Source organism: Magnolia sinica, chromosome 1 (assembly GCF_029962835.1).
Source record: "Magnolia sinica isolate HGM2019 chromosome 1, MsV1, whole genome shotgun sequence".
In the NCBI taxonomy this organism is placed as follows: domain Eukaryota; kingdom Viridiplantae; phylum Streptophyta; class Magnoliopsida; order Magnoliales; family Magnoliaceae; genus Magnolia; species Magnolia sinica.
The window spans coordinates 120,663,896-120,735,984 of NC_080573.1; the positions used below are offsets into that span (position 1 = coordinate 120,663,896).

General features: G+C 38.7%; 3 protein-coding genes across 4 annotated transcripts; all 3 read left to right on the forward strand.

Moving 5' to 3' along the window:
• Window positions 1–2,853: 2,853 nt before the first annotated feature.
• Window positions 2,854–17,111, forward strand: LOC131256042 (mediator of RNA polymerase II transcription subunit 17). Its single transcript, XM_058257050.1, has 8 exons — window positions 2,854–3,172; window positions 3,248–3,452; window positions 5,966–6,079; window positions 11,791–11,876; window positions 13,368–13,761; window positions 14,362–14,835; window positions 15,335–15,655; window positions 16,624–17,111. Exons 1-8 carry the CDS (start codon window positions 3,081–3,083, stop codon window positions 16,948–16,950), a joined length of 2,013 nt encoding a protein of 670 aa, XP_058113033.1. The 5' UTR covers window positions 2,854–3,080; the 3' UTR covers window positions 16,951–17,111.
• Window positions 17,112–26,031: 8,920 nt separating this feature from the next.
• LOC131256046 (uncharacterized) lies at window positions 26,032–33,522 on the forward strand. Its single transcript, XM_058257058.1, has 4 exons — window positions 26,032–27,057; window positions 31,816–31,980; window positions 32,564–32,615; window positions 32,957–33,522. The coding sequence occupies exons 1-4, from the start codon at window positions 26,804–26,806 to the stop codon at window positions 33,044–33,046; spliced, it is 561 nt and encodes a 186-aa protein (XP_058113041.1). The 5' UTR covers window positions 26,032–26,803; the 3' UTR covers window positions 33,047–33,522.
• A 7,178-nt stretch (window positions 33,523–40,700) lies between these two features.
• Window positions 40,701–48,212, forward strand: LOC131256052 (F-box/kelch-repeat protein At1g55270-like). Of its 2 annotated transcripts, XM_058257083.1 has the most exons (3): window positions 40,701–41,396; window positions 45,616–45,768; window positions 46,136–48,212. In XM_058257083.1, the coding sequence occupies exon 3, from the start codon at window positions 46,154–46,156 to the stop codon at window positions 47,384–47,386; it is 1,233 nt and encodes a 410-aa protein (XP_058113066.1). In that variant the 5' UTR covers window positions 40,701–41,396; window positions 45,616–45,768; window positions 46,136–46,153; the 3' UTR covers window positions 47,387–48,212. The 2 variants fall into 2 exon arrangements, with proteins under 2 accessions (XP_058113066.1, XP_058113056.1); XM_058257073.1 differs by lacking the exon at window positions 45,616–45,768 and having other exon boundaries at window positions 40,703–41,396.
• Window positions 48,213–72,089: the final 23,877 nt, after the last annotated feature.

Sequence of the window (72,089 nt, forward strand, 5' to 3'; positions counted from 1 at the left end):
CAATAAGTGGTGGCATCTCATTGGCCACATAAGCGTGCAGAGAAAATGGGTGTCAACAAGTGGAACAACCTGATATTCACAACCAGTGATCTCATTGATGAGGCCAATCTTTTCAACGTAGATGTGCCATGCATATGACATACCAACAGACACTTTTCAGGTATAGTGACTTACTAGATTAATAGAGGTGCACCATATTAAACCTTGTTAGATTCCTCTCTACTGTTGGTTCCAATTCAAGCAAGCTCATCCAGCCGTTAAAAATCTTTCTTTTTTTTTTCCCTTTTCCAACCATCCAGGCATGAAATAAATTAATAATATTTTCTCTTGAGATTCCACCCAAACAGAAACATAAGCTAGCCCATTTATATTATCCATTGTCAACCACTGGACCTAACGTCTGAAATTTAAATGTGTTCTGCTCAGGCTAACCTGGGTAGAACCCTAACCTTGCAAAAGTCCGTCCTAGATATAAAATTACCTAAATGCCCCTTAGAGGCAGCTGGATTCCTACACCACCTTGATGTATGTGTTATGTTTACTTTATTCATCCATTCCAGTATCTCATTTTAGGGCATGAGCCCAAACATAAGATAAACCCATAACTCAAGTGGACAACAGCACTTACAATAGTGAAGTTTAAACACCCCATGTCAAGGCCAAAGACTCTTGGAGATGGATTGGCTGGCGTACCACACACCACTGATCGCATCCGAGTTTCTACATGTCTTGCGAAGACGAGCGCTGATGCTCCTTGAGCTCCCCTTTCACTTAAAGGTTGAAAAGATATCAAAGTTACATGGCCCCCCAAAATGATGTATTTATTATATCTGCTCTCCTTTTAATGAAAGGTTGGAAGGATATCAAAGTCACGTGGCCCGAAATGATGTATTTATTATATCCACACAGTTTGTCATTTGGCGACATCATTTTAGGCCACAAGCCCAAAAAATGAATCATATCCAAATCTCAAATAGACCACACCTCAAATAGCATGGAGATAATGATTCTCACCATTAAAACATTCATAGGGCCCGCTATAATGTTTATTTTTATCCAATATATTTGTAAGGTCACACAGACTTGGATGAAGAGGAAAGACAAATATCGTATTGATCCAAAACTCTTGTGACCTTCACAGGGGTTTCAATGGTAGACAACGTCCCAGCTGCCTTTTGGAGTGTGGTCCAATTGATATTTGGATCTGTTTTATTTTTTGGTTTAAGCCTTACAACTAAATTGCAAAATGGACAGACGGTTTGGATATAACACATACCTCAGAGTGGGACCCACAACTTGATGAGGTCAACACACCAGCCCAGGCTGTGGTGTGTGGTACATCAGCCAATCTTCCCAGACTTTCGGAGTAAACTAAAATCTAGGGAGTGGATTGGCTGTGACGTCGGACACACAGAGATATTCCTGTGATCGGGGCTGTGCGAGGCCCTGTTTTCCAAGAGCACAATGTAGGACATGAGTGAAAAAGTAAGACACAAGGAAAACTTAGGTGGTCAACACCAAACGAAATAGTGGGAACTGAAGCATCTACCGTTGAAACTCTCCTTCAGCTGACCATGATATTTGTATGTTCATAGGGTTACTGTCACTCAGATAAACTATAGCCACAAATATCATCCTGATACAAAACTTATGTTGCCCTCAGCCGTTTAATCCCCACCGTTTCCTGTGGTATAGCCCACATGAGCTTTGGATCTGCTCCATTTCTTATTGTGGTCAGTTGGACTGAGGTATATCCACACCATCCATCCGTTTCTCCAGTCCATTTTAGAATGTGATTCCAAAAATTAAGCAGATCACTATCTCAGGTGGACCACAGCACACAAAACAGTGGTGTTTGAGTGCCTCACCATTAAAATTTTCAAAGGGCTTGTCTTAAGGTTTTAATAATGTTTATTTACCATCCAACCCCATGAACGATAAAATACAAAGATCAGCTTGATCCAAAACTTTTGTGTCCTATAAAAAGTTTTTAATTATCATTCGTCACTTTTTTTAGTGGTGTGGTCTACCTGAGATTTCGATCTTATTAAGGTCTAGGATCACGCCCTAATCTGAGATGGAAAGAGAGATGGCCGGTGTGGATTTACAAAAAATACAAAATGCCGGGCCTCACGCGGTTAGGGTAACACCCATTACTCGGGTATCAGCTAATCCGCTTCCGTCACAGACATCCTGTGGACCCCACACAGCCCCGGGCACAGGAGTATCCCCGTGCCCGGGATCACATGCAATCCGCTTTCATTAAAAGATGAAAAAAAAGAAGAAGAAGAAGAAGATGATGGACGACGTGCATTTTGTCGTACTGAATCAGCTTTGTCAGGCCCACAGTGAGGAATATATGTAGCTTATCTGTGCCGTCCATCCGTTTTTTCAGCGCATATTAGAGATGAATCAGAATTTGAAATAATATAAAGCTCAAGTGGACCACACCAAAGGAAACAGCGGTAATAATAATTTCCACCGTTGAAACCTTTCTAGGGTCCACAGTTCTAGGGTCCACAGTGATGTTTATTTGTCATCCAACCTGTTCATATGATCACACAGACATGGATGAAGGGAAAATACAAATATCATCTTGATCCAAAATTTCCGTGGCCTCAATAATTTTTCAACGGTAGATGTTCAATTCACAATGTTTCTTGTGGTGTGTTCCACTTGAAATATGTTTATATTGAATTTTTGGGTTCAAGCACTAAATTTATTTGGTAAAGTGGATGGACGGAGTAGATAAAATATATAAATCACAGTGGGCCCCACAGAGTGTAACACATACATCACGGTGGGCCTCCGGTTGTTTGGGGCGCGGGAGGCGATCCGCGTCCATATACTCACGAATGAATAACCAAAGCGCAGGAAGAAACTTGTCTACTCAGATGGAGGGAAATAAGAAGAAGAAGAAGAATCCAAAATGACTCTTTTGCGCGCCTAGATTTCCCGCAACAAACCAATCTGTACTGTCCTTTCTCACAATCCTCGAGGGCAAATCCGTCCTTTTCCCAGCTGCCGAGCTCCAACACCTAGGGTTCCCGATCCGGTCCCACAAAAAAAAATTCGAGAAGATGAGCGGAGGAGACATGAAGATCTCCCTCGACAAGCTCCCAATCAAGCGCCTTGATTCAATCGAGGAGAGCGGCATCGAAAGATTCCCACCGTACGATCCCTATCTTTTTAATATGAAATTTCCTGATTTTTCCTACTCCTGTTCTGATTTTCTCCACTTGTGAAGGGAAATCGGCTACGATGAGAGGCGCCTTGCTCTAATTCGGCGAATTGATTTCACTCCAGTCGTCGAAAAGGATGCAAAGAAGCTGAAGAGCTCGAAGGAGGCAGCTGCGGCAGCAGCAACGACACCATGGCCGTGGCAGAGCTTGGTTGAGAATCTGCAGCTGGCTCATCAGGAACTCTCCGTCATCATTGATCTCATCAATACAGTAAGTATTCGTAATTTGAGAGATTTGATTCTGCGGGACAGCTCACATTGTGTTTTTATGTATGAATTTCACAATAGGGATTTGAGATTTCTACTTCTCGTAGTATACTCTCACATGGGAATTTTGGTCATTTCAGAGAACGAAAGCAATAATCATGCAAAAATAAATAAATTCTGACCAAATCACCCCTGTAGGATTGGAGTGACATTCCCTTTTCACACAATCCAACTGTAAAATTAGGATTGAAATATCAGGAGAAGTTCAAAAAACTGCTAAGCACATCTCGATTTGATGCTAATTAGTAAAAGCTCTCGGCTCGGTTTACACTATCAACAAAAGAAAAAAGAAAAAAGAGGTTCACTTCATTGCATGATGAATCAAACTAAGAGTAAGGCTATGTTTGGATGCATTATTGAAATAATTGGTTAAGTGGAAACGACCAAATTGCAATTGCCTTAACATTCAGCTATTAACATCTGGGGTCGGCTTTACATATCTTGTTATTTGGGTTCATCATAGCCTTGTCCCAGGGTTTTTGGGTTGGCTTTATGAATATTGTTTCACCAATCATTCCTATCTAAGGCCTATGCTCAGTAATCGAACAAGCCTTCATTTCCCTTCTCGACATATCAATCTGTAGTTGCCCGAACCATGAGGCGGAGTGACAAAGGATTCAGGTGGGGGAGCAAGGAAGTGTCCATTTCAAAACGTTGGCAATTATAAATGGCTGGAAGTGGGAACAAAGGTGCACGTCTGAATCGCAATTCGAAGTAGGAGTGACATCTGGTTAGAAGGTTCATGCAACTAGGTGTTGATCGGAGTCCTTTTGGGTTTATCTTTCATTGAGGAACTTGGATACAAATCACAATTGCATTACTTTCAAGGAGTTGAAAGGGATGTACCTATGAGTATTATGAAGGTGATTATAAGTTGATTGTCATCTCTCTAATAAACTAATTGTTGCAATTTCAATGGTGCATCCAAATGAAATCTAAAAGTTCATGAACTACCAATATAGTTCTGACTCAAAATGCAAATTAAGATCTTGGAAAATGTTTAACCATGGTTTTGAATCAGTAACATATCAGCCGATGCAACTGTATCATATCCATATTGGCTTGATATGATATGCAATTTGGGGCGGAAATAGCCCACCCTCAAAAAAGGGGCCATATCAGCCTATATCAGCCAATATAGGGCATGTCGGCACCAATACAGCTGATACAAGCCAATATTCGCTGATATACCCTTATAGTCCCATATTTGATTTTTATTTTTTAGTTTTTTTGTTTTCCAAAATTTATCTTTTTCCTCTTTCTTTTTCATGTCAACCATGCAGGAAGCTTTGAAATTCATTTTAGACTAAATCTAGGCTATTTTGGGGATCAAAACAAATAATATTAGTGAGATTTAACAAATTGAAGTGGAATGGACCATTATTGGAGAAATCATAGAGGAGGGAGAACCATCCACTTTTTTAAAAAAAAAAGGTTTTTATCTTCTTCTTCTTCTTCTTTTTTTCAATGTAATGGGCACTAATTTACCATATCATGCTTGATTTGTGTTCAATTAGGGTCCATTTGGATGACTGGTGATTTAGGCCAATACCTATATGCGATGCCTGTATCATATCGTTTTTCGGTTGGGCCAATATGGCCCCTGACACCAATATTCAGAACCATGTATGCAAGTGGATGATAATTATCCTTGTCTACCCAATTTTTATTTTTATTTTTTTTTTAATCCTTGTCTACCTACAGTCATGTATATGAAGATCATGTGTACGTATAGCATTACTGCTTTCTTGTTGAAGCTGTATGCGACACAGAAGTGAAAGATTTGAGGTTGTTAAGTTGGCTGGACCTGCTTTCATTTGTATTGCTTTTCAAAAGTGGGGCTGGTCGTATATGAGAGTTGGGACATAAGTTAATGATGGTCTTGACAAGATAGAGGTGTTTACTCTGTGTTAATCAAGTGCAACAGTTTGACACTGAAATCATAACCACAACCTCCTATCACAAGTTCAGTTCCTTGAAGACGATCAATGCAGGCATGAAAACTGCTTTTGGTAAGTCATTTCCTAACCCCTTGGTCTAGAGGGTAAGGGTAAATCATAACACTGTCTTAGGGAGTGGAGTAGGAATGTATTCAAGTTATGGCCTATCTTTTCTTGATGTATTGACTGCATGACCAGGTCTAGATCAGATGTCTGTATTACATACATCATAGAGGAAATCACAACCGACTGAGAGACTAAGCTAATTCGATGCTAGGGTTCCGTGATGGAGGAGATTTGCTTCTCCCATAATGGCTTCTATAACAGTCCTACTCTAGGCTCTGAACCTAATTGTCTTTCAGTTTGGTCTTATACCTCAAAGCAGTCTCCCATATTTATTCTGTTCAGATTTTACTTTGGGTTCTCTTTGTTCATCATATCAGTGTAACTCTTGAATCTTACATCAGATGAATTGGTATTATTTAGTTTAATACTTTAATATAGTCAATTTTTGTAGGTGGAAGCAAATGATGCGGTAACAGTGGCTGGAATGACAAGGCCAAAGCAGTTGCCTAATGAAGTTTTATCAGACCTTGCCGTGTCTGCAGCTACTAAGCTACAATGTTTCCGGGTACTTTTTACATAACACCATTGATGATAATGTTCGTGTGCAATTTGTGTTCCCGTTTTCTTTTCCCAGGTGTAATACCTTGGATTTATTTCGATTTTAACGAATACAATTACATACCGAAATGAAGGTGCAGAAACAAATGCTTGAATAGTCATCAATGTGTATGATGGTTTAAATTCATTTGGATAATTCCCATACTATCTTAAGGGCCTGTTTGATGAAACTTATTTTCAGCACTTATCACTGAATCAGTCTATTTTCAGTTATTTTCCCTCGTTTAGACCGTTTGGCAAATTCAAGAAATTAAGTGCTTAATTGGATTTTCACTGAAAATTGTGATTTTTTGAAGCTCCACTCTCTTGACTCAAGACTTAACACGGAATGCAGTAAGCGATTTTGACTAAAATCTTTGGTCACTTTTGAGCAAACTATCCTTAATTTATTTTTTTGGTAAATGACAAGTTTACCCTTTTATAAGCGACTTCCGTAAAAGCTTTGAAAGGAACTGGATTGTGGAACCTTTGACAAAGTTCTGTAGGCCCATCATAATGTATGTGTTGTATCCACACAGTCCATCCATTTTGCCAAATCATTTTAGGGCATGAGCCTAAAAATGAGGCAGTTCCAAAGCTGAAGTGGACCACAACACAAAAAGCAGTGGGGACAATGTTGTCCACCGTTGAAACCTTCCTAGGGACCACTTTGAAGGTGCCTTGCAGGAATACTTGGAGGAGTGTGGATCGATACACCAAAGCTCCTGCTCATACACTCAACAGAATGGAGTGGCAAAGAGAAAAAATCGTCATCTACTTGAAGTTGCTCGAAGTCTTTTGATAGGGATGCGTGTTCGAAAATGTTTTCAGACGGATGTTGTTCTTACAACTGCTTATCTTTCTTTTTTCTTTTTCTTTTTTAGGAATGATTGGGATTTTATTAAAGGCTCACTTGCGTACAAGCAGGAAAAGAATACAACGAGGAGAACACTACTAACAGATTACATCCCAACAATAGATTTAACAAAATCTAAGTCAACTTTCAAAGCAGAAGCCCATTCCAAAGTATTCACTTTAATAGACAGCAGTAAAGCATTGAAAGAGCTTGTGGAATCTCGAAACCAGTGTCTATTTCGCTTACCCCAAATGGCCCATAGAAAAAGGTTCCAAATAGGCCTAACCTTCTTTGACACACCTTCACCATCTTATTAATCATATGCTATCTAGAATTTTAAACTTAAAGTCTCCATATCGAGTCCTTTGTTCTACCTACTTTCTTTATCCCACCTCATATCTTTGGATGTATGTGTTTTGTTCATGTATTGGGTCCAAGTTGAACTAAATTAGATCCAAAATCCATTTGAAGTGCATTTTTAGGTTATCCCACCACACAAAAGGGGTACAAGTGTTTTGATCCTACATGTTATCCCACCACTAAGGCACGTCCACTCACTAATTCAAAACCTTGGAACCAGGTAATGTTTCTCTTTTGTCTATTCCTTCTGTCCTTGAGGACATTCATCTCATTGCCCTATGAAATGGGAAGCGTTAGTGTTCTTCACATCCAACATCTAAAATTGTTTCATATATGGCCCTGTCTCCTTCCTATTACTCTTTCTTGTCTTCAGCTTCTTTTGTGTCTTTGCCTTCCAAATTCTAAGAGGCGGTCTCCAATCCAAAGTGGCATGAGGCTATGATGGAAGAGATGTGGGCTTTAATAAATTTAAAAAAATAAAATAAAATAAAATGGAACATGGGAGCTGGTGGAGTTATCTAAAGGAAAAAATTAGTGGGTTGCAAATGGGTCTTCACAGTGAAACACAAGGCAGATGGGTCCATTGAAAGGTATAAAGATAGAGTTGTTGCTAAGTGGTACGTATGGGATTGACTACAAGGAAACATATGCACCTATAGCTAAGATGAACTCCATACGAGTATTGTTGTCCTTTACTGCAAATTTTTCCTGGCCTCTTTATCAACTAGGTGCGAAAAATGCATTCTTTCATGGAGACTTGAAGGAGGAAGTGTAGATGGCTCCTCCTCTTGGTTTCAGACTTCCCAACAATGAAGTAAAAGTTTGCCGATTGAAGAAGTCTATTTATAGACTTAAACAATCCCCTTAGGCTTGGTTTAAGAGGTTTAGTCTAGCAATGAAGATGATAGATTATTTCTAGAGTCACGCTGATCATACTTTCTTTGTAAAGTAACGAGGACAGCTAACGACCGCTCTAATTGTTTATGTGGATGATATTATGGTGACCGGAAATAATTCCCAGGAAATTAAAGATTTGAAGGAATTTTTGGCAAAAGAATTCGAAATTAGGGATCTAGGAAATATAAAATATTTTTTAGGAATAGAGGTGGCTCAATCAAAGAAACGTGTCTTCATCTCTCAGAGAAAGTATAACTTGGACTTATTGAAGGACACTAGTAAGCAATGTGCTTGACCTACAGATTCTCTTATTGATCCTAATCTTAAATCGGACCGAAGTGAGGGAGAGTTATTACAAAATAAGGAGATGTATCAGAGATTGGTTAGTCGATTACTCTATCTCTTACTCAACCTAATATAACATTTGTTGCAAGTGTGGTGAGTTAGTGTATGCAAACACCACGAGTCCCTTACTTGGAGGCAGTTGAAGGGATCTTGAGGTATTTGAAGACATCTCCTAGGAAGGTCTCGTATTTGCAAATGATGGTCGTCTTGACATTGAAGAATATACAGATGCAGATTGGGCAGGTGATGTGAATGACCGAAAGTCGACTACAGGATACTGTACTTTCGTGGGAGGAAACTTGGTTACGTGGAGAAGCAAGAAACAAACTGTAGTGGCTAAGTCTAGTGTTGAAGCAAAATATAGGGCTATGGCACATGGTGTAACGGAGTTACTATGGGTGAAAATTCCGTTGCAAGACTTGGGAATTATGGCTAGCTCTCCTACGAAGCTATTTTGTGGTAACAAAGCAGCCATTGGCACTGCACAAAATCCAATCCAGCATGATCATACCAAACACGTTGAAGTTGATAGTGATGCAGGGACATGTGATGACCTAATCCTAGATTCATGTACAATCAAGTTAAAGAATGTTCAAATAAATACACGAATCAACTAACAGTTTCCAATGAAAGGGATTAGGTAAATTTCAACACAAAGATGAGGTTATTCCGTCAGGATCATGCCCCTTAGTATAAAATCGCGTAAACAATAAAAAAGGAGGACCTAGAAATATGAGGATATTTCATATCTAACATAAGTCAGTTCACAGTTAAGTTTTGATCTGATTCTACTGACTAACCAACCCTCTTTTCCGTTCAAACTAGAAAGGGGATATCCAGATATGAACGAAAGGGGTGAAAAATGAAGGGTTCGAGATGAAGAAAGTACAGATCCTTTTTCATCAAAAGAAAAGGATGATGATTCTTGCCTTTTCCTGCAGCTCGAAGATCTAGAAAGAGGGAAACCTGAAATTGGGGTGAAATCCTTAACATACAAAGGTCAATCCTGAAACCATAATCTCTTGAATAAAGAAGAAGAAAAGATATGAATTTCTATTCATTCAATAATAATGAAAATAGGGTTTCTCACAATGTATATATAAGTTATGGAAAAAGTAAAAGTGCACTAAAGCCCCTGAAAACAAGAAAAATAACAAAAAGACGAAAAAATAAAGAAAGTGCAATAAAGCCCCTGGAAAAAAAAAAAAAGAACAAAAACGCCTAAAACTAAAACACCTGTGTGGTAGGGTGTGAAATTTGACCTATGGATCTATGGTCAGAGTGCGGTCATGCCGCTCCTGCACTCATAGCGCGACAGAAAATGGGTTCGATAGACTCAATGTCCATTCACATCAACTCCTCCGCTCCGGTACTCTGTCGGCGACGCCTCCTTCTCTGGTACACTCTAAAGAGTGCACCACTGATGTCCGCATCAGATAGGCACTTCATCCTTGAGCAAATTATTTCTCAAGAATGGTGTCTACCATTTGTGAGCATTGAGAATCAACTTGTGGATATTCTAAATAAGGGATTTCTCAAGACAAAATTAGAATCTGTTCTTAGCAAGCTTTGGCATGATAGATAGCTATGCGATCTTGAGGAGTGTTGAGATATGAGATTTTGAGGGTTTATATGTAATTTCATTATTTCCGAGGGTTATTTGTAATTTTTTTAAAGTCTTATAAAAGGAATAAGAAAGGGGTTGTAGCCCTAATACGTTTCTTTTCCCCATCTTTCTATCTTTCTTCTCTCCTCCTCCTTCCTCTATTCTTCTCTTTCAATTTAAGCATTAATCTCTCAACTTCTACTGTAACCATGGTGATAATGGTGATTGAATGATCTTAACTCTGCAATCAGTGACCTGGAAATAGGTGGTTAAGGAAAGAATACAGTTATTACTTTACATGTTCCAAGGAGGATGGTCTAAAGAGAAAACTTTTTGGATGTTCCAATGTCGGCGATACTTGGACTTCCTCCATTCTTGTTGGGGCTGATACATGGTCAATGGTGTATACCCTGAACTGCAGGCCCCACATGTACCAAATCCTCTGCCTCAGTCAACCTTAATCTGCCAAGGCTCACGGCCTTATAATTCCTCAGTATTGGGACTGTCATGTGGGCATGTTGTTTGTCATCTCTGAACTTTGAGATCAGGCTCAAGAGAAAAAACAAAAAAGAGCGTTTCCATCTCCTTTAACCAAGAACAGGTCTTCGCTATTTATTGCCATTCCCACACTTATGCTATTGACCGAGCGATTTTTTCAGATGTTCCTCTGAGATGGTGAAAATGTGAATAACGAGTCTTTATTCCATGTTTCTTATGACTAATAGGGCTAGGATATTGGTTATTGAATGGGCTTCCTATGTCTCTAAATTAAGGGATTGTAATCTTCAGTTTCTTGGTTAGCCCTTGGGTAGTTTTCTTGGCGCCCCCTTTGTTTGTAGTTTCTTGCTTTTCTTTTCAATAAAATTTGAGTTATCTTTCAAAAAAAAAAAAAAAACAGTTTGCAAGTGTTGCGACAATCTTGCAGTTGGATGTGGAAGCCTCATTACTAAATCCTTCGCCTCAAGAGTAGCAAACTAGCTTGTCACTCGAGACTGCTTCCAAGTGCCAAGCTGAGTTTCCTAATTCGGGAGCATATGTTTTTTTTTTCTTTTTTTCTTTTTTTTCTTTTTTTTGCTTGTGGAATGAAGGAAACTACTTGCATTAATCCTTTCAAAAAAAAAACTAATAATAAAACTGTCTGCAGCAAATTTGTTTTAATGTCTTTATACAGGCATCATCTTGGAAGATGTCACTTGCCCTTATGGATCAAAAGAAAAGAGACATTGTTTGGCTTTTGATACTGATATCGACTGATGTAATTGCACCCTGTTGAAGGAGCTCCTCTACAGAGATGTTTCCGTATGGTGTATTTGTAGAGATTCAAGTTACCAATCAAAACTAAAATTTGGAGTGATTCAAGTCGTATGCATATTGTCTTTCTGATCTTAATGTTTTTTATGTTTAATCTGCATCATCATCATCTAAGCATCATCCCAACTTGAAATCATGTTCCGTCATTGAATTCTATCATGAGCCATACCTTCAGTTAGACCGTAGGTCATCAAGTCTTTTCTTACTACCTCCTATGTCCTTTTGGGCCTTCTTCTTGCCCTTCTAGAGCCTTCAACTTCTACTCACTCCCTCCTAACAAGCGCATTCTTTGTCTATGTTGCAGCATCTCGGGAGATATTTTAAACAATCTGCCAAAGCTTTGGAGCAGCAGGTTGCAAGGGAGGCAAGATTCTACGGTGCGCTAATCAGGTGAATTTGCCCTATATAACACTTGTAGCAGAGGAAACTCAAGAAACCCACACAAGGGTGAATTGCCATGTTGCAAAACATCATCAGAACATAATCCCATGATCATTGTTCGAAGTATCCCCGATATTATCCGTATCTCCAGCTCGGCGATACCGATAACACTGGTGGTATCAGAAATTCCAGGTATAGGCAACGTATCGCTAAGTATCGCCAATATTTTCGACTGTGTAAATTCCAGGTGTCAATTGTATTGCCAATGTTTTCGACTATGTAAATTCCAGGTGTCGCTTGTATTGGCAGTGTATCGGTGATATTTCGTTAATATCACCAATGTATCGATATTGCCAAAAATCTATTTATTAAAAAAATTCCATTTCAATTTTTTTTGGTTGGGTGCATCATTGTTTGCAATGTTTAAATTGTCAACAATAATTTTGATATTATTGTTATTGCAATGTGGGGGATATCAAGACCACAATCTTTCGTTTGCTTTCTAGTTGTCAATGATTTCATAGCACAATATCATGTGTTGTCGATATTCTGAAATGTTGATGGATGTTTAGATGGAAGGTTGGATAGTTGGATGGATCATTGCATGGATAGATGGGATCGATGGGATGGTTGGAATGATTTCTTACGACAACACATGCTTTTAAGCCCTCATTAAATGGAAACTTATTATGTGTGCATTCTTTTTGTAATTTTTTTCTTAATTCCTATATATGTAAATATGTGCATTTTATCATCTCCTGAAGTTTAACTGAAAAATTCCACCATTTTCCCCATGTTTCCCTGCATTTCCGGTTATCGGGGATATTGATATTGTTTTTGTATCACCGGCCAGTGAAACTTATAGCAATACCGATACTTTGAACATTGCCCATGATCATGATCTCATCACAAAATCAAGGGTGCCTATTTTTTCAAATTAAAATTCTATTGCAAATCTTTCATTCAAAAGAAAATTATTTCTCATCATTGGGTAATGTAAGCCGTGGCAATGCTTTCTTGCAACTCATATTTACCACTTTTTCATCCTGAACTACAAGACCATTCTCTCCTATCTATTTTGCAAATCTATCCAAACTATTTCAATTAGTAACTCCGACACCTTAGTTGTCTGTTTCATTTCAGTGGCCATTTTGTTTCTCCTCCTACTCGCATGGAATGTTTCATTGTTCCTTCTATTTTGGTATTATGTTTCAACAAAAACCCACTAAAATCTTTGGGAAGAATGCGACAATCCCCAACCCCCCCTGTGCAAGAAAAGAAAAAAAGAACGAAAATTCTGTTTCAGCCAAACCAAAACTACTGGTTTTTCAGTTCTGGGATTGGGACCGAAGTGAAATGAAATTGAGACCAACTTCCATTTGGGTTGTTCTTATGATATCCTAGAACCTTACTTAGCAATGATTCCTAATGCCCTATATCTTACTGTCAGCTTACCAACTTTCTGCTTTGTGCCAACCTTGATTTTTGACAAGTGGACAGATTGCAGCAAAACTGGAAAGTAAAACGTCAGCGTTTGGCCATTTCTGCTCCGGGCAGCGAAGGCTTCACTATCGATTTGTTTGATAATTTGCTATCAGATTCAACAGCTGTGTTTCGCCCATCTTCTATATCAACCGTTCGTGTTGATCATGACTCAGCTGGCATGCTGACCTTACAATTGCCTCCAAAATCATGCCGCTCTATTCAATTCGGTTTTGTTGGTGATCGTTCAAGTTGGAAACCAAAGAGACTTGGTAATAATAAAGTCTATGGCTCAGGCGAGCATCCTTCACGTGAATCTAAGAAAGAAGCAAATGATGAAGATGTCGACAAATGCATTAAAGAAACACATTCAGTCCTTCGTGAAATTCACCGAGCAATCTTTGATGAGCAGGTAACTTTCGTTAAACCTGTGTATCTAGGTTTGAAAAACAAAAAGAAAGAAAGAAATAGCAGGCTGAAGGTTACATTGTATAGCAGTTACGTCTGTCATGTAACAGACAAACAGAAAAAAATGGAAAGATTAGAAAAATGCAGATCTATGAAGCTTATTAACATTGAAATTGAACTTTTAATCATTCCGATATATCATATATTAAAATTATTATTGTAATTTTTCTCATTCTCAATGAAATAATGAGCTGTTTAGTTGATCATTTTTTTTAATACATCTTTATATTCCATTGTAATGAAAATGCCCTGTGTAAATAGCATCTAATGTGCATAATAATAGCAGATATTACGTACAAAAAAAGCAGATTATTTTGAAAATAATGTCCTGTTTAATTTCAAAAAATACAATTTACAGCCATTATTTACACAGTTTTTTTTTTTCCTTCTTAGTTCCCCCTATTTGTTACATAACATGTTGTAGAGCTACCATTACCACTACAACAGGAATTATGATGTCGTTGTTGTCTCTGTTTTTTTAACAATTTGTGCCCCTAGTTCTCACCCCTTTTGTGATTAACCGATTGGGGTCATCTAACTTCAGGTGTTTGATTTGGTAAATCGCGAGGCTTTCTACCCATCTCCAGGAGTTAATGTGACTGGGATACGGGAAGACTTTATACAGCTGGGTATAGGTCAAGAAGCCTCTGTATTCTTATCCCTTGTGCCTTTTGAGCAAGATGCTGATCAAATGACTGACACCATGGGTCAAACCCAGAATGGCGAAGGTGGGATTTTACCTTCAGATGCAATGGTAGTGAGGGTTGCAGAAGAGAAGCATGATAGCTTTAGAAAGAATTTTCCAGGACTTCCTAATCCAATCGGGTGTGAGATTTATTTGCAACAGATTCTCCATGAAAATGTTTTTGTGAAAGCAAAGGATGGGCACCCTTCTGCAGGCAGAAGTCAAGTATCTGGGCAGCAGGCTGGTGATGGGCTTGGTCTCCTAGGCCATTTCTCTATGACTCTGGCTCATAGAATCTTTTCCAAGAAGGTTATGGCAGAGCTGGAGAATCTGGTATTAGCGTTGTCTATATAAAAGAAAGAAGTTAGCCAGTGCTATTATTTGGACATTAGTTATCAAGTACTCTGATCTCCCTTTATACATGACACACATGTACGAGATCTTGACTGTCCCTCTATTAGACCCCTCCATGGACGGGCATACCCCCAAAAACACCACTATTGGGTCATCTTCACCACTGATTTCAGGCCTTTTGCAGATTACAAATGGCAGTTAGAAAAGGACCCAGCCAATGGTTGAAATGCAATGGCTACAAGTCCTCCAATTGCAGCTATTATTGACTTACTAGCAGGATTTTTAGCGTATGGTCCATCTGCATTCGATGCCCAACAAACGAACAATATGATTTCGTCACGTGTTCCATGTTTATGCAGATTTCAGTGCCTGATTACTACAATATTAGTGTTTAGCACTTGAACTTTTCTGAAAAGAAAATGACAAGCTTTGATTCTCTTTCATACCCAATTACCAGTCTTTTCTTTTGTACATCCAGGTAAGTGGGGTCCCATATCTCCATTTGTTATCCCATCCTACTTGGCATTCTCGGACATCTTCGTGGTCCCTCTTCATGAAGGTTCCCGAGTCCATTCTTCATGCTGGACGCCGAACAAGGCCCGTGGATGTTCATGGCACAAAGAACCGAGTCAAGTCACAGTTCCACACCAAGGTGGTGGTGAACGATGAATCCATCAGCATAAGTGGTGAAGGTGCACCGAATGTCGTGGGTCTCTTTAGAGGGGGTTCCACAGACACTTGCCTGATGAATCAGTATGATTGTGACCTGGCAGATCTCCCTGTGATACTTCTGCAGCAGGTATACTACAACCTTTTAACCTTGTACAACATGAAAGTACTTTGCAAAGATCTGTATTTAAAAACTTGAATTATGTACAGGTTGGGCCTGGTACAGTGATCCAGACCATTGATCCGAAAGGTCCTACCATTGCTGGGAGATGCCCCAAGATCTCCCAGATTGGGTGGCCTTCAAATAGACAATCAGTGAAACTATCACTGACCCCAGTTAGTTGGGATAAGACCTGGATGACGATGATTAGTCAGGAAAAAAATTGTGGCAATAATCAGAAAAAGGGCAAGGATTGGGATGGCGACAATATTCTAATCTGGAAGATATTTTGGGAGCTATTGCTTTGATAGACGAGGTCGACTGGTCGAATCTCATCCCCATTACTTTTACTTTTGAAACAAAAGCAATTGACTGGACCCGTGACTTAGGTCAATTCACACGAAGTTGTATTGAGTCGGCCGACTTGACAGGTCTTGTCAAGCCCTGACCAAGTCACACCAGTTAGCGAGTTCCCATTAGGTCAAGTCACACCAAGTTGTATTGAGTGGGTCGACATGACAAGTCTTGTCAAGCCCTGACCAAGTCACACCAATTAGCAAGTTCCCATTAGACTCGGCTCCAAATCTTGTCGAATTGAGTTGACTCAGCTGAGTTTTAGAACTATGGTTTGGATCACTGAACCACGTGCCCCACCTTTATGATGCAAACTTTTCGAATTAAATTTAGGAACTGCTAGAGTGGTTTCTCTCTCTTTCCTTTTCAAACAAACTGGAATAAAAGAAAAGAAGTTTTCTGTGCCTGTTCTAAAGCTGCCACTCTGTTGGGCCTAATACACAATAGGAACTTTAGTTGCTACTCAGTAAACCGTTGCCTCTCTTTTGGTAATTGAAACAAAATAAAAGAACAGTCCTTGTCTAGATGCAACAGTGAGTTTTGTTATGTATCTTCTTGCCTGAGGAATGAGCTCTTTGTAACAGGTAGCGAGCCAGGTCATTCGTTGGCTCCACGAGGAAGCTCTGATTGTAGGAATGAAAGCGAGTAGGGACTTCCTCGGCTTATGTTTCCAGTTAGAGCAGGGTGACATGCTGAGCCTGGTGGCCCACGTGGACCCCAACAACTCCCGTGGGTGCATCTCCTGGTGGTTGGTGATGGAAGACGGATTGATGGAGGACGGCAAGCTTCACACAGATTTATCAAATGGTGGGTCTGAAAACAAGAGGTTCTTGGGGTACTTGTCACCAGAAGCGTTGTATTCCCTGTTGATGGATTTGGTCAGCTTGTGCAGTGGTAGTGGGAGTTATTGATCTCTCACACGCTTCATGTTTCCATATGGTTGCCCTTGCTCATATGTCAATGTTCTCTATTTTATATGGCCATATTGCTTCAAAAATGCATTTTGACAGGAGATGGCAACGAAATTAGAGTTATAAAGGTTGCCCTTTTGGCATCTTGACTTTTGCTAAAATTAGGATCCGTTTGGACGTAATGTCGACTGTAAATGAAGATTTATGACCTATAACATCTGACTGGGTCTTAAAAACAGAGATTGCAGGTGCCAGGCATGCCACAAAACAAGGGTTTGGATTGTCTTGGAACCCGTGTTTTGTCTATCTGTCCTAATGGACCCTTTGTTGTCTGACAGATTAACTACAGTCCTATTTGAATTTAAACTCGACACTGCACTTCATGGGGTTCCACTGAACTGCAGACAAAAACTCTAATTGTGTAAGTGCCACCTGTTTATGGTAATCAGTGCCGTTGATTTGTCAGACCAGCATGTGGATGCGCTGTTTGGATTGTACACGTGCCACTTGTGTATGTTAATCAACGCTGTTGATTTCTTTCGCCAACTTGTGGTTGGGCTGCGTCCCACAGGGTGGATTGTGCTGTCCATTGTATCACCTGCATGTTTAAGGCATGGTTAACTCAACAAAATGGGGAAATGTCACAATTGGCAAAATAACCATCAGATGGTTAGAATTATCCAATCATTATGCTTTCTTGACCGTGGCTTATCTAATGCTTGCGTAGCAGATCTACGGTCCTGATCACCAGAAATGTTTGGCATGCGAATATGGATGCTTCTTATAGTTTATATTATGGTAATCCGAAGTCCAACATCGAGCCTGATCAAGTAATGGAAGGAGGGGTAAAAAAAACAGAGAATACAGAATCATTGATTGACCCGAAGTTAAAAACTACTTGGGACTGCCTAGATTGGAAGATCCAGACCTTTGATCCATGATTAGTCATACCTTGGATGGGGATGCATTAGGACTCCCACATTGGAAGAACCCAGATGATTAAGTGGAAAAGAAAATAAATAGATAAAAATACGACAATGATGATTGTGTTGCCCCAAAAAATTCCCAGATTGGAATTCTCTTTCGTTTAGATTGGTGGATTCTACTCATCACCAAATGCAACTTTAGATTGGATTTGGAAGTATTACTAAAGAATTCCCATGCATATGTAATCAGCTTTGGGCCAGATTCGGGTTTGGGCAGGGGTAAAGCCAGCACCACTGTAACTTGTGGTGTTGTACCATCTTTTCCATTTAGTGCTTGTTTGGATTGCGAGATACAATTGTAATATATTGTAGAAGTGATATTGATTATAAGTTACAGTACCCGTCTTCTCAAAAGTTGGTAATCTAACATAATTTTTATGTTTGGATAGATGTGATCAACCTATATTGAATATACTTTTACATTAATCAAATGTCAAATCAACAGGAAAAATAAATTGATATTTGGTTAGAAAAATTTTAACGTAAAATTGTAATTATTATAGATTTTTTTACTTATCTCATATTACACTTACATTTAATTGTCAAATTACTTGATCAATTACATGTTTACAAACATAGTAAAATCATAATGATTGTGATTTTACATTACTTTAATATTGTAATTTGCAATCCAAGAAGCCCCTAACATGCTATTTGTGCAGGACATCTATGCCATGAAAATGGAAGGCCCCACCACGAACTACCTGATATCAAGCACAAACTAGGATTTAGAATTGCTTTTGGGTCTGAAATAAGGTGCTGGTCAGATTTGAATTCAGATCAGTATACCAGTAAGGCAATAACATGCCCTTTGTATGTTTCTAAATTATAAACAGAATTAACGAAAGAGAAATTTTGAAAATTGGGTACTTAACCCTCTCTTTCCGACCAATTTGGGTCCATGAACAGGAATCCAATTTGATTTTAATAATGTCCAAAATCTGGATTATAATCCATTAAATCAGGTCAGATGCTTTGACATGTTCTAATCCAGCCTGTCGAGGGAGGTCACTAGGCAGGGCCCGGTGTCGTTTTGGGCATTAATTTTGAGCTGGATTAAGATGGTCGAGCAATTTTAATTTCGCTAGGCCCGGTCAGCCCATTAAGTGCCCTACGACATGTTAGCCCAGATGGGACCTCGTACTAGCTAAAGCCCCATTTGGCGCTGCTTATTTTAAACCTTTTCTGGTATTTTCTCATTCTCAAAATGGGTTAGTTAAATGATTACTGTGTCTGTTGAGCACTTTTCCATAATTACTTGTACAAAATAATGATGATGATGATGAAACAAGCATTATTTTCATCAATCCTCTTCAGATGTTTCCATGTGGATTCTCTTTCTTTCTTTTTTTTCTTTTTTTTTTTGCGATAAACAGGTGGAAGACGTGTAAGGGAGTGGAACACATTTTATATATATATGTTTGTATGGAACATGTATTATGTTTCAGGAATTTGCCATTTATCAAGTAAGTCGTTTCAAAGCTTGAATAGAAATGTAACAACAGATTTACTGCATTCTGTGTTGAGTGTTAAGTCTTAAGGGAGGATAGCTTCTTTGAAAAAAAAAACCATCTTTTTAGTGAAAAACCAAGTTAAACACTTAAATTTTTACATTTGTAAAATGGTCTAAATAAGGAAAAGTCACCAAAAATAACTCATTTCAATAATAAGTGTTGAAATAAGTTTTACCAAACAGGCCATAAGTTTAACCAGGCCTGCTAGATGACTAACCTTCTTTCTTCTTTTTTTTCATCCTTGGCACATCAGTGTGTACCCTACCAAAATGAATGGCCAAGATATTCCACTTGTACCCGTGTCCGGTGTGTTCTGCACCCTTAGTAAGATGGCCTCTATGACTCTTCTTCATGACTGTACAATGTTTGTGTGACATCTACTCTACCTATCAATTTTTTTCTTCTTTTTTACACACCCACACCACATGGGCACTCGATCCTAAGGTCTCAATGTTGAAACAAAGTCTGTCTACATCTGGGCCATAGAGCCGGACTCACTGCACCCATCAATTATGCTATTTCAGGTTCACCATAAAATAAATAAATAAATAATTGTCAATCGAAACTCATAACCAAGTAATTTTTACATCAGGCTTATTTTGTGAAAGCATCTTCATCCAGGTTGATGAATCTAATGAACAAACGGGAAGGCATGTATGTAAATGACACAGTGGTCCCAGGAAGGTTTCTATGGCTTATGCATCATCCCATTATTTCTTGTGGTGTGCCCCGCTGCGCCCCAAATGTCACAATGAGAAAATGGTCTAATCCTTCACTATCACACTTTATTGTTGAAATGGTCCAATTGTTTAATTACACAAAGTAAATAATCTCATGTTCTTATTTATGAAACTATTTTTTGTTTAAATGATTCAAATTTTAAATTAAATGAATTAAAATTTTAACTTTTGCTTTAGACAGTTTAGTAGAAAATGCCTTTAAAAATCTAGTTGTGCATATTTTTTGGCTTTTATTTTCTAAGTCAATTTATTTTATATGTATTAAACATGTTTATTCTTATAGAAGCAATTTTCAATAAACAATTAATAACAATTGCTTATTGAAAATCAATTTAGGATTTTTAATGCAAAATTCTTTAAGGAATTGGATTTTACCAAATAATGCCTGAGTGACTCGTTCCAAGAAAGTGCTTTGAAAGAGTAGAAATCACATTACTGCCTACTTTGATTTTTCTTTACAAGAAATTGAAAATCAAAAGTTGGGCCCATGTGGTATGTGACTCACATCTAATCCTTCCAACATACATGCACCAACATTATTACTATATGAATAAAAAATAAGGTTGAAGCAACCGTAAGGTAGGCCAATCCATAAAAAAAATCATGTACACCACCCAAAATGTCACAATTCAAATGTAGCCCATCAAATGATTTGATGGGCTGGAACTTTTTTATTATTATTTTATATTCATGGGCAGTACATTGGATGTTATATACATACCACATGGGAGCTTCACTACTTTTTCCATAAAACAATTAATGAGAACATTTTTAAATTTCATCCCTCATAAAACACTTCCAGGTCACTTCTAATCAGAGAGGCATTATTTCTACCAGAGGGGGATTGCCTATTGCAGCTAGCAGTAGCCACCTCTAGGTGGACAGTGCTGCATGGGCCCACAATAATTTGTGTTTCATCCATGCCATACATCTATTTTTTTTTCATATTATTTTAGTGCCTGATCCAAAAAAAAGAAGAAGATCCAGATCCAAATCTCAAATATACCACACCACATGAAAACAGTGGGGATTGAATGCCCACCATTAAAAACTTCCTAGGCCTACAACTCGCAATCCAACCTGTAGATTAGGTCACGCAGACCTGTATGAAAGGAAAACATAAACATCAACTTCATTTAAAACTTTTGTAGCCCTCAATAAGTTTTTAATAGTATGCATTCAATCACAATTGCTTCATGTGGTGTAGGCCACTTGAGATTTGGATTTGCCTCATCTTTTTGCTCATGCTCTATAATAATTCGAAAAAGGAGAAGGACGTCATGGTAGTGCTCACAGCGCACTGGCAATAGCTACGGACAGATTCAGTAGGTACATTTATTTCATCCCTCTCCCACCATCTAAATACACAAACATGAGTTTCACCGCAAGCTTTAAACCATGTTTTAAAATATAATGACTGAAATGCCCCTCCCATCAAATCGAATTAAAGATGGTCCAGTGGATTAAGTGAACCTTCCAATGGAATAGTTGCACTTAGATTTATTGACACTCACGTGGCCTATGTCAACCGTCCATTATATCTAATCCACTCTCTAGGTTTTGACACACAGGTTCATTTAAAAAGGAAATATAAAAAAGAAAGAAAGAAAGTAAGTGCAATCCACTCTTCCACAGATGCAAAAGTCAAAGCACTGGAATCTTCCTCGTCATCCTATGGTAGGAATGATGTTATCTGAATTATCTTATGCATTCATTTTTGCACGCCATTCACGGGATTTATGGTGATTGATTTTATATGCGGCTAAGCATGACCATCGAGTACATAGCATAGGGTGGTATGCCTCAGTAATCTGATTAGCCTATCTTTGGACTCATGAACCTGCACAAGAAACGGACACCTAACTTGTCCTAAGTTAGGAAAGGAATTTGGGTCTAATTGAATATTAAGGGTTTAGGGCTAGAGATTGTGCGTATCTTTCACCGTTAGAAGCATCTTTATTTATATCTTATGAGAAGTGGTAGCATGGAACAAATCTTCCTTTTTTGGTGGGCAGGATTTATAAGATGATACTCCGACATCCTTGGCGAGGATCCTAAGATCCTGAGTACGTCAAAGATACCCTCCAAGATCTTGGGAAAAGATCTCAGAAAGATCTTTCTTAGATGGAAGTAGAAGGCTGACCTGGGTTGTGCCGACCTGAGCCACACTGACCCGGTGCTGACTTGGATTATACCGAGCTGCATTCCTAGTCAAATAGGAGAACAGGAGCTCTTGACAAGCTCTGGAGATCTTCAAATCGATGGAGGTGGTGCTCTTGTAAGCATGTTATCCTACCTCGGACCTAGGGTAGGAAGCCAGTCCTTGTGGAATCCGAGCTTCATGTTGGTCTTTCGCGAAGCCAAGCTTATAAAGTTCTGACCTGAACTTTCATTATAGATCGGTACATTTTTCCTTATAACGTACCTTATCTAGTGAGAAGTTGCCATATGTTGGTACACATGTAAAATATGATGAGAAGAAAGCAAATTCACAGTAGGGAATTACCAACACTTATCTTTCAGTGACACATAGCTTACCAAAAGGAACTTTATTCAAAGTCATACACGTGTATACACCATAACAAGGGAAACATCACTCGTCGGGCCCAAGATGGATGCATGAGTGACACGTGTGACCCTAGTGTATGTTGAAAGTTTCCAAAGTCAATCCAATATGCATACTACATGGCTGAGGTCTGGCTCCATAGCACAATGGTAGACAAACTCTGTTTCAACATTGAGACCAGGGATGAGTGCCCCATGTGGTGTGAGTGGTTGTGTGAGTGTCTATAAAGAAGAAAAAAAAAGGCATGGCCATTCCAAATTTAATCAAATCTAAAAGGAATTTTTTTCTAAAAACTATCGATCTCTTTATTTTTTAGAAGTAACAAGGAATTTAGAGTTAAAAAATAAAAAATAAAAAAATCATCCAATTTTAGAAGCAAATCATACGTGATGTTAAATTTCAAATTCTATTAAGATATAGTCGTTTCATAATCGAAGATACGTGGCCACGTCTTTCCAACTTTATAAAAGCAATACTAAAAGAAAAGTTTTAGACTCTCACCCCAAACAATCAAAATTTCTTTATGGATGCAACGTTATTTATCATTTTAGTTTAACTTTTTTGGCTATAATCACTATACTTTTTATCCAAGCCATGTTGCAACAACTCCAAGGCCATTAAAGTAACTTAGATTCTCTATTCTCCAACGTCATCGTTGAAGTACACACTACAAGTAGGTTAAATGTCAATGACCATTATCGTCGTTGAATTTGTTCATTTATATTGTTGTCATTTCCTACGGAACTAATCAGAGCAACCTGTGATCTGAATGGATTCGCGTGGTGTATTTAAAGATTTGCTTAAACATACGGAGAGGATTGTGTTGATGATATACCTGGAATGCATCAAGTGAGGTTGCAACCGATGGAGAAGAGATCGTGTAGAAGTGGTTATAGGACATATGACAAGAGTAGAAGCAGAGTAGGCCACGAAGTGTCAAATGATTATAGCAACCGTCAGAAAGTGAGAAAAATCTATATGGTCAGGGTAAAGCTATAAATAGAAGATGAATAGAGCATAAAAATTTTGTCTCACACCAAACGAATCAAGCCCAAACATTACATTTCAAATTATCTTTTCAATTACCAGCCAATTATGTTTCGTAGTGTGAATCGCTTCACTTTTCATATCAAGTCAATTACATTTCTTAGTGTAATTCTCTACTTTTTGTTTATTGTTTACATTTTCATAGTATAGTCCGTAGCAATAATCAAGTAGCTAGTAGTTCTAGTTGTAATTTGAGTCCAATCTCATACGTTGGATTCAATTCTTCATTAGGAGAGGTGTTTTACAATTGTACTTTACAACTGATTGTAAGAATCTATTTCTCATTTTAATTTTATCTGTATCGAAAAGTTCTTTCATACGGAATATAAATACATAACCCATCATCAGAGACGAACCTTATTGATTCTATTTTACATACTGAGCGAGTGATTGAATAAGCGGCTGATCTCATCCGATCTCTATCATACATTGCGTATCTGCCTACCGCAATACTTGGGATCATAGTTGTTTGATTTGAATTGAGCCACAAATTCAATCCTGACGTGGTTCACATTCAAATGTTACCAAATTGCCGAGAACAACCAGTAGCAACATAATCCTCTTATTATCAACACGGGAGCCTTTGAGATGAATATACTTTAGGTATGCTCGTCACTATTTCTAACAGTCATACATTTGACTGAATTTGGGCCGTTTTATATACCTGTGGTCATATATCCAGATTGAATAACAACAACATTCAGACTGCCCGTGCATAGATACTTTGTAACATATTTCAAACGGTTTATATCATTGGGCCACGATAGATGAGGCGTTGTCGAAATATATCCAGGTTGGATTAAAATAGAGATGCTCCAATGCTCTTGCAGCACTATTATAGTGCTCCTAGTCGATCCAGGCTGTTCATTTGGTCCAACGAACATTCCATGAGCTACCATGCAAACGGCACACCCATTTGACAAATGGCCTTTAATATGGACGGTCAAGATCGTTCAGAGGTCCTATCAACAATTAGATCCACCCATTGGTTTGGGCCATCGTGGATTGCCTATTATTTAAAGAATCACTTTCATTAGCCAATCAAACCATCCATCCATGGCTTGAGAAAACAATGGCTATATAGAAAGCGTAATCAAGGATGGTTTGGATCATCCGATCAGTGCAATTTTTTCTTGGTAGCCCATGAAAACTGTTCTGGAGTTAATGGACGGTTCAGATCAATCGATTGGACTGCCCAAGTCCATAATCTTACGAAATGAGATTTATTCGTTGAACGGGCCATCAACTGATTTTTATTTCAACCATTCTTTTTTTATGGCCATCAAGTTCTGATGAATCTTAGATCGAACTTTTGTTCATGTTCCATCAACAGATTGTCCCACTATTTTAACAGCTCTGATCTGATACACGTGTGCCACGTGTACATAACTGTGTACCTATCTTTGGTTTGTTGTACTCTATCACTTTTTTATTTCATAATCAGCTGAAAAAGGAAGCTTCTGGGAATGAATCGTCACAATCTCAACCCTTTGAGAATTTATACGGTGGTTGCGGGAGAACCGAAGTTTTGTAAATCTCTCTCTAAAAGTACATGTAAAAAAATTATAATATTAATCTGAACCGTCCATTAATATTTTCAATTTTATATTTTGATTATTTAAGAGTAAAAATTATAACACGATTTACATTCGTCACTTTTCATGTTACTGATGTGGACCGTTATTTATCCTCCATCGATTTGAAGGCGATTGATCATATGAATGTACTTTTTTGGACCATTTCCATCCAAAGTAATAGAAATATCGATGGAGGGTCCTGAATGCGGCCTCACTAAGACACGTGTTTAGTCAAGAGCTGCCATTTTCTACCGGCTCTAGATATCATCGAAACGGAAATGATTTCGTATAGCCCTCGAGAATCGGAATATGGTACACCACATCTCTCCGTTGTACGTGAGAAAAGTAAAATCCCAATCATGACCGTTAATCATGTGATTCTAATAACGTAAGTATTAATTTTTAAATTCGAAATCTAGTAGAGAACTGTACGAATTGAACTTATACGGTTAAATGATTTGAATTCCAGTTATCGAATTGATATGATCATCTGATAGATAAGTAGTTTTAACATCTTTGATCTAGTTTTTCAATCATATAGACGGTCCAGATTGATATTTTAACATGTCACGTGTAATGTGGAGAGATGTATGTACCTCTTCCGGTGCTCCTCGTTCTACCGCAATGGTTTCTTCCCTCGTTCGCATCAACAACACGTTCTGCAGTGTTCTAAAATCTACATGCGGAAGATTCCAATCGATGGCGGAAGCAACGAATCCCGCCTTCTTCTGCAAATCTTTTACCTTTCGTAATCGTGGCCGTTAAATAATCGGATCTTTTTTCTCTCACATATAATCAAATCAGAGCCGTTGGAGGCTTTGGATATTTGGGATTTTGCATAGTGGGTTCTTTAGATTTCTTGGTTTGTGATGGGAAGTGAAAGAAATCGTCCGATTTTCGATATGGGCTTTCTTGTACGATTATAGTGGGGAGGTTGGTTTGTAGAGATATCATTGGTCGTGATGTTGGGCCTTCAAGAAATATCTGATTTAGATATTGGATTTGTAAAAATTGTGATATGGGTTTTCTAGAGTATTGGATTTGGGTTGTTGGTTTTGAGGCTGCAGCGATTTCGTTGATTTTGATGGCTTTGAGATGGCCTTTTTTCTGATATTGGTCTGTCGGGAAGCTTCCATCAGCGAACGTGGATTTGGGTTTTGTAGAGAATCGAATTTTAGATGTGGGTTTTGAATTTTAGGAGATTCCTTTTGAGTCCTTGGTTATTCAGTCTGCGATATTCGTTCTTTTCATTTTCCCCCCTTCTTGAGTTGGATTTGTAAGGAATTCTTTCGTTAGGATTTAGAGGAGGTGAATTCTTATGGGATTTGTGGAGAATTGAGTTTTTGATACTTGTTTTAGAATTGTGATGATTGTTTCTGGTCTGCGATTGTAGATGTTCTTTTGAATTTTCATTTCTGTGAAAATGTCGGGTGGAACGCCTGTTGGAGGTGGAGTTATGAGGCATAGGCATAGCCAGGGATATATGTCTGGTGAAGATCTTGAGGACGATGCGTCTTCGGCAATGCCTTTCACAGTGCCCCCATTAGTCAGGGCTCGGACATGGGTTGAGATCATCGAGGATGTTCTTTGGATTGCTTCAACTGCTTTCATCATTTACTTTGGCGACCGGCGCTCCAATTTCATATATCTATTGTGGCAAGACGAACGGATTAGGAGGTAGGATGATGTTCCTGTCTGTCACTTTTGGTGGGCCTTCTGTTTCTTTATTACCCTGGCTGGATTTCAACTGAATATATGGGAATTTGTTACATTATTGTCATATGGACAATGACAAAAGCAATGCGAATTATCTGATTGTTTGTTTGAAAGGCTATGAAGAAATCTATCACTGGTTGGTTTTTATATCATTTGGGTATTCTGTGTTTTTTCTCAAATAAGAAATGCTAGATTAGTTATCAATGGGTATGATTTTAGCATAAGAAATCAAATTACTAATAATCCTGTTTGCTCTGAATCTCTTGAGTCATTATTTGGTAGGAATAGTTGCTTTTTATTACTGGTTTCTGCATAGGCTTCTTTTCAAAGCTTCACCTGGGCAAGTTCATGTTAAAAGCTAGCTTTTGTGTTTGGGTGGAAATTCTTGATGACCTTCAACAGATTTGGAATGCAATAAAGATTATTGAATTCAATACTTAATCACTTCATGTAGATAATCTAAGTTTCCAAATTACTCTTCAAATTTCAACATTCCTTTGACTAGTTAATCATACATAGAAGGGTAAATACCTATGTAACTTGTTAAAGAACACATTTTCATGTCAAACATAGCAGCTCTAGAAAACCTTGCATGCTTATAGAAATGTATATGATAACATTGAGATGTGTGCCACATAATATGTATTTATGTTCATTAGAGCATATGATTACATATAAGGATCTTTTGGATGGGAGTAAATGGGAGGAATGATTTGGGAGTAATTAGTGTGAAATGCCTTTTTTGGCTCCCTTGGAGAGTTTCACCGGTAAACAAAGGTGTTGCCACACTTCTAATCCACCATACACATGGCACACTGATGATACTCTGGAACAATCCAATTATCGGCTGCATCACTAAAATCACACCAATAAAATGATCCAAACCGTCCAAATGTTGGCCATCTAAATGGACGGTTAAAAAATGTTGGCAAGTCATTTGTTTGTGATCCTTATGTTTGTGGTCCACCCAAGGCTCAGAATTTCCTCATTTTTGGCCAAAGTATATATTTCAATGGGCTTATTACAATCATTCTGTCAAATATCACATATCTAACTGTCCAATATCGCATATGTATACTAATTTAGGATATTAAAGTTGATTTAGTTGATCAAATTCAGCTTCCTATGAATATATTGAAGAATGCATTCTAATTACACCCACATATAGGCATCTAAATAGAATATTTGGATTCATGTACATTTCATTTGCAGGCTACCAAACACAACTGAGGATTCCATTTACACTTGATTCGAGTTTAATTGTGAAATGTATTTTATTTACCTCCATTTAGAAGCTCCCTAACGAGCCTGTAGGACAAAATGCTACAATTACAGTGATTAGATTATCGTAACAAACTGATGTGAAATGATACTAAAGAAAAGCCTGTTTTCTTTAGACTGTATTTGAATCACATAAATTCAATGGTTTGGCATTGTCCAATCATTGAGATTTTTGCACCATGCCCCATCCGTTGTGGAACCCTCCAGTTCTTTCTTACGATTTATTCCAGCTTGCATTGTTGCACATGTGTGCATTGTGTATGCTATTTGCTAGTATATAACTGTATATAGACTTAACTGTATGATTCTGGCTTCAAAGGGGACTAATCTCTATTGAAGAAATAGAAATCTCACCTTGTCAATTTTTGGCAATGTAATTTTTACTTGTGGTCTCAACCAAATAGGATCCATAAAGACCAATTATACAATCATTCCTTCTATTTTTTGGGCTATCTTTCAAGCGTATGACTAAACACTTTTGGTGTTGCCATTGGAAGGATTTCTACCCACAACATTCCCATTCTCCAAATTAAAACAAATTATAGAATATGAATAATGCATGTAAGGCAATAGATGAAGGGTTTTACATCATATCTATATCAACACGTCTAACATGGGAATTTTTTTTCCGCCTTGTGGTGTGTCCTAGCTACACAAGTTGGTATCTTCCATTGTTTAAATGTTTGTTTTATTCAATGAAAAAGGACATAACCAGAGGGATGTTTCTTCTTGACTCACAAACAAATCTCTAGGCCCTGCTTGGGATCAAGGGGTAATGAGAACATGGATTTGATAAATTCATAAACTTCTCAGATCGTGGATTTGCATTGGATATGGATTTGGCAAATCTCAAAGGTTAATGTTTGGTAATTAGGCTACAAGTCCATGGATTCAGGGAGCATCTATTGGGGGATTTGGGTTTGACCCAAGTTAATGGATTTATGGGGATCTGGATTTCAATAACCACATGATTTGGCAAATCCCATCAAAGAAAATAGGGGAGATTTTATGTCCATGGGTTTCACATGTCCCAACCCCAAACAACTCCTAAAATTGTTTGTTTATGTTAAACAGCTACATTGCGCTAATCTTGAGGGCTTATGAGAATCTACAATGAGAAGAAGGATGGAAGAGAGAAACAATGAGAGAGAGAGAGAGAAACAATGAGAGAGAGAGAGAGAGAGAGATGCTTGAGTTTGGAAAGGCACATAAAAGATTTCGTAAATGCCAAAAAAAAAAAGAAGAAGAAGAAGAAGAAGAAGAAGAAAGTAATGTGGTTGTGAAGATGAGTAGCATTAGCTGCAACGAGAGATGAACGATCGGATGAGAAATGGAGGCGATGAGACTACGAATACTTTCAGGCAAATAGACACTTCTGCAACTTCAGTTGTGTGAGCTACTGGAATCTAAATAACTATCTGGAACAAATAAGAATGGACCAACTGTCCAATATAAACAACAAGTCTAGATCAACCATTCAGTTCAACCAAGGCTAGGGCAATTGCACAATACAATCATTAGTTCAAACAACTATCCAGAATAAATGAATTGTCCAATATAAACAACGAACATGAGCCAACTGCTCAGAGCAAACAAGCCTAGTACAATTATAAGTCTGAACCAACTGCTCAGTGCAAACAAGCCCAATACAGTCATAAGTCTGAGCCAAGGTTGGGACAATCACCCAGTCCCAACAAGCCTGAACCAATTGACCCGTGGATAAATGGGTCAAGGCCAACTACTTGATACATAAACGAGTCGGGCCAACAACCCTGAATAAATAATAGTCACATCACACAGCTGGGCAATGAGAGCCTGAAATAAAGAAGTCATTAAGTCGTTAAAGGAGGAGGTGGTGAATAGGCAAGGACATGTCACAACATGAGATAATCCAGTCAAATCCTCCAACCAGACAACGGAAAAATCAGCAAGGGTTTTAGACGTGGTGTTGGGACAATCGCCCAGTCCAAACAAAGCCCGAACCAACTGTCCCCATGCATAAATGGGTCCTGGCCAACTACTCGATACATAAACAAGTCGGGCCAACAACCCTGAATAAATACTGGTCACATCACACATCTTGGCAATGAGAGCCTGAAATGAAGAATTTGTTAAGTCGTCAAAGGAGGAGATGGAGAAGAGGCGAGCACATGTCACACAACAAGAGATAATCCAGTCAAATCCTCCAACCAGACAATGAAAAAATCAGCAAGGGCTTGAGCCACATATCAAAGAGGCTTCAAATCCAACAACATATGAACCGAATCATCAAAAACTTCAGCCAATCAACAAAGGGGCTTCAAATCCCGTAACACCTAATTTAAAACTCTAAAAATTCCAGCTGCAAGCCATCCTCTCTCACGAATCACAACAAGTCAGTTAGAAAAAGGCCTTATGACTCTCAAAATAGAAAAAAGAATGAAAAAGACTAATTAAGAGTGAAGGGGAAATGGTTAATATGATGTTATGTAGGAAAGGAAAGAAGGAAAGAGGAAAAAAAAAACAGGAAAGAAAGAAAAGAAGACTATGAATGAAAGGAAAGAAAATACCATTTATTGAGAAAGATTAGAAGAATAAAACTCATAGAGTTAAGAGGAAGAATAAGAGGAAAAAGAAGGAAAGAAAGAATAATAATAATATATTTTTTTCAAAGGAAGAAAAGAGGGGAACCACCAAAGATTAGAAAGGAAAACACAAAAAATACTAAAAAATCTGCTCGAATAGAAAAAAAATCATCAAACCCTAGCCAAGACAACATAAAAATCTGCTTCAACAGGAAAAATCCAGCAAACCCTAGCCAAGGCAACACAAAAATCTGCTTCAACAGAAAAAATTCAACAACCCTATCTAATGCAACACAAAAATCTGCTTCAACAGTAAAAATCCAGTAAACCCTAGTCAAGGCAACACAAAAATCTGCCAGTCTTTCAAAAAATGAATTGAAGAAAAATAAGAAAAACAATGAATGGAAAAAAAAAATGGGCCTTATTCAACTTTTAACATTTCAATACTCCCCCTCAAGTTGGAGCATTCTAATGAAGGCCAACTTGGAACAATGGCTTACATAATCAAACTTAAGAAAGAAAGAAATTCTTCTCTAATATAATCAAACATAAGAAAGAAAGAAATTCTTCTCTAACACACACACACACACACACACACACACACACACACATATATATATTATGGAATCCTCTTATCGTATATATGTCCCTTCATTTATTTATTTTTTCGCTTGTTCTTCTTCAATTCTTTTTTTGAAATTTTTTCTAAGGGACTTGCTAATTTTTGTGTTGCCTTGACTAGGGTTTATTGGATTTCTCTTCTTCAATTCTTCTCCAACACATATATTATGGAATTGTCTTATCGTGTGTGCTATTTAATTAGCATGCTCGAAATCTCTATTTTTTGCTCATTCTCTCTGCTCCATTCTTGCAGGAAGGCATTATACCTTGGTTTAGTTGGCACTCTTGTGAATGTAGGGATCATCTTGTACGTGACTCTTTTGAAATGGGATGCCAGGAAATTTGACGATAAATTGGAAGTGTTAACTCCATTTTCTGCGCCAATCGTGGCCATTGTCGGCCTTTTGTCATTTTGCTTGTAAGTTAAAGCATCCAATCTTCTCTTCTATTTTTATGCACACATACATGGCGTTTTTCTGGAGTGGGAAGTAGTTTAAGATTAAGGAGCTTTGCTTAAGCGCATATGCATGTGCAATAAAGCTCATGTACACACCACACATGTGCCAGCATGGTATGATAGTTCCAAAATCCAATCCATCCATCAGAAAAGAACCACTATATTGATGCCCTAGGCCAAGAATCAGGTTGATCCACTGGTCAGGTGGGACACAGTTTGGAAAATAAATGTACAGCTCTGAAAAACTTGACCGAAGTTTTCTAACCATCCACCTGTTTTTAATATTGGGGTCCACAAGCTGAGTGGATCAGATTTAATTTTGGGAAAACATGTTGAAGGTTGGGTTAACATTTTGGATGTTGAATCTTGCACCTATGTGCCATGCCAGCACATGTGTGGCGTGTACACGGGCTTTATCGTACAGGCGTGTGTGCTTAGCAAAGCTCTAAGATTAAGATTCTGACTGCAAGGTTACAATTTTAGTGGCACACGCCCTTAGAAAACTATCCTCTTTGCAGTATATGCTGAAGTCCTTGTTTTGCAGGTTATCCTTTGCGTTGTGGCCGATTTGGGGTTTCTTGACACTTCCTCTTCTGGTACGTCATGTGTACTTTCTTTTCTTGCCACATTCCAATACAAGGTTTTCTAATCCTACACATAGTCACATATGCGTGAGTTCTGAGTATCCCAAAGCAGATTGTTGAAACATCCCAAGTGCTGGATTTGAAAAGAAAATCGACCAAGGGGCCAGATTCAATGCTCAAATCCAGAAGACAGGATTGTCTGACTGACCCACTTTTTGGACTGGGTCACATTGTGCTGGGGCCATCCTGATGAGTGCTCAGATCTCATACACATTTGCCCACGTGTAGGATTAACTTTCTCTAATGCTGCATACTGAACTCACTAATATGTTTTTCCCATTTTTTTGTTGCAGTTCACTCTGTTTATGGCTTCCATGGCCGTATCACATTACTTGTTGATTGGGTCATCCAGGTCACAAGCAGTTACTTTTCGGATCGATTGAGTTTTCATGGGGTGTTGAATTTTCTTTTGGTAAGGGAGTTGTCCGCACTTTGATGGGTGCTGTATCTTACAAGGTTTAAATACTTCCGATGTCACTGCTGAGTTGATGAGAATGGCGATTACAATTCAATGAACATGGAAGAGTTTGGATTTTGGTGGTGGACATGAACTTTACAACCATTGGATTTGCTTCTGAAGGCACGCACTTTGTTTCTATTGATTTTATCGTCCAAACTAAAGAATGCTGCAGTGTGATGCCAGTCCTATTTCGGTTGAGTGCAAGAAGGTGAGATTCATTGGTGGTTATACTTGTCTTTGCTTTCAGAGATTGTTGGGTAGCTGTAATTTTTTTTGTACAGTGCCATCTTTTTTCTCATCTGTTTAATGGAGTTCTTTTTATGATTTGATAAGTTGCTATTCTTTCTCCTCAACTGCCACATTTGGTAATTTTATCAGCCTTTTTGGGCTCTTCTGGTATTCTATTGCGCATAAGCATTAATAGGCGTTTACATGCCTTGCTTTCCATAGAAAAGATGTTAGAGACCTGTCAAATATGTCAGAAAGCTTGACGTGGACTGCCCATTGTATCATCACACATACGGACAACAATCTTATTCTTGCTTTAAAATTCAATATTGATTTTAATCATTGTTAGTTCAAATTCAGTTTGCTGAGCCGTAGGAGTGAATCTTCTATTGTAGCATTCCTAGTTCAGAATCTCCTCCTCCCCTACCGAACCAGACCAATCTTTGACAACTGCAATTTTGTAATTCCTTCTTTCATCGTTTCTACATGTTAGATATTATTTCATTCTGAACGGGGAAGTTCCCTCTTTGGAAATTAGCTTGTAATGGTTGTCTATCCAAGCCATTGATCTGACAGCCCCCATCATGGATGAACCGTTCCTAGAATATCCTCACAATCAGTCAACTCTTAACCTTCCCATTGGTGGTATGCAACACATGGTTAAAAAGAAATAAACAAACAAATGCCACTCAATGGATGAAAGACTATAGGTTCAATGTCTAGGATCTTCCAATTTGGGAGATTTTGGTGGAATGGTCCATCCATGATAAGGGCAGTCACATCAATGTCCTGGATAGACCATGGTCCCCATATCTACAAACTAAGTTCCCAACAGGGGAGTTCCCTGTTTGGAATGTAGAGAGAGCTCGTCCTCTTATATGTAAGCATATGTTATAACAGGGAGGAGATCCAGTCTACCTGCCACTTTCTATATCTTGCACATGGCATATGTGTATATTACAACTGTTCAATCATTCATGGTCCAAAAGCCACAGTGATAGAACAACCTAACCCTTTTAGGGCCCGTTTGGATACCACCAAATAAGTTACTTTTACTTTTTCTACTTAACAGCAGTAGATAAGTAACTTATTTCAGATAAGTAAGTTTGGTTTATGATTTGTTATAAGCAACTTTTTTTTTACTTAAAAGCACTTGATCACTTCAGTTAATTTTTTTTAACTTTTCTACTTTTCATAAGTCGCTGAAGAGAGGCATAGGAGAGACGAAAGGGAGGAGAAGCTGATAAGTAGGTTGTTTACCAAACATACTTATCTTCTTAATAAGTAGAAACTAAGATAAGTTACTTGTGGCATAAGTAACTTATCTTAAGCAATTTACTATCCAAACGGACCCTTAAAATCTGGTATGCCATTTTTGTACATGTTTTTTTTTTTTTTTTTAATGTGATTTGGATTATACTCACCGAAAAAAGAAACAAATGCGGGAAATGATGTGAGAAATGGGACAAGAACTTCTCAATTTACAACAACCGGCATTACACAGGTAGCCTGGAGCGTGAAACTAATGGGGGATACAGATACAGATACAGGTAGTGAGAGAAACAGTATTTGCATGGGAAACATGTTTCCCAGTAACTATGGTCTGACCATTATTATTTTTGGTCTCCAATCCATTTAAAACATTGGGTGCAGACCTCGTTTTAAAGCACTGGATAAAAACCATCACATGTAGACGAAATATATGTTATGGTTATCAACGCCAATCACCCTCTCCACAGCTTGATAATAGAATCATATGAATTAACCAAGAAGAAAGACTCTCTCACAACAAACATTGGGTTATGACATTGAAATTTCTGTTCCTTTGATCATTTTCAAGGGGATGGCTTGAATAAAAATAACAACCAAACACTTCCAAAACTACGGCAGACTCAGATTGCTTGTTTCTTGCCTTTTGATGGATTAGGTACATGGTTCTAAGACTAGGATGAGTCTGACGAGTCAACTCAGACTCCGTAGGACCTGATCAGGTACAATAGATAGGAGTGGACCATAATTTCAAAACCATAACTCTTAGTTTTATGGTTGACATGTGGAAACTTAAAATTTGAATAGCTGGTGTTGGTTATTTTTACTGTCCAAGGCTTTATTCATCCAATTGAATGTATTGCTAACTCTTCTGGACATTTACCAACTTGGCCAATATCAACATTCTTCGAGGGAAGTTCTTTTTTCTTTTCTTGGTTCACACATGGTCATGCCTGGTCATAGTCCCTCCACCATATCAGCCCCACATTTTCATCACTTTGGCTCTCAACAATTACTTTGATTGGACAAACATTTGATTGCTTTCTCTCAAGAACAACTCAACTAGATTATTTAAACCATTAGATCAATAGCTGGGAAAATGGCCCTCTCCATATTGATTATTATAAAGGTTGGATCATTGTTATGGACTCTCCATCATGCGGGGTTCACCTTTCATCGCACGCCCCTCCCAAAAATTACTCTTGTTTGATGATTCTAAGCATATGACCAATAGATAGTAGATAGGAGAGGAGCCATATTATACTATAGGTCTGATGACTGTCTATCATCTGGTGCCCCCTTTCCATTGATCATCCCTCCCAAAAATCACTTTGATCAAATGATGCTAACCATCTGAGTAATGGCATGGAAAATGAACTGTGTATTGATTATTGCCATAAACGGTCATTAGTTGAGACCTGTCATAATGTTTTTTTTTTGGTTTTTGGTCCATCCTTCTCAAAAGACACTTTAACGGACACAAATCTTGTTCTGCCGTTTCACTCCATCAATGACCATGTCAGTCAATTTGCCATATGAATGTTGCAAAGCTAGAGAAATCTACATAATTAAATTATATTGCATTAATTGCAAAACAAAACAAGCACAATAATAATCATCCACCATGTTTATACAGCTAGGATCTCATAATATTTGTATGCATCAACTACCCACAATGAGGCCACCATCTCAATGGTTTGTATGGACTGATGTAGGACATGGCATAGATACATTCCTAGCATGGTTGGACTAAAAGAAGGTGAACCATAAATTAGCCATAAATTTTTATCTGGGCATTTTTATAGGACGTACAACCTATCAATTTTTATTGTAACGGGCCATTCGGGGTGAACCAACCCACAAAGTGAGTTGTGTCTGTCTATTTCGCAAGAGAACGCGCACATTTAGCTCAAAAACTGAATTTTAAGGGAAATAGTTATTTTTAGTAATTCTGATTTTTGTAGTATTTCCTTATTTTTAGAGTTTTAGATTTTTATTATTTTTTATTTTTTTCGAAATGACTTATAATCATGTTTGGACTCTTTTAGCAAAAGTTTTATTTGGAGTTTTTATTTTAAAAAATTAAGCTTTAGAAGGGCTTTACTAGAATTAGGACTTTTATTAGAGTTACAATTTTGTTATTTTTGATAATTACGAATTTTGGTTTATGTTTTTCTTTATTAATGGTGTAATCGAGACACATACACATTAGACAATTATTTATTAATAAAATTCTGATTTTTTATGTGCATGTGGATTCAAGAAAATATCGTTGTGGATTCAAGGTTTTAATCACTTGAGGAAGATGGTGATCTTTTTCATTATCCCTTCACACTCTTCTTACGTCACAAACCTTGGGCCCTGCTGCATAAACTAAAGGCTTACATTACAATCTTTCAGCCACAACATTGTGTGATAGCTCTTTAATTGTGTTTGTGGATGCCACCCATTTTTCATCTATTAGTATATATTGATGCAAAAATCTAGTCTACCCTTTTTAGACCTTCAAGTACCTGCACAGGAAAAAGACAAAGGAGACCCTAGTTAGAACAGGAGACCATCTGATGCCAAAGTTAGGTTAGGAATCTGGGTCTAATAGTATTAAGGGGTTTTAGGTTAAAGATTCTGCCTACCTTTCACTGTAGCTGGAGTCCTTATTTATAGCCTTTTGGGGGCAGTGGCGTATATGGCAATGCTTCTCTATGGTAGATGCGTATTGCGGAAGAGATTTTCCTCCAAACATGTCGTGATTAATTTCCTTATATTCTCGGCGAATATCATGGAGGATAATGTTATCTATATAGCGAATTTCTCGTGTATTTTTGTCCAAAGCTGAGGTCGATTCCCGAGGCTGACCTCCAAAGTTAGTTCTTTAGTCAAGGCCGATGTTGGTACCCAAGGGGTGATTTTCCGGTCCTTCAAGCAATCCATAGTTTTCGAGTTTGTTCATATGATGAGTACTTGTTTACCCATGACAGTATACAAATAGAACCAAGTCTTTGGTTGGATAGGGCAACCTATGCCCTCTCCTTCTATATCTTTCTTCTTTTTTCTCATTTTCTCATTTTTTCTCATTTTTCTCATTTTTTATTTTCTTAATTTCAATAGAGAAACTTATTTGTGACTATCCGGAATACCACCCGAGCTATGGGGTCCATGTTAGGTCCATGTTGTTGTGTTTGTAAAATCACTGTCCATCATTTAATCTCCCTCAGTTTCACCATGCATGATGAACAGATTGGTGTTCCATAGTGGGAAAATCATTAACTATGTAGTGGGGCCCACTAAAAAGTTGGATGGTGTTGAGTTTTGGCCATAATTCATAACGTCGACAAGCAAACCAGATGGATGGAGGGGATGTCACCCAAACAATACGGTGGACCTGCATAAATCTATTCATGTAGCCCTTGCCTCTGCACCTATTGCCGAGGATCCTAGTGCGTTCACACCCTCAGACAGCAGTTGCCCAAAAATGAACTTGGCTAATCTGGTCCATCCATATTTACCCATATGGGGCTGTAATATGTATGGGATATCTATAAAAGACTTGTCAAAATTTCCAAACCATCTCATCAGTAACTATCAAAGCAACAATTAAAATAATAATAATAATAATAATAATTTAAAAATAGTTTCAAGGGTCAAAAAAGAAAAGGGTTGAGATAGGATGATAGGTCGTGTTTGATTTGTGAAAAATAAAATATAGGTGGCCGCTCATCATGCTGTCTCCTGCTAGTGCACACACGCACACGTTAAAACATGAGATTTTTTATTTATTTTTTTTAAGTCAATGTTTGTGTTTCATATTTATAATTGAGTGGGCCACCATCTCACAAATAATTCTAGCCGTTGGTATGCTTTGTCGAGATAAAAATGCCTAGTGACATGAAAAATGCCCTGATCCTTTTCCTCATTCAAATCAAATTTGTTTGACTATGAGTATGTTTATTTGAAGTGGGGACAAGCACCCACACAACCTTCTCAACGCCCGACAACTCCTCAACGTAAGCAACGAGTTTGTGGGGCCCACCACCATTTTCCTTAATTTAGGGTGCAATTCTCTCAGCCCTGAATGATTGGATCTTTACATTGGTGTACTTTTATCCCATTCTAATCACTATAATGAAATTTGGGTGCAAGAGATTATTAGCCGGTGGTCTAAAACGGCCACACACTTGTAGGAGTGGGCCTGCTCTGATAATTCTCAATCATGCCTTTCGTGCTCCATCCAAACTCATATGGATGGGGGATGCTCCCAATATCTCCCCCCTTAGTCATCTTAACCGTCTGTATGAGACAAGCTGTCTCTTGTTTGTGAGATCGCACCATTGAACAGGTGGGCCCCACTGTACGGGTAGTGACCCAAAAATTAAATAAAAATCCAGGCTGACCTAGCCATCACTTGGGTGATGCATGTGTGTTGAATATGAACCATTGGTCATCTTTCCTGGTGGTAAATAGGGTGGGGCCCACGTTCATGTCAAATTGGCACATGTGAAGAAAGTAGGATCCCAAATTCAATTCTTGCAAGTTAAAACTTGTTTGGGCACTCGCGTCACACGTGACAACAACGCATACTTGCACAGTCGATCTGATCGTCGATGCCCCACCGTTGAAAATATTCTGGCCATCGTGGGGCCAGCTCTTAATCTTGTATCTGCCTTCTTTTTTGGTCCATGCCTGTAAATGAGATGGCAAAACAGATGGATGGGGTTAGATTTCTCACACACATCTGGGTGGGCCACACGTAGTGTCGGAACGAGGGTTGGACGGCAATCAACGTCAATAAAACGTTTTGAGCGGTGCTTGGATATTTGAATCCGAGGGGTTGGTTGCTCGACCGTATGTGGGGCCTACCATGATGTTTGTGAGATATCCACCCCGTTCATCGGATTTTCCATCTCATTTTAGAGAATGGGCCAAACAATGAGACTGATAAAAATCTCAAGTGGGCCACGCGAACAGGAAGTATCGGGGGTTCAACCATCATGCTGAAACATTCGTGGGGCCACGGATTATTTGTGAAAAATCCACCCCGTCCATCTGTTTTTACAGCTCATTTTAGGGAATCGTACAAAAAATGAGGCAGAACGTGGGCCACACGACAGGAAAAAGTGGGAAAAGTCCTACCGTTGAAATATCTTCGAGCTATTGTAGGGCCCATTTTGAACGTTGGATCTGCTTCGTTTTTTGCACCATGCCCTAAGTGAGCTGGAAAAAAAATGAACGGGGTGGATTTCTTCAGAACATCAAGGTGGCCCCCATGTACGGTCAGTGAAGGTTGGCACCGCAATGAATCCAACTAGTAGTTGCCATAGAGGGAGAAGGAGGGCAGTTTTGTCAGTACCAAAATACAAAAACCCGTTCATACGTATAACCAACAGCAGGCTGTTTAACGGTGAAAATTACGGACAGGTTTTGAGAAATAATTTTAAAATGGGAGGTTTTAGGTACACATTTGAAAAGGTGAGCAGCCATATGCAAAAATCCCTATAAAATGTCACTCCTGTCAAAAGGCGGGAGTGCGGAAGACTCGGATTGCGACTCCCGCAATCTTCCTTTCTACGGCTAGCATCGAATTTCCAAATGAAAACGCTTGAGTGACTCTTTGCTGACGTGGATGGAAATCCAACCGTCCATCAGATGCGCCACCCCATGTGAAGCCTTGATGACGAATATCACACTTGATCCAAGCCTCAGGTGGGCTGTACCATAGGAAACATTATAAAATCTGCCTAAAATATTTCAATTTATGTGGTGTGGTCCACCTATAGGTTTCATAATATCGCCATTTCTTGGTTAGAAGAGTAATATGAATGGATTGGATGATACATATAAACCACGGTGGGCCCGCCCACAACCAAAGGTTAGCGTCACGGCCCAAATCTTCGTATGGTGTGTCGTACCTGAGTTTTCGATCGACCTAATGTCTGGTCTCCAGACTAAACATGATGAGGCCCACCTGATGGACGGCGTGGATCTAATTCATATTCTCCCCCGGATGGGCCCTCTCCTTTCTGGTGGTATTGCTTATGCTCCCTCCACCATAGCTTTTTTCAAACCCCCTTGCATTTGCTAGCATGCGCCTTTGTGGTATTGGGTCCTATCCTTCACCCCTGAATTAATGTGAGACGGGTGGGAAAGAGGGAGGTCCCATTTTGTGTTCTTCCAACCCCACCACTAACTTCTCTCTCTCTCTCTCTCTCTCTCTCTCTCTTGATGCTATCTTCTTTTTGGGTATTTGGGATTTGGTATCTGAGAAACGAAGAGAAGGGAGCAATGAGGTTTTTTATGACTTCATTTGGAGAAGGCGGGGATCGATTCGGTGGCGTTTTCCACTATGGATTTTTTATTCTGGAGATGGGTTTTTGATTTGGGCGATGGGGGTTTTTGAGATGGAGAGATTGTGGGGTTTAGATTGCGATCAGCAGAGGTGGGCCACGGCTTTTGGTTTTGATTTTTAGGGGGAGCGGCTGGAGATCCTATAGGCTTTTCTTATATTGGTTCTTCAGTTTGGAGACGGGCTTTTTATTTGGAAGGCGAGTTTTCTGAGATGGAGAAATGGTGAGGTCGAATAGCGGTAAGCAGAGACGGTTGGGGATATGTGATTTTGATCTCTAGAGGTGGCAGTGGGGAAATTCTGTGAGCTGTTTGGAGGTTGGAGTTTGATTTTGACGGAGGGTTTTGGAGATGGAGAGATGAGGATGGGGTTTGGTTTGGACTGGTGAGTCTTGTTTGAATTAAGGAGGATGGAGGGAGGGAATCAACCTCCACAGGTATGTATGGTCTTTGTTCCTTTTTATTTCTTGTAAACTTTATGGCTAGGTATTTGAATTGCCACTGTGCTTCGGTTAGTAGATAGTCATTTTTAGATTGCTTCTCCAAATACTTTTTTTTTTTTCCTTTTTCACCATTCTATATGGGTTCTAAAGCACTGCAACTGCATGCTCTATAGCTAGGAGCCCTTACACAATTTGTTTACCTTTAATCAGAACTGTCCAAATAGCGGGACCTGCTGTAGATGGATTATAATTTATAGCCCAAAATTTTCATTGTAAGTATGATCATAACCGGTTGATTGGCGGATGGACATCTGATTAATTGTAATAAAAAAAAATGTCTCGAAGGTCCAAATTTGACAAATAGAAGGACATCAATCAGTGGTCTGGATTCTAATCAATCTAATTTGAGAACATAAACAAAATCCAGTGTGGATTCCACTATTTGGGGTGTTTGTATTTGAGCCACATGCCATGTGTATGGTAGGGGAGCCTTACCTGTATTCTATGATGCAACTGGATAACCACACAAACTGGCCGATCAACGATATGACCAGTCCAACTGTTAAGATTGTGTTGGTTGATGATTTTGGTTTGGATCCATGGTCTGATGGTAAATGTGATAAGATCAAAGGTCAGAGTATGTTGGGGGCCCATGGGAGCAATCAAATGGTCCTTGTGTTTGTAGGTTTAATTCATTTTAATTAGTTGTTAGGTTTTAGAGTGAGTCATCGCTTCTTGAGTTAGCTCTCAAACGAGCTCAAGAACATGTCTCCCGTGCCATTTGAATAATGGTCAGCTTACAAATGGTTTATATAGTTGTGACAGGATGCGAGGGCATTTGAGTTGCTTCCTATTATGTTAGGGTTTTCTTTTAGCTGTCACAGGTCCATATAAAGGGGAATCATTTGATACTCTGGCAGAACCGTAGCGTAGAGCGTGATGCAGCTGGCACTTGATATGTAGGCACTCAGAAATTGTACACATGGCATACATTACTGCACATTAAGCTGATTAAATTATGGACCTCACTATCTAAGTCACATTCCCAATGCCAGTGTTTGATTGAATCTAACCTCTCTGATTCCTGGGCTCTTGTTTATTGAACTAGGACCATTGGATATTTTTCCGTTCATTACCCTCCAACAAATGTCTGCCAATCTGATGGCCAGATAATTAAACATATTTTTGATTCGTGATGCATCTAAACTGGGCTCCATAATATAGAAAATTTATTTTGAATTACTTGTATGTGCACGTGCAATTTCTAAGTGCCTAGAGATCATCCTTCACACAATTTGGAGTTTTTTCCTGGATTATAGCATATGCATTGTTCCCTTTGGGCTAGTGTTACCTACAGTTGAAGAGAGGAGGTTATAGCCTATGATTAATCACTAGTTTGACTAGTGGACTGTTCGCAATCCTTCCCACAATCTTAGTTTTGTCATTGGTGTTTTTCTACAATATTTTGAATGCAGAGCTGAAGAGAAAATCATGACCCAGCTCAGCCTGTCGAGTTACACTATATGAGAATTTCTCAGATATAGAGAACTCTAGAACGAGAAAAAAGAACGGAAGCAACTCCATCAACTTTGTTGGTTAATTTCAGTACAATCTTTTCTGTGATGACTAATGATGTTTGGCTTGGTTGGCCAACAAGTTAGCATTATCAAATTGAAACTTGCACCTAATGAGTCCATTGATTTAATTTTATTTTTGAGTTTTACTTTTAAGTGCTTGAAAACAATGCTGAAAAACTCAACCTCAGGTTAGTAATGATCTTCCAATTTTTTGAGGTTTGGATTGACTAGGGCATTTGGTAAATTGGAGTGTGGTTTCAGTGTTGAGCCAGGCAAAACCTGGCATGTTTCCGGGGGGAGGGGGGGGTGTGGGATGAAAAAGGACACACTCATAGATACATGGGAAATGTTTCTATAAGGTCAACCTTTCTATAGCTCGAGGTAATATCCAGCTCTATCAGGCCCACCATGATGTGTAGGACATTTGAACCATGTATTTTGGTGAGTCCCCTCCTGGTGATGGGATGTCCCAAAAAAAATTCCTACCTGAAACTCGGGTAGGCCACACCATTTGGAACAGCGCAAAAATGCCTAAACCTCTAGAATCACTTGGTGGGGCTGACCTAAGTTTTGGTATGGAAATTTGGTGTGATCCCTCATCCATGTTGGACAAACACAATGGATGGTGCCAGATGTCTGAAACATATCTTGGTGGGCCCCACAAACAGCCAGGAAGGTATAATGGGTTTGCATCTACTCTCAACTGTTTCCTGCTGTGTGGCCCACCTATGTCATGGATTGGGCTGAATTTTGGGCTCTGGGCCTAATGGAGAGGGGTGCATCTGATGGATGGGGTAGATCTTCAACACACACTACCACGCATCACACACTCACTCAATATTCTATATATACACACTACTTACAAACAAATGTATCTTATATGTTTTGTTAGAATTTTTACAAACCCAAAATGCCCTTGCTAATTGATGTGAAGTCCCCACTTATCCAGCTGCATTACAGAGATGATTTCTTGTGAGGGGACTTATCTCAACTTGTTACACAGGCACCCAGAAACTATCCGTATGGCATACAATAACTCAAGTTAAATGGACTAAAATTTTGAAACTGGTGTCAATAAGTCACAGTCCCAAAATCAAATTGGGTGAACAATCTTAAACATTGGTTTGCCCCCCAAAAATCAAAGCACACATGTACTTCAATTTAGATTACTCCAATCGTGTGCCCTATTTGTGAATGGAGCGTAATTAAATCATATTTGATATGAGGATTGTAATTATACAATTGTTGGCCATTGAATGGAGGGTTAAAAATCAAATAGTCTGTGGTCCAAATTAGTAAAAAACAGGTGGCTAAGATCATAAGAACATTACTACTTTGTGCTATGTTGCATGCACATGAATCCCACATGTGTATGCCAATTGCCAGGTGCATGGTTAATTAGCAATCATAATTTTAAAAGCCATGGTGGTGTTCTATCACCATAGTTCTTACGGTCGTGAATTTAGAAAATAGATTCAATCTACGTAAGTATTTGATACATGGTGTGGCGGTAGCTCATCCGGTACATCTAGCACACATGCACACCCAAATCTCGGGTCCCACTGTAAATGGAGCATACTTAAGTCGTGTTGATCGAATGACTCTAAACTTTGAGTTGGTGGATGTTGGATGAAACATGGCTCATGAGTGGATTGGCCTGATTTACTTCCTACTGTTTTAAAGGAGAAGAGCCAAAAGATCAGAGGATTTAAATATCCTAATCTGAAGGACCGTTTGGACACACTCCCGGAAAGTGGGGTTTCATGCTTGCTTTTTTGGTTGGTTGGTCAAGCAGGTTTTTTACCGCCTTGCCAAGCAATGAATGAGACGGGTTTTCAAAATTACAAACTGAGTTTTGGCTCAAAACGTTGTTTAGCGTCAAAAGTCCCTTTTGAGCATGTGTCCAAATGGACCCTAAGAATCTTTATTTTTTGGCTATCCCCATTCTAGGAGAAGCCCATCATATAAGCAGTTCAGATTATTGATGAAGTCCCCAAATCCATTGAAAGATGACTGCAAATCCAAAGACCAAAGTCCTAATGTTTGCTATTGCAATACATTGGGATGTATTCTAGCATTGCTCTTCCCATAAAATTAGATAGGGTTGCACATCGAGCACCTCCATGTGCAATGCATCATACATTTTACTAGTCGTATTACAGATCTCTCAAGACGTGAATCTCTCAAAATATTCTACTCCACATGTTCATTGCAAGCTTCTTGCGATCATTCCAGCTTGCAACAATTGGACTGGAGTAGGCTTGAGTCTACCTAAAGGCCCCACAAGTTGGCTAAGCCCAGTCTGAGCCCATTTTCTTAGCTCATGGGCTGGGATGGGCCTTTGGTCCCAACGCTCAAGCTTGAACTTGGATGTGCTCATCCTGGTCCAACTCAGTTGCAATTCCATGCTGATCCTCCACCCTTTCTTATTGGGGACTAGGTAAATTCGATAGAAATGATTATTTAAAAAAAAAAAAAAAAAAAAAAAAAAAAAAAACATTACAATATGACAAAGCTAGAAGATGTATATTAGCCGTGCAATGACCAGCTTTTATTTTCTTTTCGTCTTCGCCATCACGTGTGAAGGGTAGCATCGATCATTTAGTGACCATTTTTAATCAACTCCAATGAATTAGGCGATGCATGCAGCTGTTTCATCACATATGAAACTTGTCTTGCTGATGTGAAATCCATACTCAGTAGAATGGAAGATCAGTGGACTAGTGCAATCTGATATTCTGGATCAGCTCCTCTGAATCAGCAGTGTGATACTGTGGTCGACTGCCTGTGTGAGTTCACTGAAAATATCTTATTGGTTTATCTGTTCTTGATTGGCAGCTTATCTGAATTCAATGCTATATAATCAATTCAGTTGAACTCATATCAATTTTTATTTTAAATCGTTTTCAAAGGAATGGCGAGTTGCAATTGGCTGACCCATTTTCTGCATTCTTTGATCGTTGTCATCGCAATAGGACAGGATTCTATTTTCTGTTGCAATATGCATTATTGAATCTTTTTTATTATGTGAAGAGTCAGCATTACTAGAAATTCATTAAGCCCTTAAAATGATTTATGATGTTGCTTACGATGTCATTTATGCTTCGGTTTCAGTCTGTCAATATATGATGCCTGTTTGCCATTATGTATTTGCAGGTTGTTACTAGTGCATGCATGTGTAGAGTCGACGCAGGCCTGAAAACCGTTGTGGGGGCAAGGAAATTCGTCCCGGGATCGAAGCTCTGCATTCAGCCCAGCATACAATCATCCGTCCACACAACCAGGCACAAGACATCACGGGGCGAGAGGAGCCACAGTCAATCTCCTTTGTTGCCGGGCCTTCCTGATGACCTGGCCATCGCTTGCTTGATTCGGGTCCCACGTGTCGAGCACAGGAAGTTACGGCTAGTCTGCAAGCGATGGTATCGCCTTCTGGCAGGCAACTTCTTTTACTCACTTCGCAAAAGCCTTGGAATCGCAGAAGAATGGATCTACGTCATGAAAAGAGATGGGGATGGGCGGATCTCATGGCACGCCTTTGATCCCATAAACCAACTTTGGCAGCCCCTCCCACCTGTACCGGGAGAGTATTCCACTGCCCTCGGCTTTGGGTGCGCCGTTCTCAGTGGCTGCCACCTTTACCTATTTGGTGGCAAAGACCCACTTAAGGGATTGATGAGGCGGGTTGTCTTTTACAGTGCACGGACTAACAAGTGGCACCGGGCTCCGGATATGCTGCGGCGGCGGCACTTCTTCGGTTCCTGCGTCATGAACAACTGCCTGTATGTTGCTGGAGGGGAAAGTGAGGGGGTCCATCGGTCATTGAGGTCGGCCGAGGTTTATGATCCAAACACAAATAGGTGGTCTTTTATCGCCGATATGAGCATCAAGATGGTGCCATTTATTGGAGTTGTGTATGATGGGAGGTGGTTTTTGAAAGGGCTCGGGTCCAACCGACAGGTTCTGAGCGAGGTCTACGTTCCTGAGTCCAATAGCTGGTACCCAGTCCATGATGGGATGGTCTCTGGCTGGCGGAACCCAAGTGCCTCCTTAAACGGACAGCTCTTTGCTTTGGACTGTAAGGACGGATGTAAGCTGAGAGTCTATGACGAGGCCAGTGATTCCTGGAGCAAGCACATTGACAGCAGGCTGCACTTGGGAAATTCCCGAGCATTGGAAGCAGCAGCTCTCATCCCTCTGAAGGGGAAGCTGTGCATTGTCCGCAACAACATGAGCATTTCATTGGTGGACGTCTCGAAATCAGACGGCACGGGCATGGATCAGCTCTGGGAGACCCTAGCAAGAAAAGGGCAGTTCAAGAATTTTGTTGTGAATCTATGGTTGAGCCTCGCTGGTGGGAGCCGTCTTAGAAGCCACATTGTACACTGCCAGGTCCTTCAAGCATGAAAACACAGAGCGGGGTTTGCGGCAGCGGGCCATGTCTTTCAACCCATTGATTGCAAGTGGACAAACTAATCAAATGCAGGATCGGCATAAATAAGCTTGCTGGTGACTTCCTCAGCTGAAGTTCTTCAAAGTTGTCATCATGCTACAAGAGGTGGTTGTGTTCGACGAACCATTCGCTTTGTTGCCAATTTCGTGTTGTTTAAAGTCCTTTTTATAGGTAAGTGCCAGTGCGATTTGGATGTGGAGAGGTTGAAGAGGTGGTTGGTGGCCCATTTGCTGATGGGGAACATGTGCTAGATCCAGGATCAGGCAGGCAGGGCCTGCTTTGAACATGCCCTATCATGAATCAGTTAGTCCATGCATCAGGCAGGTGGCATGTATGAGAAAATTGGGCAATTGGAAGAAGATGGTCAGAAGTCCTTACTCAAGGTATGTGTGGCCCACCTGATGAGTGACCTGAATCGTGAACTGGCATGCCATGTGGGCATGTGTGCTGCAGATCATCTCCTCAACTTCTCTGTGCACAAATCGCTTTAGCATTTTTAAATGTTTGTGATTGTGATAGTCAGCAGTAATACACTGTAGAGTTGGAGTGAAGAAATGCCCTTGAGGCTGTCTTAAAGACTGAGATTCATCAGGTTTGTTAACACGCTTTGAATATATAAATCTTAATTCTTTACCACTTTGTAAATGCTATCAGAATCATCTTAGGTTTAATATATTTTATTTTACTAAAAATGACGGGAAAAAAAAACTGCAATATGCATGCCTCTCCGAGGAATCACTTTGTAAACTACTTTGCTAAATGGCACCACCTTTCACTCAATCCTAGCCCTTCTACATATGGACTGGGACTTTGATCCACACCATTCAATTTTATTCAAATGACTTGGTTCAGTGATTCATGATTTTTAATCTTTATTTTCTTTCATCCTACTTTCTTCTTCTTCTTCTTCTTCTTCGTTTCTTTCTTTCTTTTTTTTTTTTTTTAAAGATCATCTTGCAAATCATAGAGTTCTAAATGCATTTGGGTAATATGGAAATTGCAATTTAACCAGTATTTTTTGAAGTCAATATTTTGTTTTATTTTTGTAATTTCATCTTTAATGGCTTCATGGGAAAATTTTGCACATATGCAAATTCCCTTTAGGGCTTATTTGGAATTCATGGAAAGAAAAGGAAATGAAACATATTTTGTATTGTTTGTGAAGACCTTTTTCATGGGAATTGGTGGGAAACACCATTTGTCACATTCCCTTTTTGTCATAAAATCAACAAATTTATTTTCCCACCCCACCCCTAAAGAAAAGCCTAGCCTTTCTAAACGGTAGAAGGAAAATGAACTTTTGAAGAGTTGAACACATATGTGCCACCATCCACCTTTGAGTGCCAAGGTGTCAAATGTGTTAATATGTCGATTGTGTCACATGTATCATCGTAACAATTTCAAACACCCTTACGTGTCATGTGTGACACCATTAAGCTTAAGCACCCACAAGTGCCATAGTCTATTTTTGAGATCCATTTTTGTCACTGTTGATATTGCGTTTGCAAATAACTATGATTTATGTTTTTACTAAACAATATAAATGAATTAAGAAATATGTCTCAAATTTTTTAGGAAAAACTTATTTAAAAACAAATATGAAAAACAAACTTTCCTTCCCCACAATTTCTTAGAAATAAGGTTCTCACCAAATAATGTTTCTTTTCTCATGCTTTCTACAAGTCCAAACAAGCCCTTGATATTAGAAAAAGTAAAATTGTATATAATTACAGTGGTCATTTGGAAGGGATGGGCAATCGAAGATGGCCCTCACATGATGGATGGTCCAAATTGATGATTGAACCTTTTCTGTTATAATCAATATGGACTGTCCTTTGTCTTAGACATTGATTACGTGGCAAGGATCATCAGGTTGGAGCCCATATGATGGATGGTCCAGACCAATGCTTGGCCCTTCTATATTATGATCAATGTAGACCATCTATTTTTCTAGACATTGATTGGATGGCTAGGATCATTTGACTAAAGTAGTTTTGAAGATGGACAAATCAATGTGGGCCCCACATGATGAGCGATCTAGATTAATGACTAGACCATTATTGTAATTAGTATATACCGTCCATTTTCCTAGCCATTGATCGGATGGGATCATAGGATCAAATTGATTATGCCAGGTGGCAGGCAATGTAAGGTGGAACACACATGATGGACAATTTAGATCAATTATTGGACTTTTATCATAATCAATATGAACGATGTATTTTCTTGGCCATCAGTCTGATGGATAGATTCATTTGATCAAAGCGACTTTTAAGAAGGTGATAAGCAGTCAAAGATGGGTCCCACGTGATGGATGGTACAAAATAGTGATTACAACTCTATTATGATCAATATAAACTGCCCATTTTCTTGATCAAATGGTTAGGATCATCTGATCATTTTTTCCTCTTTTTTTTTTTAAATTTTGGGGGGCTGGGCCACTCAGATCATTGATCCGACTTTTCTCAGTAAAATAAATATGCACCGTCGATTTCTTATTCATTGACCAGATGGTTGAGAACATCCAATCAGTGACTTTTAGGAATAATCGGCAATCAAAGATGGGCCTAGACGATCTAGATCAGTGATTTATGTACCAAGCTATCAAAGGTGAGCCTAGACGATCGTGATGAAAATGTACCATTGATCAGATGGTTCAAATCACCATATCTGAGTATCTTGGGAGGGTACACAATCAAAGGTGTGCTTTGCATGATAGATGATCCAGATCCATGACTAGAGAGCTTTTCTAGCATAATCGATATAGACCATTAATTTTTGAAGCAATGATTGGTAACTTGGTTAGGATCATCCAATCAAAATAACTTAAAAGGGATGCCCAATCAAAGATGGGCCCACATGAAAAACAACCGAGATCATTAATCGAACCTTTTTTAGTGTAATGATTATGGACCATCGTTTCATATCTATTGATAGGATAGGGAGGATCATTGCATCATTGGTTGAATGTGCACATAATCATTCATTGTCCCTTGTTCTCCTTTTTATCTATAAACAGCTAGAGAAAAAGATCCCATAGGGACCCAAGTTATAATTACATTCATCCAAAACGCCTTCAAACTCAAGAAACTACAGCAAAAGAATCTGATTATCCCCCTAAAGCGGCCCACTATTCTCAACAATCAAATTGATTAGATGATTCTAGCCATTGGAAAATGGAAATTACAAGAAATTGCTAGTTATTAATTTGGATTGTCTATCATGCTTGTTGGCCATGTTTGATTGATTTTGTTTTTAAAGAACTTGATGTAGAACATGTTACCGGTATATTCCTAGCATGGTTAGACCAAAAGAAAGTGGACCATAAATTGATCATAACTTTTAATCTGGGTATCATTACGGCGCATCAGAACAAGTATCATGAACCGAAGTAGCACGAGAACTCGAAGACGAGTTCTTTTGAAGTAGAGGGAACTAATGTAGAGCAGGTCGCGGACACTTTCATGTCCAAGATGGATCAGAGAAGGCCCAATCAGAGACAGAAGTCATCAAGACCGTCAAAACCTTAAAACAAGTATATCTCACAAATCAGAATGAGTTACTTGACGTACCATATATGATTTCGGGATAGGACGAGCTACTTTAGCCAGCCAACCTGGCTATGCCGAGTTCCCCACGCCGAATTTGCGAGATTCCGTCTGATATATGATCAAATTTCATGTTTATTTCCATTTTTACTATAAATAGTAAGTTTTAGTTTGATTATAACTCTTCATCCGTTGGGTTCTAAGAGTTGTGTCCAACATGAAAAGTGCTTAGAATAATTAGGAGAATAACGTGGTTAAGCCACATAGAAAACTTACTATAAAAAAATAAATTTACTATTTATAGTAATTACTTTTATTAGAATTAATCAAATTTTGAATTTATTAGAATTTATTTATATTTTTCCACTTTCTTTTCTCGTGGATTCGAGAAGTCTCTGTTAGGAGTCCAAAGAAGCTCCGTGGATTCAGAGTAGTTATCCTTGAGGAAGACGGTGATCGACCTCATCACATTCATCCCTGTGTCAGAACTACTAAATTGTAATGTTTTATAAAGTGCTCTAAACATTCCAAATATTGTAAATTAAGGAAACAATGCTTAGACGACTTGAAATTTCACAGGAGGTGCATTTTGAGGAATGAAATTACAAAAATACTTAGTGTGTTTTTTTAGTAGTGAAAATCAAGACTTTTGGGCCCACCTGGTATACGTAATCATCCACAACCTCCAATGTATACACCCCACCAGGGTGATAGCATGAACAAGATATCAAGCCAATCAGATCATTAGATAGGCTACACTTAATTAGGATATTTTGAATAGTGTATATTATTTTTAATGTCTTTGCCTACCTTAGGATTGGATCCACCATACTTTTAGTTAGTCTATAATAATGTTAGTGTGCATATGTTGGACAAATTAGATACAAGACACGTACCACATGGGCCCCACAAAACTAGCTGCTTGTTTAGTCAGAGGCAAAATCATCTAGAACACCTGTTTGACCAATGCAGCAAGTGTCCAAGCTTTTTTGGGCTAACCTATTGCAAGTATGAAGTAAGTACACTGTCATATGGGTGATAAAAGATAACCCTTAGGGGTCGTTTGAATGCAAGTTTCTAAGTGAAAATCTCTAATTTTAATTTGGAGCCCTTATTCATGGTTCATTGGTAGACCCTTTGAATTTCAACACTGAAATCATGGCTTTAAGTGCCCGTTGTGGTGTGTGTGTGTGAGTGCACCAAAATAAAAGATATTATTAATTTGAATACTCCTACCAATTTAATAATTAAATATTAGGTTGAGCCTTTAAATTGAGCCAACATGTCCAGACACCTAGTGGAGTTTTGGTGTTTTTGAGCTATGGTACTAGTCAGGTCGTTGGCTTTTAGACAAAATAAGTGGAACCATTATTTCGTGTTTGTTTAATGGAAAACCTTTTTTGGGTCATATAGTCAGAACTATAAACCCATCTGCGAAGGTAGTCAGATGAAAATGTTCCCTTAAAATTTTGATTTATGTGATGGGGTTTTGGCCAATTTGTGAAATGGATGATATTGCTTGATTTGCGGTTGGAAAGAGAAGCATTTTAATGGCAGCACAATTTTAGGTCCAGTCAATCTAGTGAGGAGCCATGCATGTGAGGAGGCGAACTACTAACAAAGACATGGGCTATTCATCAAGCAAGGTATATGATAAAAAATGGGATCTCATTAGAGATATATAGCGAATTGTGTTTTTCTTCAAATTTAAAAATATAATTCTAATTCTAAGATATCTCGAATATAATCATGTACAAATTGTAGAATTGACTTGAGAATGTTAGATCATTCCTAAAATTCGACGGTGTATGTTGATTTAAAGTCAATAATAGTCTCCCAACATAAGAAGTCTCTCCCCGACCTATCTCAGTACCGAAAATAAGTAGATAACCTAAAGAATTTTCTTTGGTAGGTGCCAATGAATTCCACAATCATCTATAAGAATTCCACAATCATCTATAAGAATGGACCGTATACAATTTGAGAAGATGTGAAAAGGGGATGGAGATCTCCTTCCTTTGCTCTCTGTACACTCTCGTTCTCTCCTTTCTCTAATTCACGCATCTAAGAAGAAAGGGTGTGTAAGGCTTCTCATATCCTCACGTCTAGGATAGGATGAAACATATAAGGAGGAAGTTTGGGTTTTAGGGGAATACCAATATGGTACTCCACCACCCTATACACAACTTTATTACCTACAGTGAAGGAAGTATGTTGATTTGCTTCATTCATGCATATACTCATGATCTAATCCTTCCAATATCATGCATGGTCATCTATTGATGATCATATCTCATGGCAATCATAAATAAACCATTAAATTTGGACCATCAAATTATTATCAAATGCAATCAAAGTAAATTTAATGGTTAAAACAAAACTTTAACGATTAAAAATCTTTAAAAAGCTTATTAAAATATTCAGTGTTGGGACTAATGGAAAAATTACTTGAGGAGTCCAGGATTTTTTAATATCAAAGCATAAATGTGTTCCTAAGCAAACTAATAGATCCTTTGTTGGTCCGTGCAATAATCAATGTATCTTAATGGAACTACCCAGCTATGTCCACTTTATTGACACATGCATGAACCTTGTAAGAAGAGTCAAAGCCAACTAATCAAAATCATGACTTTCACATGTTCTTAGGTCTAAAGATCAAAATATCTTTCATACATCATCAAACTCTAATCTCATGATCACAATTCAAGCTAATGAGCTCCAAATTGTTAATTTGATTCCTTCAACCACTGTGAGTGACCAAAAGTCCAAACTTGAATCCTTTGTTCATGGCATACTCACACTCTTATGCAAGGTATGGGCAAGGCATAAATCGATACTAAATCGGCTCCCGATGGTAGAAATTGTCCATCCTGACTCAAGTCAGTCCCCTCACATAAGATAATCATATGTCTCATAAACTAATGTCGACGGTTATGTCTCATGTAACTGTGACGATCATGGTCTAATAGGATACTGAGATCCATGAACCACAACTCTCGCAGATTAGTGATCGTCATGTCCAATTTTAAGTTCTCAATGACTACTAGAAGAATCACTCTTCAACAAACTCATAATGTAGATTCGAGGTAACATTACACACTAAGGATCAATAAGATGTCCATTAAAGACTCATGATCATCATGATCTATAGTTGAATCTTTGATTATCCAAGACACTGGCTTCAACAATAAGCATGCCATAAACCATTAATAATCATGATATTTTGATATACTGGATTGAAGTTGTATAAGAAAAGTAGATAGTAAAAAACAAAAGCCATGTGATCCAAATTCAATCTACATGCATGGCTCACTTTATTAGCATATTACTATAATTTTTAGTAGGGTTGTGATTCATGGCATTGTTAAGTATACGCGGGGATCTTCGGTACATGTGTTGTATACCCAAATCTTTAGCTCAGCTTCCTTATGACCGTTTTCGATACGTAGCATGTTTACAATGTGCCACACTTGATGAATAGCCCGGATTTTTGGCATGTTTTGCCCTTTCACTTGAGCAGTTGTTCATTAAATCACATCCCTTTGCATATTCAACATGTCCTATGGGTTGAGGATCTCAAGTGACTCACTATTCAGATTGGTCGGGTTGACTCAAAGATTCAATTTGACGATACTTATATTTAATAATTAAATTATAAATAAAAAATTTCTAATAATAAGTAGTTCAAATAGTATGATGAAAGAAATAGACAAAACTAAGTACCAATTAGGCCTTAGTATACTAGTGGATATGGTTTCCTAAATGTTAGGGCTAGTGAGTTTAAAGAGTCGTCAACTAGATGAGGGACTCAGCTCAATTCATGCCGAGTCGTGCTGAGTTGACCGAATAGACCAACTCAAAGAGTCATGCCAAGTCTGAACTGAGTAAAGCAACTTGGCAAGCGACTCGGTTCGAATCATGCCAAGTCGTTTTGTGTAGGTCGAGTAGGCCAACTTAAAAGAGTCATGTTAAGTCTGAATCGAGTTGAGTTCACTAACAAGTTTCATAGAAAACTTGGCTTAATTTCTAACCAAGTCAAGTTGACTCAGGTGAGTTTCAAATCAAGTTCCAAAGTTTAAGAATTATAGTATCTATTGATTTTGATATTTTTGTTGACTCCGCTACGAGGAATCTCTCATTGATTAAAACATATTTATTTATAAATAAATATTTTGAAGTTTTTTTAAATAAATTATTTTACTTTTAAAAATTTTCCATCAAAATCACAATAAATTTATTTGTAACCATTAAAAAAATAGAGAAAATTCACAAAAAAAAAAACTACCCACTTGATATAGAATTTTCATTCCAACACCTTTTTCAAAACAGCTTTCAATAAAATACACTATTAATTCAAGTAATTATCACTAGAGTAGCTTTTGCTTGGATTTCTCAACCAAAGTTGGGGTGGACCATGCAAGAAAAAGCAGTCACCAACTCCAGTGGGCCTACCATGATGTTTATGTGAAACACACACTGACAAATAGGTAAAACTTAACCCCATCTTTCATTTAGGTGGACCATAAAGATTGAAGTAATGTATGGGACAACCCTCACCTTCTGAACTTTTTTCCTTTGTGTCGTCATGTAGACACCCCATCTAAAGTGGGAATGAACTTCTCTTCGACTTCAACTAAGCTTTGTCAAAAATATCTTCTTGTAACCCAATATCTGTCAGACAACAATACAAGTTGGACAGGGTAAACTTTAGGCAGATCCCAAGATATCTAGTGGACCAAATCAATAAATAAGGGGATCATATAATCTTAACCAATCTACCAAGACCCGAAATGCACACCATTATGATAAAATTATCCCTAGCCAATCCAAAAGGCCTTAAAATCCAAATGGATCTAATAAAAAGGGTCGTTGGCACGATCCTGAAATAATTAATGGTGGGATTGGCGGGCCTGTATTTCAGCGGTATCAGATATCAATCGATTGGTATCTAGAAAACTTTGATCGTACACAGCTTTGATCAAATCACATTGGTTAAGACTCCAAAAACATTAAAAATCCAAACGGGTCAAGTTGAAAGAATCCCCGAGACCTCCCGAAAACAATCACCGGATTCGATCAATAAAATGGCAAATCAAGTAAAGAATATATCATGGCCACCCATCTGGACTCTTAAAAAACCCCATAACCCTTTGTATGTAGTAGACGCATGGCCACCCATCTGGACTCTTAAAAAACCCCATAACCCTCTTTTGACTTAAGACATTATTGCCCAACTCACAAAGCCAACACAAGCAGAAGGGGTACATATAGCCTACAATTGCTCCCGAATGGCTAGTTAAAGGTCTATATAATGAGCTCGACACCAAGCCTTTGGGCTAGTTAGAGGGATCAGAGGGGAGAGCGGAAAGTGACTAAAGAGGCATGGAATGGTGATCAGAGGTGTTATTGCACATGCCGAATTAGCCTATCTCCAGAAAATCCAAGAAAAAGGCTAATTATGTCGATGAATGTATTCCTAGAAGAAGAATTTATTAAAATTAATAGTAAGATTGAAATAAGAGATATCTAACAATCTCTTTTGAAAGAAAGGGTGTTTGTCTCCAATTTTCCTCACATCTCAAATCAAATTGTATCCAATTTGACACACTCTAATTACATCAACTGCACACTTCTTTTTTTTATCATTGCCATCTACCCTTTCTCACACATTAATTTTGCCTTCATGAGGACTTTAATAGTACAAAGTTAGGTGCTATTCATTTTTTCGTCTACTCGAAGTCTTGAACTTTATGAAGTACGACCAGATATAATAATATTAAAGTCATGCTAAATCCCCTCAAAAGACCGTTAAATCCCATAAAGTAAATACCACACATCATGCAAGTAAAAAATGATACCCAATCTCTTCTTTTTTATCATCAAAGTTGTCGCTCAGAATCGGCAACCGCAAATCAATTACAAGAGTCACTTAAATTGGAGAATCTTGCAATTCTCTAATCTTAAGTAATTTTATGATTTTAGTCAATCATAAATTTTGAACTTCATTTACCCACTTGTGACCATAAACTGCACCTTACCCTAGCTGAGTAAGAAAGAAAACCAAGGAAGTGAGAATAAATTGTGCGCTTGCAGGGCATTCACAAGTCCACTAGAATCATATACGGGCCTGATGTTAGGACTTCTGCCTAAATTTTAGTACATCTAATGGTTATAATAGATTTCATATAATTATGGTATTGGGTTGTAAAAATCAAGGGTGGATACCATTCTTTTAATTGTTTCCTTTGATGTGGCCTACCTAAATCACAGGCTAGGTTTAATTTTTTGCTATAGACCTAGCACAGATTACTGATCTAATGATCAAAGTAGATCTCACATGCACATCAAGATGGGTTGTCAAAAACCACGGATGGGTAGGATGCCACCCTTAATTTTTCTTGGGTATTCACCGTGATTTGAATGTGGATATCCACATTCGACACTGACCATTAGATGTATAATCCTCATTAGGTCCAGGGAAAAATAATAAATTAACCTGACTTGCAATTCAGGTGGGCGATGCAAAAGGGTAAAAAAAAAATTAAAAAGAGAGAGAGAGAGACGTCACTTTTGAATATCCACATTCGACACTGACCATTAGATGTATAATCCTCATTAGGTCCAGGGAAAAATAATAAATTAACCTGACTTGCAATTCAGGTGGGCCATGCAAAAGGGTAAAAAAAAAATTAAAAAGAGAGAGAGAGAGACATCACTTTTGAATATCCACATTCGACACTGACCATTAGATGTATAATCCTCACTAGGTCCAGCGAAAAATAATAAATTAACTTGACTTGCAATTCAGGTGGGCCATACAAAAGGGTAAAAAAATTTGAGAGAGAGAGAGAGAGAGACATCACTTTTGATTTTTACCGGACTCATTGGAATGATTCTATGAAATTCACTCCTACCATTATATGCTAAATTAAAATTTCCGATGAGGGCCCAAACATCAGGACCATCTATGGTTCGGTGAGTCACTTTAAGGAAAACAGTTTGAAGGGTAAGTGTTGTTCTGTACATTACTTTCAATTGTATAGTTCACATGAAATCACAGATGAGGCTGATTTTTGAGCCATGATCTTAACATTGATGCACCTGGTGGTTGGATTGGATTCCACGTAAACATTGCGGTTGGATAAACCCTGATCCATAGCTCAAGTGGTAGACTGAGTGAAAGATGCCTCGTTTCAACACTGAGGTCTTGGTATCGATCCCTAGTGGGGGTGGCTAACAGTGAAGTGTGATCAGACAGTGGGGTGTGCTGACAAGCTAACAAAAAAAAAAAAAAAAAAACATTGCGGTGGGACCCACAAGAGCCACATGCCTCTTTGCTCTGCAAATGTAAAGGATGGTGCTCCAGTGATAATTACTTAAGCTAATAGTAAATTAATAAAATAGCTTGTTGGAAAAAGGAACTGTAATGTAAATTCCACATTAATTAGGCAGTTTTGTTTTTTATATTCCCAAAATTAAATCGGTGCTGTTTGATATTGACAGTGGTAATATCATTTTATTGATTTTCCGATAAAATATCACAAATGCATGCCTCTACGGTGGTCGGCTGGTGCACGTGTATCCTCGTACACGGCCAGAGTATCAAACAATTCCGACTGTCCCTGTTCAATGGTGGATCCGACGGCGGTGATTTGTTCAACCTCAGAACCTTCGCATTCATCTAACATGCATGCGATGTACGATGGAGATTCGCAGGCCACCACCTTTCCGTGGGGAGCGGATTAGGTGTTACCCTGGTTACACCTTAGTGGGAGTTACGCTGATCATGTGGGGCCTACCCTGATGAATATGATGTATATCCACTCTTTCCATCTGTTTTTTAAAATCATTTTAGGCGTGATTCTGAAACTGAAGAAGATCCAAATCTCAGGTGGACCACGCCACTGGAAATAGTGGTGAATGACAATTAAAAACTTTTTTATGGACTATAAAAGTTTTGGATCAAGCAGATATTTGTATTTCATTTCATTTAGATTTTCTTGACCTTATCAACAGGTTGGATGGAAAATAAACATTACGGTGGGCCTTAGGAAATTTGTAATGGTAGGGTGTTCAATCACCACTGTTTCCCGTGGTGTGGTCCATCTGAGATTCAGATTTGATTCATTTTTTGGGACCACTTCTAATATGGGCTGAAAAAATGGATGGACGGCGTGGATATACAGTACATCATCAAAGTGGGCCCCACGGTAGGATAATCCGCTCTTCCTTTCTCTGAAATTCCGCCCAAAATTGAAGCATTTTTTTTAATTTTTTGAAGGCGGCTCGTCCGGCATTTGGAGAGTCCGGGAAAGGTAAGGATTGGGTGGGATAGAATTGCACCTGGTCCGTGCGTGATTTTCGTGGATTTTGAAATCCACTGCACATGTGGGCCCTACATTGATGCATACATTTATCCATGCCCTCTGGTCCGTTAATTACAAATCCATTGTCCACCAAATATGATTTTGCTTAATCCAGTGGCAAAAGTTTTATCCCAAACATGAGTTGGTGCTTCTTGACATGCAATCATTGTGCTATAATGATGTTAATCCTATTTAATCGATTCAATACCATTCAATTTCATGGACCAAACACACCCAAAGGGCCCGTTTGGCCGGGTGGATTGGAAGGGATTGGATGGTATTGGAAGGGATTGGAAGTTAAATCCCGGGACTGGCTGGGCGTGCCAAACAGACTGGGTGAACTGATCCCAGGATATAGCAATCCCATGGATCTTAAGACAATCCACTGGCAACACCATCATTACCTTTAAATCCCATCCAATCCATCCTAATCCGTTCAAATTTGCCTGAGACGTGTTTGGTTCGAGAGATTGGAAGGGATGGGAAGGTTTAATCCCGGGATTGGCCGGCCATGCCAAACAGACTCGATATAGTAATCCCGGGATATAGCAATCCAATGGATCTTAAGACAATCCACTGACAACACCATCATTACCTTGAAATCCATGCCATCCACCCTAATACCATTCAATCCCTTCCAATCCACCTGGCCAAACAGGCCCTAAGGTTTGTAAAATAAGCATAAAAGACCATGACCTTAGCTAAGACGGAACCATCAAGACCTCCGTGAGACCTAATGGATGTACATATTTTACCAGGCCGTCTCTCCATTTTGAAAAATCATTTATAAGGCATTAGCCCACAAAAGAGGCAGATCAAAGGCTCAAGTGAACCAAACCACAAGGTATAGCTGGGGATGGAAATCCTACCATTGAAAACTTCCTAGGGCCACTGATGTTTATTTGCCATCCAACTTGTTTACGAGGTCGTTTACAGCTGAATAAAGGGAAAGCATAAATATCAATTTGATTCAAAACTTCCTTGGCTTTTCAACGGTAAACTTTCAGTCCCCACTTCTTCTCGCGGTGTAGTGCACTTGAGCCTCTAATCTGTTTTTCTCGTGGGCTCGTGCTATAAAATAATCTTTATATATATATATATATATATATATATATTATATATATATATATATATATATATATATATATCACGGTGGACCCCACATAAGTACTAACTAGATATTGGCAGAGGTAGTACTCAATGCGCGTCACAGTGGGGTGGTACCTAATTGGCGTTCATAATAAAAATTGGTATGTGGGTGCAATGCATGCATCAGATCCAATCTGTTCAGACAGTGCGGCCCTTCGATTTCATCTAACAGATGTCAATCAGCCCTCACCCAAACCATAAGAGATTTACAGCACGCGAAAATGTTGAGATGGGGACTTCAACTATCAAAACCTTATAGATTGTCTATGGCCCACCCTTACCTGGGTGTGCCATTGAATGTGATAAGAAGATTTGTTTCATTAAGATGAATAGACAACCCTAGCATCATGCTATTCAAAAATAGGTGAACCATACCACGGGATTTGGCATATCTACTCTGAGTCAATAAGAACTTTTTCAATAAGAGCTATTTAAATAAGCTCTTTTTGTTCAAAGCTCTTGTTTTAAATAATCTCATTTGGTAAAATTAATTTTTTAAGTAAAATTAAATTTCTTTGAAATAAGTATATCTAGTAAAACTTTTAAATAAGAACATTTTTTTAGAGGTAATTGATATTATTTTTAAACATTATAACAACTCTATTCCAAGAGCAATCTAAATTATTATTTTGGTGGATATCACATGTAATGCCCCGTCCAAAAAGGAACAGTGTCCTGAGGCGCTCACTTGCGAGCCGATGCAGGACCGAGTGATTCGGTTGCACGTGTGGGCTTATTACTGACAAATTAAATTCAAATCTAGTTATTGATACGATTAAATTCAATCGTGTCCAGGCCAAGCACGGGCTGTACAGCCAAATGGTCAAGCTACACTTAGCGACTGTCCGTACGGGCCGTGTATCACCCGAGGAAGGATGAAAAATTCTAAAATTTTGGTAGGCCAAGGGTCTCGCTGGGCTTATGGTCCCACGTAGATGTCAGGCTCAGATGATGCCCCGGGACAGACGAATTGTGTCGTCCAGCCGGCACTTGAAAGCCACGAGTCGTCAGGCCTAAAGAAGAAAATTCTAAAATTTAAATCAATTGACCTTGTTTCTTGAGACAGCAAATCTGGGCATTTCAGCCGCCCAATCTCTTTTAAATTCACACCGAAGGTTAGAAATAATTCCCCACTCTTACCCACAAAATATGACCATTGATCATGAAACGGTGACCGTTGATCGCATATCAAGCCATTGCGCCAAAACTTGGCATCCGTTTGCGATCAAACTTTGCTCAACCCTTCATCGGGCCATGCGGCACGTGATCCATGAATCAGATGGGCCAGTGGTCCATCAGAACAGCCCCGATAACCTGAAAAGGATCCCACAGGGCCATTGGGGGAATTACATAAAACATTAAGGTCAGTTGTAATAAAACTAGACATATAAAAGTCCAGCCTTCTCTCTCTCTCTCTCAATCCCATTACTTCAGCTACTGAGAGAGAGAGAGAGAGAGAGAGAGAGAGAGAGAGAGTCTTTGGTGTGTGCTTGTGAGTTTGGTGTTTGGAATTTGGAAATCCCGGCACCCTCACCTCTCCGTTGTCGGAAAGCACCGACACATTCCGTTGTTGGAGTGAGATTCCCTCCTCATCTAAGGTTAGATAGGGCTCTAATCATGTTTTACCTTACTTCTGACAACATGCATGTGTCTTACCCTTCGTTCCATGCAATGTAGGGGCCCCAACACCTCGAGCTTGCAGACCCGGCAGCGCTAGGACAATTTCAGCAACCTCTGGTCAAGAATAAGTGCAGACCATTACCTTTAAGTGACCGATTATCGCGCCTAGCGTATGTTTAATAAATGTGATTGGTGAATTGTTAGTGCATGTGGCTGGATTTTCAATTGGACTGCATAAATAGGATAATGGACTAGGAATTACTGAAATTATGGAAAGGGATTAGACCCCAATACCCCAAACATGTGACTTGTTGATTTGCATGTCATGTAGGATACAAATGTTTGAATTTCTCCAAATTGTTGCTGGTTGGTTGTTGATTTCCTGATTAGCTGTTAATTTTGCTTAGAATGAAGACACGAATTGTTGTAAATTGTTGACTAGTGGTTGATTCCCTAATTTCGTGATTAACTATGCTTGAGTGAAGGCATGAGATATTGCAAATTGACTGACTAGTTGAGTTACTTGCCTTGATTTTCAATGTATAGCTGAACTATATGATTTATGTTGGTACATAGAAGATTAAGTGCGGTGTATTGTTATATGACCGTCCATATGATTGTATAGGCTAGAATATGTTAAGTATAATCTATAAAATTGGGTGAAATTTAATATGTTGTTGTCCATGTGCTGTTTATACTAAAATGGTGTTCGTCCTACAATGAATTGTATCAAATGATGACCCTACTTTTTGTGTATTGACGCGTATTCCCCTATGGATCGACCAACTACCTGGAAGTTCTTGGGCAGTCTTTGTTGGGACTGCCCGTAAGTGAATCTGGCCCGAATAGCTAAACTATAGGTTGTTGGTCGTAATTGGACTACACGAGACAGTGTTCTCAGGCCGATAAGCTACAGTTTAGCCCGTCGGGGCATATTGACTCTTATGTCGACCATCCTTATACGTTAACCATGTTTTGATCACGCATGTATGAATCCGAAGTACCATAAGACCATTGCGCCCACTATTAACTGTAATTTACGGCCCATAAGACTCATGAGCCGGGGATAGTAGTATGGGACACTATGCTTGTGCTGTCGGCCTACGTTGGGGTGACGAGCCTCCCCATAGTGTCCAGTGAGCACTTAAACTCGTGAGCTGAGGACAGTGGTATTAGACACTGTACCCCTATTGTCGGCCTATGCTGGGGTGACGACCTCCCCATAGTGTTCGCGAGTAGGACATTTAAATCCCAATTGTTTTCGTTGAAGATTATGGTTTTCGGGATTGACGACCCCATATAGGGCTAAAGATTGCGAGAGTCCTATGAGTACGGCCCTTGAGCTGCGCGATCGGGTTAGAGCAGTAACTCCACCAAGGGTATTCCGGTTTCCCCAATCTGCTAGATAAATAAACCTAATTAACCAACTAGGCTAACATATTTTACAACATTGCATTATTATTATGGCGATTAGGCAGTCGATGTCGCAATTAAGGGAGTATTGGTCATTGCAAACGTCAAATGTCGTCACTTGAGGGAGCGTTGGCAGTGAGGGGCATGCATCATATTATTGAACCACGCATTTGTATTAATAATAGTATTTAGGGTTCTATGTTGTATGTTGTTCATTAAATATATTCTATGCATGATAATTTGTGTGACCTATTGCTAATGGTACCACTGAGTTAGCTACTCACTCTTACTCTAGGATGGTGTTCTAAAACACCAACCAGAATCCAATATAAATGCAGGTTCCTTGGAGCGGGACGTGCTGGATGATGTCAATGCAGACGACGTCGAGGAGCGAGCATATTTTCAAGCATTTGGTAGACCTTATTAGTACGATGGATGGCGGTGGGATTGGGCAAGAGCCCAGATCATTTTGGGGAATGACACAAGTATGGGATAAGGTCCCTAAACGATGATATTCCAAATTTGTCGGGTTTATTTATGGATGGTTATGTATTTATGTTGGAGTATTTATATGTTTTAGTAACACTTGGATCTTACTCACCTGGTTAGTACTGAACATGTTTAGCTTAATCTTTCATTGCTTGTTAATACTTGCTAACTATACATATTCGTGACTCATCATTGCACACATGGCACTTGAAAATTCGAGAGCCGAGTTGCTACTTAGTCCTTGAATTTCGGGGCGCTACATCACAGTAGATGAAACATGACCTAAATGACAAAAGAATGGATGGCTACAATCTTCATATTTTAAGACATTTGGGCATCCATTTATCTCGTACATTAGATGTGGATCAACCATCATATGCAGCCCACCTTTTATGTGAATCATCCAATGTGTGAATCAAACCTTCAAAGTGGGTCGCCCATCATACAAGGCATGTCTTGGATGTAGACCATTCATCATTAGGGGCCTACTTTGATGTAGATCATCTAACATATGGGGCCTACCATCAATGTTAATTGTCCTTTATGCGAGGCCCCTCAATATCCACTATCCATCACCCATCACGTGGAGTCCACATTTATGTGTCTATAGTGTGTGCCCTACAATCGAAGTTGTTTGCCATCATGTGGGGCCCACTTTTAATTTATCATATAAGGTGCGCCTTCGATGTGAATCATCTATCATGTGGCCCACTTTGGATATGGGTCATCCATCATGTGAGAACTTGGATGTGGACCGTTTATTAGGTGGGGACCCACTTGATGTGGACCATCCATTGTGTGGGGGGCACACTTTGATGTGGATCATCAATCATGTGAAGCCCACTTTGTCCATCATATGGGCCCACCTTTGATGTTAACCGACCATCATGTGGGCCCACCTTTAATGAGCATCATCTATCATGTGGGTCCCACCTTTGATGTGGATTGGACACACTCGACATGCATCTTCCGTCATGCTGGGCCACACTTTGATGCAGGCCATCTATCATGTGGGGCCCACCTTTAATGTGAAACGTTCATTACATAGGCCCTCCTTGATGTGGGGCCCCATGTTCAATATGAGTCGTGCATCACGAGGGGCTCACCTTTGATGTCCACCATCCATCTTGTGGGGTCCCACCTTTGTTGTCAACCATCTATCATGTGGGGCCCACTTGATGTGGATGGTCTAGCATGTGGGACCTACCTTTAATGTCCACCATCCATGGTGCAGATCCCACCTTTGCTTTGGATCATCCTTCATGTGGGGCCTAACCTTCAATATGGGTCATTCATCACATGGGCTCACCTTTAATGTCAACCTTCCATTATGTGGTCCCACATTCAATGTCCACCAGCCATCACGTGAGTCCCACCTTTGATGTGGACCATCTATTAGGTAGGGCCCACTTGATGTGGATTGTCCATCATACAGGGCTCACCTTTGATATGGACCATTCATCATGTGGGGCCCACCTTCAATATGGGTCATCGAAGAGATTGTAAAGAGAAGATAATAAGGTAATTAATATGGGAATTACTTGGAAAGTTTAAGGACAAACTTGTTCAAAAATTATTCAAAATGTCTACTCGTTTAAGCTAAATAAGCTTCGTTTCAAAAAGTAACCCCTCCCAACTTATAAAATTAGAGCTTATTTGCTACTTTCTAAACAAATAAGCATTCCGATTAAGCTTTTACCAAACTGTCTAAAAGCTTTTTTTATATATATAAATAAGTCAATAATCTGTTATTTATAGAGATGTCAAATGCCCCCTTAGTGTAGCCCACTTGTATATTGGATAAAATTTAAGATTGTTTTTTTGGGGTCAATGAGAACACAGGCGAAGAACGTGATGGATGGATTGGATGTTGTGTATACATCATAGTGGGCCACGTACAAACATTGTAGATAAAAATGATTCTACAAACATTATGGTTCCATTGGATGCGGATTTTGTGCGACGCATACAGACATTGTAAATAAAATTAATTATACAAACGTTATAGTTCCATTGGATGCGGATTTCGTGCGAAAGCCTTTCCCATAAGTTCTTGTGTTAGGAAGCTAGCGGGCCAATTATGATGTTTGTGAGAAATCCATTATCCCCATCCATTTTGCAAGTTCATTTTAGGACACATGATAAAGAATGAGGTGAATCTAAAACTCAAGTGGGTCGTACGAGAAGAAACAATAGGGATTGAACAATCACTATTAAAACATTTGTATGCCCATAAGTTTTATATAACACTAAGCTTTTTTGTTTGTTAGCACTCATTTTGTTTTCTATCACGTGTAGTTTGTGCAAGTGTGTCATAATCGATATAGTGGCTCAATTTAAACCAATCAACTTTGACCTTAAGCACCTAAAATAAGCAGATACGTCCAATATGAACGCATATGACCAAGATATGAGGAGATTGATGCATACTCAGTCACTTGCGTAATTTGTAATGATCAGGCGATAATAGAATGGTGGGGTTCTTCCTCTAAAGATGATTGTGCTTTGCCTTTTGCAAGAAATGACTTTTTAGTATACCAGTGCAATTGGACAAAAGGAAAAACTCACAATCAATTGCTAGGAACAACTGTAAGAGTGAGTCGCTTGAAAGAATTGTATAATATTGGATAAAAGATAAATCGAACGTAAGAGCATATATTTATATTACAACTAAGAATTACTACTAGTGGATTATCGCTACTTCTATGATAACTTGAGATAAAGGATGGATTTATTTTATTTTGATCGTGTGTTGTTTTTTTTGTTTTGGGGACTTTCCCTGCTAATCCTTTTGGTTATTTATAGATCTCTGTTACAACTTTCTTTCATATATTTATTCATTTATTGTAAACAGTTATGACAATTAAGGAGTCACCATGTCAGCTTTTCATATACTTCCTTTCTTGATATGTGTCCCTCTAACTATTCCTCTTTCGCTCGATCACTTTCCACTTTCGGGTACCTCTCGGCCACTCGTTATGCTTCTCATCTGCTCGGTCCACTTCTAGACACCTTTCAACAACATTTTTCCTCTTGGTCGCACCTTATTGGATGCCTCTCAGTCACTTGATTTGCTTTTAAATACCTCTCAATCACACCTCTTGGATGCTACTCAGGCGCTTGGTTTACTTTTAAATACCTCTCGGCTACTTCCTGTTTTATCATCCTGCTAGCTGTGAATCAGTAAAAAGCATTCCAAGTATCCTTAAAGATATTTTGTTGTGGAAAATATTTGATTAAGACACACACACATAATGTTTGTTAAAAACTTGATTTTTGGTGTTTTTGAGAATAACCCCATATCAAAAAGGAGAGAAGAAAATCTTGGGTTTATAAGTAGGTTATAGAGTACCTTACTATTTGCTTGGTGAATCCGTGGAGTACCAAGACTTATGTGTTCCAGTTCGTACTTGAATACATGTGCACATGCACAGAACTTGGGCTCGGTGCGAGGGTGTGGGCATGTGAGGCAGTGTGGCGGTAGAGGCGTTAGTGGCACACTTCGGACATGTGTATTATGTCGCAGATTGATCACTCCCTTGTGACCTTACACGAACCGACTATGGGTAAGAGGTCTGAAAGAGACATGTCCACCTTATATAGAGGCTAGAACTACTCGTTTAAGAGGTGGTGTAACTGTTCACGCAATATTAAACAAAAACCATACAAAAATTATTGCATGTCTAGTCCAACAGCCATAATGGCTAGCCATTGAGTATAAATAATTAACATGCAATTGGTTTTCTCACGTGCAAATGATCAGAAACTGTCAAATAACAACTAGTTTCTCACCAACAGCCAGAAATGGTCATGTGGAGTTATGACCCTGGACCAAAACATCCACCAATCCTAGTATATATTAACATTGCTTATGTGGTTTATTGGATAATTACCAACTATTCAAATCACTTTCTCATACGACCCAACAAGAAAGCTCAAGTGATCTATTATCAAGTCAATGAGGTTCAATACAAACCTTAGCCAGCAAGTCCTTAAGAAATATATTAGTGTAGTAGTCTAAGCCAGCTACTTCCTTTCTAATCTTCTCTCTAATCTGTGATTTTTTATTTAAGTTTTTATTTGTCGGCAAACTGTGTACGTAGAGTTCCATTATTGGTTTATTCGTACTTGTTTAATACAAAACCACATACAAGCTTGTTGTATCCTATAAGCTATTTTCCTGCAATCTGTCAGCAGTCTCAATTACTTTGAGAATGGGTGAATAACACTTTAAGGACAGTGTGATCACATGTGCTCTAGCCTGTCCTTAATATTTTTGACTTATTTGATTATTTTACATAAATTATAAATCTGTAATTTGAGAATATCATGTTTGTAACATCTTTAGCATGCTATATATTTCCTTTGCTATAACATTTGTCTATCCCTGATTGATTACTTTAGGAACAGTAAGAAAATATGATATAGTAGTGTTTTTAATTCATCCTTGTGGAAATGACCTCATTGTTAACACTCAGTTTTTCTGTCATGTGCAGTGTGTGCAGGTGTGCCATGATCTATATAACAACTCGATTCAAATCAACATATATGACCCCGAGTGCTGAAAGCATATACGACCAATATCAACATATATGACTAGAAAATTAAGAAGATTGATTACTTACTCGGCTACATACCTAAATATTTATAGTGCTTATGCAATTGTCGGATGGTGGGGTTCTTCCTCCAAGAATGGGTTGCGTTGTGATGTTCACAAGAAAGGACTTTTCAGTATACTAATGCAATCAAACGTATGAGTGTAGACCTGAATTACAACTAAAAATTACTTAAAAGGATTATTTCTACTGAATTATCGTTATTCATAGAATAAATTAAGATAAAGTAAATTGATGGATTTAATTTGGTTTGATTGGTATGAGATGATACATTCTTTTGATTTATTCTGTTATTTATAGATTTATCCTGGTACTATTCTCCAGACATTTATTTCATTCAATTTTATCAGTTATGATCTAGATCCTTTTTCTGTGCGTTCATCTTTTAATTGTTCCTCTTCTGAATGTTTTTTGATTGCGTTGCTTTTGGATGCTTTATTAGGAATTTTCATTTGGATACACCGAAAATATAAAAATTAAATTGAAAATAAAATATTTTACTAGGCTAAATCACGTGTAAAATACGCTGTCCTTAAAGCGTGATTTGCCCCCTTATCAACTGCTGATGGGTTACAGGCGAATTGCTTCCAGGATAAGACAAACCTTATCTAGACCCAACGTACAGCAATCACAATAGGTCTACTGTGGAACAGTTTTAATGTAGCAGATCTCTTATGGCAGGCTTAGACGGTAGAAATGATCAGAGTATTCTATGATGGAGATATGGATCGTATTTGATTTGATGGGATGGTGTGTTGAGATGATGAAATCGGACTGGAATGGTCCAGTTTATATAGGCATCAGGTATAACACCGTTGCTGTGTGGTATTCAATGGTCCAGAACGTTCGAAAACGTTTCTGGCCGTTGTCAATTAATCCCAAGCGTTTCTGGTCGTCAGATCAGAAGATCTGACCGTTGGATCATCCTGGTCCATCCGTTTTCGGACCGTTTGGCTTTTAAAGCAAAGAGCCGTTTTCAGAAACTGTTGAACGTTTCGGATTTATGATCTGACCGTTCTTAGTCTTCTATAAAACTCAGACCATTTTAGACCCCACTGCACATAGGCACGGACCAAACCCATCGCACCGAGGTTGCACCGGTTCGCGTAAGTGCAAAGTGCGCCATCTAGCGCTACTACAGCCACACTGCCTCACTGCCCGTGCCCGTGCCCGAGCCCGAGCGTGGCGCGCGCGCGTGCGTGCGTGTGTTCCAGTGCGCAACCCGAGCATCACCTCCTCCAAAAACTCAAAGCAAGAATACTCTTCACAAGTCCACATATAAACCACAAAAGGATTTCAACCATTTCTGATGTGGGACAAAGTACACACCGTACTTTTTTATTTGAAATTTTTGCAAAAGTATTTTGACAGCAAAATCTCAAAATTTTGAAAATTTCGAATTTTCTCTTTTTTATTTTTTAAAAACCACTAATTTTCAACATGCTTCTCAATCGATTGTGTCTTACCTCGAAACTCACTCGTTTTTCATTTTCCGGTGCCTCTCGACTACTTGTTCTGATTCTAAATACCTCTCGATCACTCGATTTGCTTTTGGACACCTCTTAATGACATCTTTGATTTCGACCGTACCTTGGTGGATGTCTCTCAACTACTTAATACCTATCAGGTACTCATTTCTTATCATTCTATTAATTATGATTCCGTAAAAAATACTAAAATATATTTTTTCATTACTATAACACATATAACACATGTAATTAAGACTACTCTAGGAAGGGACGATCAGTTGTAATAAGCATAAACGGATAAACGATCTGAATAATGTATAAACACCAAGGTGGAATCCAGACTAGTTTCACCGTATGCATTTCCTAAGCGTATGTTTTTATCTCTTATCAAGTCATTCCCTAGGCCTGTTTGATTTTTGAAGGAAATGGTAATTACTCGGTAAATAAGTAATAATTACTTATCAGGGAATTACCCCATCGTTTCCTGTGCTGCATTGACGACTTAGCTTTTTGGCATTAAATTCGAGGATGGCTGCCAAATGAATATAGGGCTCACAGTGATGTACGTGACGTATCAACACCGTTCATCTTATACGTCAGCCTGATTTAGGCCATGAATCCAAAAACGAGGAAGATCTAAGCTCCAGTGGACCACACCATAGGAAACAGTGGAAATTGAATGCTTGTTGTATAAAAATTTATGTGGCCCGTAAAAGTTTTGGCTGAGGCTGATATCTGTGTTTACCCCTTATCAATGTTTTTATGACCTCATGAACAGGTTAGATAATATATAAACATTAATGTGGGCTCAATAAATAAATTAAGTTTTAATGGTGAATATTTAAGGCCATTGTTTCCTATGATACATGCCACTTGAGCATTGCATTTTGTCTCAATTTTGGACTTAAGCCCTAAAATCTTTTGATAAGGTAGATGGACGGTGTGGATATGTCATGTACATCACAATGTACATCGCAGTGGGTCCGGTCCACAAATGTAAGTTAGCTTTTTCAAGCCTATTTTCGAGAAGAAAATGCACTTAAAAATTCAAACAGGAAAAAGATAATGATATCCTTTTTTCAAGGTATTTTTCTATTCCCTCAAAATCAAACAGGCCTAAAATAAACTCGCGGATCGGATGCACAGGGTGAATTTCGCGTAAACACAACTCGAGCCACCACCTAGCTTACCAGCGAAGTAACTTCCTGCCTAAGGCTGCTTGTAGGAAACCGGCGACCATTCCCAGAGGAACTGCCCTCCAGTATTTAAATGGCTTTAATGAAATTGTTTTGACTGCACTCGACCGAGTGCAGAGTCTATTTGTGGCACAGGCGCGTTAGATGGCACAAGCTCGCCAGGAGACCCTAACTTCGTAGAATCCATGCATCTAAAATCAGGTGATTTTGATCAAGTGGGCCACACATGTACAAAGAACTTGAACCATTTGTTAATTTCCACATAACCGTTCATTTATTCTGTATATGTTTTCCCCAAAATATCATTGAAATAATATTTATTCTAATTTGTAAAATCTAAATTCTCAAGATGTCTTGGTGAACGGACCTGATCTTAAACTCGTATGTGTTATCTCCACGTGTCTAGCGAAGCAATTCAAACTTTCACGCGAGCGCTTTCTACAACTGTTTGTCGCTGTCATAAAGTGCTTTTTTGCGTTTAAAAAAGTAAAAAAGTAGAAAGCGATGTCATTTGATACTCTAGCTGAGTATGACACTTGATATGACGGCACACAGAATTATACACGTGTCAAGCACTAACTTAAACTAAACCAATTAAACTGCCGTCTTTAAGTCACAACTAAAATCAGATTGTTAGAGTTCTAACCTCAAATTCATGGAAACTTTATCCTAGCTATAGGACCAATATTAGATATTTTCCATTGTTACCGTTCAATGAATTTGGACCATTGAGCATAAATTTTTATTCATAACGCATCTTAAGTGGGACCCATAACTTGTGCGTCAACCTT

Excerpts from the sequence above, each read along its gene's own strand:
- LOC131256046 (XM_058257058.1), top strand. The coding sequence starts at position 26,804 with ATGTCGGGTGGAACGCCTGTTGGAGGTGGAGTTATGAGGCATAGGCAT. Across the intron at positions 31,981-32,563 it reads GGCCTTTTGTCATTTTGCTT|GTTATCCTTTGCGTTGTGGC; the intron begins GTAAGTTAAAGC and ends CTTGTTTTGCAG. Across the intron at positions 32,616-32,956 it reads TCTTGACACTTCCTCTTCTG|TTCACTCTGTTTATGGCTTC; the intron begins GTACGTCATGTG and ends TTTTTGTTGCAG.
- LOC131256052 (XM_058257073.1), top strand. The coding sequence starts at position 41,370 with ATGGAGGGAGGGAATCAACCTCCACAG. Across the intron at positions 41,397-46,135 it reads GAGGGAATCAACCTCCACAG|GTTGTTACTAGTGCATGCAT; the intron begins GTATGTATGGTC and ends ATGTATTTGCAG.
- LOC131256042 (XM_058257050.1), top strand. The coding sequence starts at position 3,081 with ATGAGCGGAGGAGACATGAAGATCTCCCTCGACAAGCTCCCAATCAAG. Across the intron at positions 3,173-3,247 it reads GGCATCGAAAGATTCCCACC|GGAAATCGGCTACGATGAGA; the intron begins GTACGATCCCTA and ends CCACTTGTGAAG. Across the intron at positions 3,453-5,965 it reads TCATTGATCTCATCAATACA|GTGGAAGCAAATGATGCGGT; the intron begins GTAAGTATTCGT and ends CAATTTTTGTAG.